Raw genomic sequence first — 72089 nt, 5'->3', positions numbered from 1 at the left:
TGTAGATTTAAATTTCTTGCAATCTTATTTTGCTTTCCTTTTATGCCTTCCAAGTGTTTCATTAAATGTTTGGAAGGATGTTAGAGTAGATTTTTGTGTTCTTGACTTGGGATGGTAACTTAGGTGAAATTGAGTTGATAATGTCTAAGTCTTGATAATTGGTGTCCATTGACTCTAGCTTCCACTAAATTAATTAGTGAGTGGTTAGGACTTATGGATTAGGATTGGTGTAGCTCATTTGACTTTCTTTCACTTGTTAGAGGATGACTTAATGAGATTAATCCCTGCAATTATCATGTTGTGGTTAGTAACAAGGATAAAGATCCTTAACCATCAACCCTTGCCAAGACCTTTTTATCATTTGAGTTTCATTTACTTTCTTGCAATTTATCTCTCATGTCTTTTATTACAAAACCCCAAAAATACTTGTCCCATAACCAATAGCAAGAACACTTCCCTGCAATTCCTTGAGAGACGATCCGAGGTTTAAATACTTCGGTTTATATTTTTATTGGGATTTGTACTTGTGACAAACAAATTTTTGATTGAGGAATTGTTTGTTGGTTTAGAACTATACTTGCAACGAGATTTCATTTGTGAAATTCTTTACCGACACACAATTTTCGTTCATCAAAATGGCGCCGTTGTCAGGGAATTGCAATTATGTGCCTTGTTATTGGTTATTGTACATATATTAATATTGTGAATAATTGCACTTTTGTTGGTTTTCTTGTTTGAGTTAGTAGTTAGATTTTATCTCCTTGTTTTTGTGCTTTTTGTTTTTGTCTTTTCACTATGAATTCTTACCCTTTTGGCTATGAGTTTGGTTACAACTATATTAAAGGAAAGGGAAATTTCAATGAGAATGTGCATCAAGGATGGGACAATCAAAGGTGGAAGGAGCCTCAAGCTTATGGACAACCTTCTTGGTAAAAAACTCCTCCGGTTTTGTATAGGTATAATTTCACTCCTTATGCATATCAATCTAGTGGATGTGGTAATCTTCATTGTACTTGTCAACAACCACCACCATATGCCTATGAGCCTCATGCTCAACATAATCCTCAACCATACTCAAAAGCCCCTTTTTACCAAATACCTTCCTATGACCCTCACCCATCATATAGCCAATCACCCTTACCTCATCCTTGTGACCATTATGTAAGAAAATCTATAGAGCCACCACAATTCCAACATCAATACTCCCAAGGACCACAAATTCCATACACACCACCTTCATACACTTACCAACAAGAACCACATTCCTATTATGAACCCTTTCTCCAAGATAATAAACCCTCCTATCCACCCCAAGATCCAATGAATGAAACCCTTAGTCTTATCCTTCAAGGGCAAGAAGAGATGAAAAGAGAGGTACTAGAGTTCACGGCCGCCTTAGATGAGGTGGTAAACCGATTAGCCTCCCAATGCTTGAACACTCAAGGAACTTCCATGGCCACATGTGGAGAATCAAATGAAGAGCATAGCATGAAGGAGAGATCAGAAACTCTGGTGGAAACTGAGGAATGTTGCTTTGTGTTAGAACAATTGGAGGAACCTATGATTGTTGAAGAAGAGGAAGAAGTGGTTGAAGACTTAAGAGATGCGGAACCTCCATGGGAATCTAAAGTTATAGAAAACCCCTCAAAGAAGGTTGAAGTTGATGTTGAGGAGGAGAGTGCACAACCTCTAAAATAATTTTTGAATAAAGACTTGGAAGGAATGAAGCAAGAATTGAGTTCCCTTGGTGGTGAAGATTGCGCATCAAAACTTCTTGGAAGTGAATCCTTCGAACTTGAAGAACCTTCTCCCGGTGAGATAGAAAGCAATGTGGAGGTAGATTTCTCTCATCCTCCCATTTATGATTTGAGTGATGGAGAAGAGTTTGATGAAATTGATGAACAAAGGATTGAATTTGAAAAATCTTGTGGAGAGGTGGAGGTCCTTAGAAAAAGAAGGACGGGAGTTGAATACGCTTTGTCAAGATCCTTGAAAACTTCTTTGCCTAGGTTGTCATCTACTCCTACATTTGAGTGGGTGAAATTCATCTCTATTAGCTTTATTGTCCCACTCGAATATGGCTTGCTTGAAACGGATGGTCAACTTAGGGAACTTTGTGGGATGAAGCGTAAGAGAATGATGTTTCGTGGTTGGCATTGCAAATCAAGGCTCATTTTGGTTGACACATCAAAGATGAGATACAATGGTTGGACTAGTGCTCAATTAGGTGGGTCTAGAAGGAGAATTTGGCACTTCATTGAGAGATCATCGTGCTTGCCATCCGGATGGACTAAAGATGATCAATTTAAAGATGAGTGTCAAAACAAAGTGTGGGATCCCGGATCGCACAAGGAGAATCAATTTTGGGAGCTCATGGTTTGTGAAGAACTCCATCAAGACTTGGTGATATTAATTTTGAAGAATGGAGCTTATTGGAAGTCCAAGCATTGGTGGATGTTCAAGGATAGATTCAAGCACAAGCCACCTTGATGAGGAGCTCCCCATAAGTCCAACTTAAGGACAATAAATAAAAGTGCTAGGTGGGAGACACCCCACCATGGTAACATTTTTCCCTTTTCTCTTTTGTAAATATTGGTAGAATTAGTTTAATTTCATGTTTTGATTAGTTTGTTGAATTTATTTGGTAGTCTAATATGTTAAATGAGATTTTATGGTGTTTTGGTAGCTGTTTGGAGGTTTGAAATGATTGGTTTGGTGCAAGAACTTGAAAATTTTTGAAAAACAGAGCACCAACCCATGCGCACGCGTCACCCACGTGTACGCGTGGATCTAAAATTTCCACCTCCATACAAAATCCAGAGAGTTGCGCGTACTTCATGCCCACTTTGTACCTGAGGCACAAGTCCGCCCACATGTACGCGTAACCTCACGCGTACGCGTCGCCTCTCTGAATAAACCATCACGCGTACGCGTGACCCACGCGTACGCGTCGATTCCATTTCACCACCCCACGCGCACGCGTGGATTGCCCTTCTTCATAATTCTTCTTTTCTTCTCTTCTTTCCATTTCTTTCCTTCTCTTCCCTTCTTCTCTTTTTATTTCCTTCTTCACCCATCATCCAACACTACTAATCACCATATAACACCATTTCTTTCAGTTAGTTAGTTAGTTGTTTAGTTACTTTAATTTTTATCAATTTTCAGTTTTTCATAATAAGTGTTGGATTATTAATTTTGTTTACTGTATATTGCTGCTTATTACTAACTAAATGCTACTTTAGCATAATTGATTTTGGATATTCATTGTTGGATTCTTTGTTGAGGTTACAATTCATTACTTGGTTTTGAATTTTTTCATGCTTAACTTTTGTGAATACCAAGTGAATGACATTGCCTTCAAGCTTTTCAAGTCTTTTGAATTGCATGATTTGGCCACCATGTGATTTGAACCCTCTTCTCTGATTAGGCAATTTCTTGATGGATGTTGTGCATTTATCTTAATGCATTGTGTTTCTTGATCATATGCGTCCATATGTTTTTAGCTTGAATGCTTTCATGCTTTTTTATTGTTTGTTTGGTTGTCTTAACCTACGAGTTTAGAGAATCTCAAGCACACTAGAATGAGTGAAGTACATACTTTATTTGTGTAATTGTGACATAGCTCTCTATGATAGTGTGTGTGTTCTAAAGGGCGCCTAATTTAGAATTCACACACCTAGCATTCCTTAATGTCGCACATTGGGTCACTTACTTCATTCTAGTGATTTACCTCTTCCAACAACGTATGCTTCCTTGCTTTTACTTTTCTTACTATCCTGCCTTCTATTTTTAGGATGAGTCATCATAAGCTAAAACGGAAGCGGGAGAAAGAACATGCAGCAGCCGGTTGATCTACCAGTTGAAGGTAGCAACTCGGCAACTTGCCATACCCCCTTGCTCATCTTTGAATGCATCGAGGACGGTGTAAACTTTTAAGTGTGAGGAGGTCGTCCGACCGAATCGGCGCTTTTGGGTGACAAGTTTCTAATCCCAACACTTTTGCATTTCATTTTTAGGTCTTTTAGAATTTTATTTGTATTTTCTTATTTTTGTATATGTATACATAATAAGCTTAGTCAAAATAATAAAAATTTTCAAGAAATTTATCTATAGGGAATTGACATCCCAATTGATTTGAGTAAATATTTTTTATCAAACTTGCTTGAATTATACATTGTGGATCATGTTTTTTGAGCTAAGAACACAAGCATGTGAGATTTGAGCCTAATTGTGTTGTTACATCATATAACCACTTATTTTCCTTCTTATGTGTATCATTCTCTTTCTATGATTGTAATCTTTGATTTGTTTAATTCTTTATGTCCATTATTCCATGTATATATGCATTTATATGATTGAGGCCATTGTTTCAAATAGCTCACTTACCCAAATAGCCTACCTTTTATCTTCCATTGTTAGCCAACTTTGAGCCTACAATTAACCCACTTGTTCTTAATTTTAGCACATTACAAGCCTTAAAGCAAAAAATAATAAATGTCCTTTATTTGGATCTTTGATTAGCTTAGGCTAGTGAGTGTGTGTATCATTCAAGTGTGGGAAAACTTGGGACATTGGTTGAGAAAAAGGGGTAGTTTTATATTTCTATTGAAAATATTGGGAATTAGGTACATACTCATGTGTTAATTAAATGTAACCATATGCATTGATGCTCTTGTGTATATTTTAGTTTGAAAAAAAATAGAAAAAGAAAGAAAAAGAAAAACAATAAAAAGGGGACAAAATGCCCCAAAGTGAAGTCCAATAATAATCAATGCATATGAGTTGTGATAAAAAAAGAATGCATGAGTGTGTGAAAAAGTGAAGAATGTGTAGTTAGGTTTGTTTAGAATTGTATAGGTTGTTATATAGGTTAGGTGGGAAGTTTAAGTTAATCAAAGATTCAAATTTCAAGTCCACTTGACCATATGCATCCAGACCTTGATCCTAGCCCCATTACAATCCTGTGAAAAGACCTTATGATAATTGTATGCATGCATGAAATAATTGTTGATTGTTAGATGAAAAACAAATCTTGAAAAACATGATTAGGGAAGAATTGAGTGAATCAACCCTATACACTTAAGTGATTAGAGCGGATACACATTCGGTGAGGGTTTGATTGCTCAATTACATGTTTTCACCCATAATCATCTCTTTTCTTGCAAGTTTGTAAAATCTTTTAATAACTCAATTCAATTGTGGGTTTGACTTAGTTGTTAATATCTTTAGCCCTTATGCTTACATATGCTTTCTTGGAAGTTGACTTATTTTGACCAAGCAATTGCATCCATTTAGGTAGTTACATTTAGTTAGTTTGCATCTAGTTAGTTTGCATTTAATAATTGATGATACTCTTTGTCTCTTTCTTGATCTAGCATGAGGACATGCTATTGTTTAAGTGTGAGGAGATTTGATGCACCACTATTTCGTAGTGCATTTTATGCTGAATTGAGGGGATTTTATCACATTTTCTCACACTTATTCAATGAAATAGCATGGTTTTGTAATTCTCCCTTAACTTATGCTTAAGTGTGAAAACATGATTTTTATGCCCTTAATTGGTTAATTTTAATTCACCTTTGATTCCACTAGATGCCTTGATGTGTTTGTTAGTGAATTCAGGTTGAGAAGGCTAGGAATGGATCAAAGGAGTGAAGAGAAAAGCATGCAAAGTGAAGAGATCATGGAAAATCAAGGATTGGGAGTGCATTCATCGACGCGCACACATGGAACGACGTGCACGCATGAATATGAAGTCGCATGGCGACGCGTACGCATGACATGACGCGTACACGTGGAAAGTAAAAATGCCAATCGACGCGTATGCATGACCCATGCGTACGCGTCGCAGCTCGCACGTGACCTCATTAAAGTGAAAACGTCGGGGTGATTTCTGAGCTTCCTAGACCCAGATCCAACTCATTTCTGAGCCTATTACATGCAGAATTGAAGAGGAGTCAAAGGGGGAACACGTAGTTGAATTTTCATCATGCTTTAGTTAGTTTCTAGAGAGAGAAGCTCTAGAATTAGGTAGATGTAGATTAGGATTTCTTAGATCTAGGTTTAATTCATGCTTTGATTTATTTTTCCTCTCTAATTTCTTGTTCCTTTACTTTTACCTTCCTAGTTTAGTATTTCATTCCTTGTATTTGTTTACTTTGTTGTTGATGTACTCTTGTTCCTTTTATTTTTCTTTAATGCAATTTATGTTTCATGTTCCTTTATTGTTGATTTGATTTGTTGTTAATTTCTTGCTTTTGGTTGTTGTAGATTTAAATTTCTTGCAATCTTATTTTGCTTTTCTTTAATGTCTTCCAAGTGTTTGATTAAATGTTTGGAAGGATGTTAGAGTAGATTTTTGTGTTCTTCGCTTGGGATTGTAACTTAGGTGAAATTGAGTTGCTAATGTCCAAATCTTGATAATTGGAGTCCATTGACTCTAGCTTCCACTAAGTTAATTAGTGAGTGGTTAGGATTTATGGATTAGGATTGATGTAGTTCATTTGACTTTCTTTCACTTGTTAGAGGATGACTTAATGAGATTAATCCTTACAATTATCATGTTGTGGTTAGTAATAAGGATAAAGATCCTTAACCATCAACCCTTACCAAGACCTTTTTATCATTTGAGTTTCATTTACTTTCTTGCAATTTATCTCTCATACCTTTTATCACAAAATCCCAAAAATACTTGTCCCATAACCAATAGCAAGAACACTTCCCTGCAATTCCTTGAGAGACGATTCGAGGTTTAAATACTTCGGTTTATATTTTTATTGGGGATTGTACTTGTGACAAAAAAATTTTTGATTGAGAAATTGTTTATTAGTTTAGAACTATATTTGCAATGAGATTTTATTTGTGAAATTCTTTACCGACATACAATTTTCGTTCATCAATGGGCTTTAGAGGACTTCCTCAAAAAACCATGCATATGTTGTAGGAAAACTTTGGGAGAACACAAGCTAGGCAGGTTAATGATTGGGGATAACTCTCCTCCTCACCATTATGATTGAATCCTAACAAATGGTGCCATAGTTACTGTTGGAAATTAAAGGGAAAAAAAAAGAAAAGAACGATGCAATTACCCAATAATTGGAGAAAATAATAAAAAACAAAACCTAAAATGACAATGGCAACCACTATACTACTAGACTATTGTAATCTTAAGCCTAACGCAGAAAAACTACTGAACTAAATACGAAGGGAGATGAAGTGAACAAAAAAGTAATGACGTAATAATCAATAAAAAAGTGATGACATAACAATAGTAGAATCTAAGGAGAAAGGAAATAAGGAAAGGTAAGGAAAACAGGATTATTTTAATTTGAAAAGATGAAATAGCTAGTGAACGAGTCTAGAAAAAGAGAAGGTAAGTAAGAAGCACAAAATTTTTAGAAGAAATGATGAATGGGAGAGCAGGGTGTGAGTGAAAGAGGAAGTGGCAAAGATAATTAAGTGTTAAATGAACCAGTTATGTATTAAAATTTTATTTTAAAAAAGTGACAAAAAACCATCTATATAAGAAGATGAAAAGTTGGAAGTCACGGATACAATTGTAAAACATTTGATTAGAAAGGCGGGCAATAAATATTGGAATGATTGAATTGTAAAACTCGACATTTTGAATATAAAATTTGTGACATCTACGAGTGACCAATTTTATAGAATAATGTTATTATCAAATTAAACAGGCCTGCTACACATACAAGCAAAAATGCCTTACAAGTTATCCAATCTACCAGCCCACAATCTTTCCAGATGCGCAGTGAACAGCATTGAATGGGGCGTCATTTACACGCTCTCCACTCAAACGGTTATGCTTCGCATAAACCGCCCCTTAATGGCAGACTCTTCCACTTCTTTCACTTCTCAAAGCCATTCAGAGAAAAAGCAAACGTTCCATTTTCGAGCATCATTCGATACTGAAGATATACAACTCGTCGCTAAGATTCAAAAATTCCATCAACACAACATAGAACTCTCGATCAAGAATCTCCAGAGAAAACAAAGCTATAATACTCAAGGTATGTTACATTACCATTCCTGTATATTTTCCACATTTCGAAATTGAAGAACTAGGTTTTACTGTTCTTCTACGTTGTACATTTTACTATTCTTCTTGCTCTACGTCTCATTTTACAGTTTATCATGTTCTACTTGTTCTAGGTTTTAGTGTTATTCTTGGTTCTATGTTACACTGTTCTTCTTAGTTCTTCTAGGTGTTACTGTTCTTGTTGTTCTAGTTCTTCTGGTAACTGATTTTTGGGGGTATATTACGTAGTTTGGTGGGTGTATATGAGGTAATTTGTTGGGTGTATAAGGCACAAATTGTTGGGTGTATATTTCTGAACTGATATACTGTAATAGTCAGCAGTTGCAACTGTTCTTATATTTGCTTGTCCATGGGTGTATATTGCTTGACCTTGTAATGTTGCTTGACCTTGTATATTGATGCAAGTTTGAGTGATATCTGACTGATATATATGGGTGTATCTGAATCATATCTATAGGTGTATCTTACTGATATCTATGGGTGTATCTTACTGATATCTATGGGTGTATCTGACTTATATATATGGGTGTATCTTACTGATATCTATGTGTGTATTTTTCATTTCAGAAAAAATGGCAGCGAGAAACCAAGCTGAAAAAAATGTAAGAACAAATATATGTCTTAGATGAAATCAATTTTATATAATAGAAATATATCTGACTATAATTTTATTTTTGTTTACAGCAAACCAAAGACCTTAAGTGTACAACACATTTGTTAAGTGATAAATTCAGAAACATAAGTGAGGAGAAGAAAACGATTGTGAGGGATTTGGGATTCGGTGGCTTGATGCACATCCCACCACTAAGGGTGCATCACAAAGTGTTAAGGGAGCTGGCTAACAACTTCAAATTAGGGGAGAACAGATTAGAAACCGGATACGATTCTTTTAAAATAACACCAAAAAAATAGGTGATGCGCTTGGCATCAACGCAACAGGTAACTCGCTAAAAATTATAGGTGTATATTAACTGACGCTTGGGTGTATTTTAGTTGATGCTTGGGTGTATTTGAACTGATATTCATACTTTGTTGTTTTCCTTTTTGTAGGAGATCTATTTCCTCAGAAAGTCAATTATAAGGAACTTTCTGAGGATGACAAAGAAATTTTTAGAAGATTCCAGGGTAAGACCCTTAAAAGTCTTACAGATGAGATGATGGATATTGGCGTTGGTAACGAAGAGGATCGCCTAATGTTCAAGAGGATTTTCATCCTCTATATACAGATGGCGTTCCTTTTACCAACAACAATAAACAAAATCTCGCATGTGCACCTGGCCCCAATTTTTGAGATGGACACCATAACAGAGTGAAACTGGGGAGGGCATGTTTTGAGTTTTATCGTCAAGGGCATAACCAACTACAAGGAGAAAAAGAAAAAGGCAATTGATGGCTGCCTCTTTGCCCTGATGATAATTTACTTTCATCTTTCTAAAAATAAAGGTAAGAAGAGGGCTGAAAGACCGCCAAAACCCTGGATTGCCAACTGGAGTAAGGAGCAGTTGGTCGAAAGAATGAGTGCGGAAATAGAGAAAAATATGGTAAGTGAACATAATATGTTGGGTGTATTTTATTTACCTGAACGCTGCTAACTAAAATTTCTAATATTTCAAGGGATTGTAAAGATGGCGCAAACAAGGGAGAAAATGAAAAAAATAGAGAAAAAAGAAAAAAAACAAGAAATAAAAAACACAAAAAAAAAGAAGGCAACTTCAACATCGTCTTTGGAGACAGAAACAACTGATAGTGACAATTCTACCTTTGAGTCTGAGACTCAAGAAGACTCAGACGATTCACCAAGAAAACAACCCAGCAAAAAAGGAAAAAAGTAAGTACCATACTTGGGTGTGTTTTCTTTATCGAGTTGGGTGTATTTTGTGGAATCATTTGGGTGTATTTTCTTTATCAAGTTGGGTGTATGTTGTTTATTAAGTTGGGTGTATTTCGTTTGTTGTGTTGGGTGTATATTGTCCATTCAGTTGGTTGTATCTTGTGCATTCATTTGGGTGTATTTTATATCTTTAGTATGTTCTAAATAATGATTGTTTGCCTTCCAGAATGGACTCCAAAAAAAGGAAGAAGAGTCAAGAGGATTCAGATTCTGATTCAGAATCTGAATCAACTGATGAGTAATGTTCTGAAATTATTACTCCTTTCTTTTGGCTTAATTATCAAGATTTTGTGTATTAACTGAAGTGTCTCTTATTAACTTATAGAAGCGAAGAATCATCACCAGTGAAGAAGCAAAAAAAAAAAAGACACAAAGAACACCAAAAAAGTAAGCACTTATTTGGATAATATTCTGTGATAAAATTAATTTTTTATTTCTGATTCATACTTGTTTTTTCCACCCAGAACACAATCCAAAAAGAAAAAGGTTGTTGTTGAACATTCATCTCCTGAAGAAGATTAATCCTATGATAGGTACAGTACTACGTAAGCTATATTACCGTCTATCATCATAATTATTTTTGTTAACATCTTCTTTTATGAATGTAGTGAGAGATATGAAATAGGAAGTGAAGATCTAGATGAATTGTTAAGGGAAAACAATGAAAAATCTGCTGCAGAAGGGTATGTCTTGTTGGGGTGTATAATCTTGTTATCATGATTTACTTGTATCATATTTTGTTTGAATAACATGAAATCTGTTTAGAATACCGGACGTGAACTTGGGAAGTGATGATCCTTCCTCTCAATGACACACAGAACAAAGTAGTGTAAACAGGCCTGCAGAGAGCATGTAATTTCTCTTTCAAATAACCGTTACTTTTGTTCTTTTATCACCTTCTACTTCTAATTTTGTATATATTTTTTTTAGAAAAAAAGCCCTTTATTATTTTATTCGAGAAAAAAAAGGCAGAAAAAAAAGTAAAAACTGCAAGTATGTAAGTTCTCAAAAAACAAAGCCTGTCTTTCTTTTGAATTGTTTGGGTGTATTTTTTGACTTTCTTTGGGTCTATTTTAGGTTGAGTCTGGTTCAAGAGTCAGCCAGTAAGCTGGCTGATTCGAATATAATGGTTGTGAGGGAAGAGACACCGTCGGAAGGGCTTGCAATGTGAGTTTTTCAAGAATATTTCAACCTTATAACCTTATTATTTTCAAAGGCGTTGTTAACCTTTCATTTTTCTTCTTGTTTAGAGTTCCGATTCAAGTTTTTGTGCCAGTGTCCCAAACAACCACTGTGCCAGAATTTGAAGAAACACCTGAGACAGATTTTGAACCAACCCCTCTGCTACAAATTGAAGGAACTACAAAAACGTAAGAAATAGTATTGGGTGTATATTTGTTTAGAGTTTGGGTGTATATTGGGTTATAGTTCGGGTGTATATTTGGTTACAGTTTGGGTGTATATTGTTCCTGAATAGTTTTTTTACGCCATGATTAATTTTGTGTAACTGTGCAGCACTCCTGAACCCCCCCCCCCAACAACTTGAAAAAAGCACACCCACGCTTCCCCCAACTCCATCTAAAATGTAAGTTCATCAGAGTAAAATCAATCTTTTCTTATCATCCGTATATTATTACTCTTATAATATGTTATACATGATCACGCAGTTATCCAGCCGCAGAAGACGCTGATGCGCTGATGATGATGGCACGGACAGCATCGTATGTTCCTAAAACAAATCCAATGTCATCATTCAGCCTTGGCTTGACTGATTCAAGTCAAGAAGAAGCAGCAACGCAGGAGGGAGCGTTAACACAGGAGGCAGACAGGGCAAAAACTCCAGAAACTGCAAATTTGCTAGAACAATTAGAGGATTTGGTACAAAAAATAGCAAGAAGTACGGCGAAAGAAGAAAGTAAAAGTCCACAAATTCAAAAGGAGACTGGCGGAGAAAGTTCTGGGAAGTTTGAAACTCCTGCGGGAATAAATCAGAATACGGGTGATATGAAAGAGAAGTGCTACATCTGGGGGACACGAGTGAAGACATACGCAGATGGCAATACTAACGAGTTTGACAACGTGTGCACTCTGATTGCCCAAGATAAATACATTTTGAAAAGAATGCACCTTGCATCGCTCCAGGCAGAAAGTTATATAGAAGTTGAGGTAATATTAGAATAACATTAATGTTTTTACACCAAAGTTAACTGCATTGTTTATTAATGTAAATTGATTTCGGCATATATTTCTAGATTGTATCTGCCATGTGCCTCATCCTCAACCAGAAAAATGATAAAAGGTTTCAAGAACAAGTATACTGTCTCCCCCCTAATATTGTGGTAAGTGTTACTTCTACAAATTTTGGGTGTATTTTCTGTATTCCTTAGGGTGTATATTCTCTGATGAACATGTCTGTTTTTGTATTCATTTGGGTGTATTTTTTACGTTCAATTGGGTGTAAGTTGTGTAGTCATTTGGGTTTATTTAAAGTATTCACTTGGATGTATTTTCAGCATTTCATTTGTTGCTTCACAATTGTTGCAGAACATGGCCGTTTCGAAGCACCCAAACGGAGAATTCATATCACCTAAAACCAATAAAGAATTCAGAGTGGAAGACTACCCAATGTTTATTCCCTTCATAGATGCAAAAAAAATTAACTTTACATCGATATGTAAGTTTTCATTTGTAAAATTTGTTAGTACCGTTCTTTACTTATATGCCAAATAAAATAACACACTGTTGAAATGTGGCAATCCTTCAGATTTTTGCGCCTGTTTGCTACTCAGGCCATTGGTGGTTATGGGTGATTGATACAACAAACCGGAGATTTTATATACTTGACCCGCTACACAAGAAAGCTCCAAGCAATGAGAGAAAGCAGCTTAATAAATTCACTGTAAGTTGGTTCTGTGTTCTTTATTTTAATAGATAGGTGTATTTCAATTCAATATAAGGTATATGTATGTTTTGCTTTGGGTGTAAGTATGATCCTTTGGGTGTATTTCATTCGGGTGTATTACTGATTTGTTTTGTTTTTTAAGGGATATGTAATTTCATGAATGAGAGCATATGCCGGCGGGGCACCTCTGAAGAAAAAGGAGAATGAGTTGGAAATTAAAGCAATATACGTTAATATCTCAGGCCAAAAATCAAGGTATAAATTTGTGACTCTGAACATTAAACTTTCCTAAATGAGATTTGTAATTTATTTTCTTCATTTTCAGCTATGACTGTGCTATTTAAGTTATGAAGTGGCTTGAGTTAATTGAGCCTGAAAACATTAAAAGAGCGAAGTATGAATGGGATAATTGGCCACAAGTAACTGTCTTTAAAACTATATAACTCTGTATTACTTTACTGAATTAATATTGTTGTTTAAACATAATATACTTTTTAATTGTAGGACGAGGTGGACCACTATATAGTAGAATATGCTTCGCGGATACTATTCAGTGAAATGAATAAAGAGAGAGATCAAGCAATTAGAGCAAGTAATGCAATAAGACTGTCCAAGCCATCCTCAGTATTATTGAGTCCATTTTGTCAGATAAATTCTACTGATATAAAAACTGAGTAATCTAACTGCTAGCTAGTTTGTAAATTGAACAAATGCTGCAAAAATTTGTCATTTATAAACAACTTCTATTCAATGAAATTTTTTTCCATAGTTAAACTGTCTGTGCTGTTAAACTGTCTGTGCTGTATTCAAAAGCTCTATATTACATGTGGTAAAATATGAAGGAAAACATCAAGGCAGATCTAAACACAAATTATAAACTTTTACACCCAACGGAAGTTTAATATACACCCAAGATTGCTTAAATATACACCCAAACTGTCTGTGCTGTTAAACTATCTGTGCTGTATTCAAAATGTATGAATTACAGGTACTATAATATGAAGAAAAACATCAAATCAAATATACACCCATAACCTGCGATTTTTTACACCCAAACAAAGTTGAATATACACCCTGAAATCTATCCCCCCTGATGCTTTGAGCCTAAAACCCTGAACCCTAAACACTTAAAACCTAAACCCTTATCCCTAACCTGTAAACCCTAAAACCCTAAACCCTAATATTATATATATGTATCTATATGTAAAATGTGAATCACAAGAAAATTCACAAAAATACACCCAAAAGAACAGTGCTTTTACACCCATATTCTGTAACTATACACCCAAAGAGTTATCCCCTGCTGCTGGTACCCTGAACTGATAATTCATAACATGTCCTTGATATTGGCTGGAATTTGAATGCACCACTGATGCAGTATCAAACAAGTTTATCTGAATATAAGAAACTCACATATTAGCTAAACTATTAACGAGAAAAATAAACTCACCACAAATTTAAAGAACATTACTTTTACCTCGCTTAAAACTTTCATTTTCTTCTTCTTTGTGGCATTTGCAATCTGTTTGTCCAACTTTGAACCTAGCCTATTTTTTGGACGTCCTCTTGTTCGAATCCTTGGTGGGCTTTGAAGCTCGTTAACGGATTCCAAGTTGGCGTCTTCGTGGGATAAAGAAGATGTCCCCTTCCTTTTGGCTTTTAATGATTTCATCTCAGCCATGACGTTATCGTACGCACGGTGCAGAATTGCAGTCAGCTCCTCCAATTCGGATGCAAATTCGCAAATATTTTGCGAACAAAAAACCAATTGGTCAAACCTCTTGCTTCTTGGCTCCAACAGTGGCTCGTCGTGGCTGCTCTTGATGTGTGTGTGTCGCCTCTTTACCTTCTTGCTCTATCGTTCCAGTATATATCTAGGTGACACTTGGCTTACTTGTTCAAAGCTTAACACGCTTAGTGCGTGACGACACAGTATCCCTCTCGACTCGAATAATAAGTATTGGCATTTTACCTCGGCTGCAACTGAGTCGTAAGTAACCACAAACTTGTTGAATATTGAGCTGGAAACTTGTTCTCCGACTTTGTATACTAAATAGCCTAGAGCGAAATTCGTTAATCTGGTGATGCAATTCGCCTTTCCTCTAAATTGCGCTTGGACTTCCCTAAACTTTTGATGAGTGTACACATCTTGAAACTGAGCTTCAATGGAGGATTTGGTTGCACACGGTATGACCGTATGAAAATCTGCAGCATCTGATTCTCTCTCTGCTTGCTCCCTGCTTCCGAGGCAATTATCGTATTGTTTGACGAATTGAATAAGCGAGCTGTTCCGGGTGATAAACTTGTTAAAAAAGGAATGTATGCTCTCGCTCCTTTGTGTGCTTCTCATCCCTGCCCAAAAGTGGTGATCCAGATAGATAGGAACCCATATATGACGGTCTTCATACAGATCTGCAGAATACACCCAAACACAGACTATAAATACACCCGAAAAAACATGCAATTTACACCTCTGCTGCAGATTTTAAACAAACATTACCTGAAAGCCACTTGTTGTCCACAAGACCAAAATTCAGCAGAAAATCATTCCAATTCCTATCGAATGAGTCTTTGCTATGAGAGTTCCAAACAACTTGGCTCATTTCTTGTTCAATATCTGCATGTCCCTTGTACCCATTTAATTTGCTTGGAATCTTCTTCATGATGTGCCAAATACACCAACGGTAAATTGTTGTTGGCATACAGGCCTCTAAAGCCCTTTTCATTGATGCGCATTGATCGGTGAGAAACCCTTTCGGAGTGTTTCCTCCCATGCAATGAAGCCAACATTGAAATAACCATTTGAATGATTCAATTTCTTTGTTTTTCATCAAAGAGCATCCGAGAAGTGTTGACTGACCGTGGTGATTCACCCCGACAAAAGAACCACAAACCAAATTATACCTGAAACAAATTACCATAGTGCAGAATACAAAATCATTAGGTACACCCAACAAATGCTTCGTATACACCCAAAAAAACAGCCAATATACACCTCTGCTGCGGATTCATAAAAATACATTAATTTAGCATCATAAACAGGGGCAGTTTGTTACCTGTTTGTATTGTAGGTGGTGTCAAATGAAATAACGTCTCCGAAATACTCAAAGGCAGCTCTACTTCTTGCATCGGCCCAAAAAGCCAGCTTAATCGATTGATCCTCCTCGAGTTCAAGCTCAAAAAAGAAATTATGATTCTTCTCTTTCATTCTTAACAAATATTTCCCGAATTCCTTTGCATCTTCTTGTTCGGAAACATTCTGCACTTCCCTGGTAATGTAATTTCTCACATCCTTTTCGATAAAATTTAACTCGCGGTGACCCCTGGCAGTCGCAACAAATGATTGGTAGGTTTTGCTTGGTCTGATACCGGCCTCCTCGTTATTCTCTATTGTACGACGAATGGACATGCTTAATTCCCTGTGCTGTTTGAGCATCTCTTCTTTACTTAGACAGCAGGGGTGTGAATGATCCAGCACAACCTTTGAAATGATCCAAGCACCGACATCCTTCAATGTGTGTATATAAATTCTTGCAGGACAGTTTAAACTGGCTGTCGGATTAGTCTTCTCGGTCGGAGATATTTTAGATTTCCATTTTCCCTCTCTGCTACATGTAATCAATTGATTCTTAATCTCGTTTTCCTTCCTATTTGTGCTCCGAACTCTTGTAGAAAAACCTGCAGCCTTGGCCTAGTTCCTGTAAAATTTTTCAGCATCTTCAAGGGTGGTAAAGGTCATTCCAACCTTCGAAACAAACTGGTCATCAACAACAGAGAGAGGCTGCAGAATACACCATTTCAAAAACTAAAAATACACCCAATCATGTCTGATATAATACACCTGAACCGCAACAACTCAACTAAAATGACAATAAAAGCCATAAACTGTAAATACACAGGCTGCAGAATACACCATGTCAAAAACTAAAAACACACCCAATCATGTCTGATATAATACACCCGAACAACAACAACTCAGTTAAAATAACAGAAAAAGCAGTAAACTGTAAATACACCCACACTTCCCGCAAAAATACACCCAAAAAAGTTCTGATCTACACCTGATCGTCTGCTATAAATTTCAGATAATTAATCAAAACTAATACATTACATTCAATCCACAGATTTATCTTCATGCGTTAGTTTGACAGTCAATGTTTAGGAATTATTCACCTACACAATGCTATACAAATTACTACAACAAAATTCATAGTAATCCTATGTAAATCAAACCTCAGGAACTTCGTTAGATTCAAATTCACAATCCACTTCGCCTGGATTCAGCTGACAATCTGAGGTTGAATCATCCATTATCTTCAAAACGAGTTCAAAATTTGATTTCAGAAAACAAAAAATCAAATAGAAAACGAAGCTGGAGTTACAGAGAGAGGAACTAACGTAAATGACGAAGAAGAAACGAGTGAGAAAGGAGGGGAAAAGAACGATCGAAGAAACCAGGGGAAGCTTCGTGAGAAGAAGAACAAGCAAATCTGCAAATAAGGAAAACGAAGAAGGAAACAAATCTTTTAAATTTGGTAATTATATATAGCGCGTGTATACAACGTAACCATTGGAGCGGGTTTTAGGTTTTATTTATTAACTAACTTGTAAAGCATACAAGTCGTTAGCGCTTGTATGCAGAGCTTTTCTGCAAATTAAAATTAAATAGATTTAATTTAATTCTAAAATTTTACTTTTATATTGAGGGTTGTCATAACTATACCTAAGAGTATATATATGGTCCAATGGCTGGCCCAAAAAAAATTTTTCTGCAAGTTCATTTGTTGGTTTAATCTGGATTATATTTACGAAAAATTTACATATATTTTGCATGAATCTATTCGCATTCTCCCAAATTAATCCTTAAACACTATAAATAAAGGACTTGTAACACATGCTCAAGGTATACTTCTAATCTTTATATCTCATTGTCTATCCCTAACTTAAATATTTGAGTCTCTTATAAATATACTCACATCTCGTTAAGATGTCAACTCCAAGCAAAATAATTTGTCACAATTTTGTGTTTCAATCTTAAAAATCAATAGTAATTTTTTCGTCACTTCAATTACTAATTATATCAAAATTTGTTTGTGTGCCATATTAAATAACACTACATAAACTACAGTATATACTTGACTATTCTAATTGACTGTTACTATAAAAAATTTATTTGATCTAATTTTATAAATTTATAATGTTAGTAGTTAATTAGGACTATTAAGTGTGTACTATAATATTATTTAATGTGTTATATCAGTAAACATTATTAACAACAAAAGTGACACAAAAACTAATATAACTAATTTAAAATTTTTTTAAAGATGAACTTGATTAAAAAATTATTTAAAAATTAATTTAAAAAAAATGATTATTAAAGAATAAATTTGAATATTTATTCGTGAAAATGGATAATATTACCCAAAAGGGCATACAAGGGCGATGGATTGGAAGTAGTAAAATGGCTTTAAAGGGTCAACGTCCATTACTTCATGTTTAAGCCGTCAAGTACATAAGAAAAAGCCAGTAGTTGCCGACCTTCATCTTTCATGTTAACGCGTGTTTGGCCTTTTCTTTTGTTTTTGTTTTGTTCGAATTAAATTCTCATTGAACCAAATCTACGGCTTTTTCCTTGCTAAGATTATAATAATGATATTTAACAATGCTTCTAAGCAGATATTATCTTTAGGGGCACCAGGCGAATGTTAGGACTAGCGAGGTAATAAGGATCATATACTATGTTATTATTCCATTTAAATTCAAAGTCAACTTGTTTTAATTTGCTTCTTAGTATTACCTGTTTCGTGCTCTTCTGGTTCTTGCCCTATCCCATGCGGGTGTTATATGTTAATTCATTTTAATATACTACTAAAATCAAATAGAGCATAAAAAAAAGCTATTGTTACTAATGATGGGAAGAAGATTCTGTTTTTTTTCCAATTATACCTGCATCATGCAACTGAGAGGGGTGGGGGAACTTGTTAATCAACGAAACAAACTATTAAAAAAGTAAGGAGTTGGTAATGGGTATTAAAATGGTTGGCGAAGTACACAAGCAAGTACTGGTAAATTGGTTTTTGGGCGAAACTCTTAGTCCAAATGAAACAGGACTTTGGATTTTTTTTTTTTTTAAATAATGTCAATAAACAATATAGGCCAACATCAATTTTATGTGGCATAGGAATTTAAGTTCTGAATTAATTTATTTTTGAAGAATATATACTTTCCAACTCCGCCTGTGCTACACTTGCGGTACATAACCAGTCCTAAGTCCGGATAAAGGAGGAGGGTTGTGTTGACAGCCAACATAGAAACTTAGTCGAATCTTCATTAAATGGATCAAAGACGTTATTGCGCTAAAGTTAGGTCGTTACCCGGAAGCAACGTGCTTACAGTGTCAAATGAGGAAGAGTCGCTACATCGGTACCCGAGTATAATGTTAAATGAGTAAGGAGTCCCGCATTTTCGTGAACAGATAAGGATAAATAAGCTAGTTCACAAAGAAAAAGGTAAAAGTAAAGATCGGAACGATAGAAGGTTGAGATTTGGGACATGAAATATAGGCACTCTAACAGAAAAATCCATAGAAGTAGTGAATACCATGACAAAGAGGAAGATTAACATCATGTGCCTACAAGAAACAAAATTGGTCGGCGCGAAGGCTAGGGAGTTGGATACCTCCGGATTCAAACTTTGGCATACAGGAAAGGTAAGAAATAGGAATGAGGTAGGTATTATCGTGGATAAGTAGTGGAAGAAGGACATAGTGAATGTCAAGAGGGTAGGTGATTGGATCATCTCTATCAAACTTGTGGTTGAAGGAGGTACTTTTCATGTGATTAGCGTCTATACACCTGCAAGTGGGTTCGGATGAGCAACACAAGATAAGGTTTTGGGAGGATCTACAGAGTTTGGTCCAAAACATACCTTCGAGAGATAAGATTTTTTTAGGAGGAGATTTAAGTGGCCATGTTGGAAGAGAAGTGACTGGGTATGGAAGTATTCACGGAGGCCATGGTTTCGAGGCGATCAATATCGAGGGTAAAACTATTTTGGACTTTTTCACAGCCTTTGACCTTCTCGTCGTATATACATGTTTTAAAAAGAAAGACGAACATCTTATCACCTATAGAAGTGGCTTGACAAACTCTCAAATCGACTTCTTTTTATTGATGAGAGTCGACCGAAAATTTTGCATTAATTGTAAAATTATTCCGAAAGAGGGTTTAACAATACAACATAGGATACTCGTCATGGATTTTTGTGTTGAGTAAAAGTTAAGAAAAAGATATCATATGAAGAACCCAAGGACGAGGTGGTGGCGGATGAAAAGTGAGGAACAAAGAAGTTTTCTAAGACGAGTAGGAGAAGAGGCAAAGTGGGAAGGGAATGGAAGCACGGAGGAAATATGGAGGGAGATGGTAGAAATTATTAGAAAAACAACAAAAGAAAGTTTTGGTGAATCTAGAGGGATTGGAACAAGAGACAAAGAGTCCTAGTAGTGGAATGCGAGTGTATAAGAAAAAATAAAGGCAAAAAGAGTGTGATTTATCTTTATGCCGCAATGCAGATAATTGAAAAAAATGTAAGGCGACTAAGAAAGAGACAAAAGTGGCTGTAAGTGAAGCAAAATAAGAGCATATGAGGATCTCTACAATTCTTTAGGCACGAAGAAAGTAGAAAAAGGTATATATAGAATCGCAAAGAGTCGTGAAAAGAAGAACGATAAATTTTGATCAGGTTAAGTGCATATAGGATAAAGATAGAGAAGTTTTGGCTCAAAATGAGAAGAATAACAAAAGATAAAAGAGCTACTTTTACAAGTTATTTAATGAAGGACAGAAGACTCTTCCGAGTCTTGGTCGGTTATGCGCGATGGAAGAAGATATAAAACTTCGACTACTATCGAAAGATTCGAGACTTCGAGGTAAAAGATGATCTAAAGCGGATAAAAAATGGCAGGGTGTAGGACCCGATAATATTCCGATTGAAGTTTGGAAGAGCTTTGGAGATAAAGGCATCGGTTGGTTAACCAAACTTTTTAATGAGATTTTATGGTAAAAAAAATGCCGCATGAGTGGAGAAAGAGCACCTTGGTACCTATCAACAAGAATAAGGGGGATATACAGAGAATATAGAGGGACCAAGGTCATGAGCCATATCATGAAGTTATGAGAAAGGGTGATAGAACGGAGGTTGAGACAAGAGACACAAATAAAGGAAAATCAATTTGATTTTATGCCAGGTAGATCCACCACTGAAGCTACATATTTGTTAAGAAGGACAATAGAGAGGTATCGTAGTAATAAAAGGGATCTATATATGGTGTTTTTTTATTTGGAAAAAGCATACGATAGGGTGCCAAGGGAGGTCTTATGGAAGGTTTTGGAAAGGAAGAGAGTAAGGATTGCATATATTCATGCGATTAAAGACATGTATGATAGGGCTACAACTAGTGTGAAAACTCAAGGTGGTGTGACAAAGAAATTTTCTATTGGTACAGGATTACACCAGCGATCATCCTTAAATCCATACATTTTCACATTAGTCTTGGAAGTACTCACAGAGTATATCCAAGAACCTGTGCCATTGTGCATACTTTTTGCAGATGATATCGTCCTTATAGAAGAGTCAAGGGAAGATCTAAATAAGAAGTTGGATTTATAGAAAAAAAACTCTATAAGTGTATGGTCTGTGCATAAGCCATAGCAAGACGGAATATATGAAATGTAAGTTCGGCTGTCGAAAGAAAAACCCTAATATAGAGGTGAAGATTGGAGAAAATATCCTACGAAAAGTTAAAAGTTTTAGATATCTTGGGTGCATCATACAAGATAATGGAGAGATTGAACAGGATGCAAATCATAGGATCCAAACCGGTTGGTCAAAATGGTGGAGTGTGTCTGATTTTATATGTGACAAAAGAAGTGTTTTTAAAACTTAAAGGTAAATTTTATTGTACTGCTATCAGACCGGCTACGTTTTATGGTACAGAGTGTTGGGCGGCCGAAGAGAAGCACAAACATAAGTTAAGTGTGGCAGAGATGAAGATGTTGAGATGGACGAGTGGTCATACGCGATTAGATAAAATACGAGAGAGAGAGAGAGAGAGAGAGAGAGAGAGAGAGAGAGAGAGAGTTGGAATAACACCTATCTTGGAAAAGATGGTAAAATTACATCTTAGGTGGTTTGGACATGTGAGAAGAAGACTGACAGAACACCCAGTCAGAAGGGTAGATGAGATGAAAGATGGACAAAGAGTGAAAGGCCAAGAAAGGCCATCCAAGTGGTCAAATAAAATCTACATGTAAACAGTCTCTTTATAGACATAATACATGATAGAGTTTAATAGCGTCGTTTGATCCATGTAGCCGACTCCACCTAGTGGGACAAGACTTCGTCATTGTTTTTGTTGTTGTTAAAGAGTATATACGTTCCATCTGATTTTATGCACTTCAACATACATGTAACAAATTAAAAGTTTAATAATTCAATTATAAGATGGTCAAACAAAATTTATGTGTAAAACATCTCATGACAAACATAATTATTTTTGTAATAATTAATAAAATTAATAAAATTGATTAATTTTTTAAAACTAGTAATATTAAATATATAATTATAAATAATAACTTAGTTTCTTTTAAATAATGATATGATATTAAAAATTTTCAGTTTTGACAAGTGGCTTAATAAGAGAAAAGAGTATTGAAACCTTTTTCTTTTAGAGTTTGTTTAAAAATAATTTAATATAAAAAAATTAAAAAAAAATATTTTTATGTAAAATTTAATTTTATAATTTAAAATAATTATAATATATTAATAGAATGAAGTTTAATTTTTTAGTTTAGAATAATTTTTGTTTGAATTAATTTTTTTTTTATAATTCTATCTTTGATTTTTGACATATTAAATTTAAAAAATGTGAAAATTAATTTAAAAATTAGATTCTTTTTAATTTGATTTATAAATAAAAAATTAAAATCAAAATTCTTAAAAAATTCAAATTATTTATTTTTATTATTTTAAAATAAAAAAATCAATTCTTAAATAAATTTTAATTCCATACCATTTTAAATAAATTTTTCATATTACGAAAAACTGTCATTACAGTAAAACTGAAAATGAAGGTGTATAATTGGTAATTGGTATTTTGATTGTCTTTGAGGTGAATACTGAATAGTGGATACGGCATTTACCTTACAGGTTCATCCGTTATACATAATAGTCATTAGGGTTTAATAATTTTAGTATATTTTAAATTATAGGAATTAAAATGTTTATTTGAAAATTATTAAACTGTCCACAGTTATTTCTTTTTTAATTATCTATTGTTTAAAAAATTAAAATATAATTTAAATACACGTGACTTATTTAATAATCCAATTAATGCATGTTACTGTTTTATTGGTAGATAATATAAAATTTTTTTTATTAAAGATATGAGACTCGAATCCGTAACCTCTTAATTGAGTATGAGAAAACTATGCCATTTGAGTTATTACTCATTGACAATATAAAATCTTTTTTACTTCAATTATATTTTAAATTTTTATGTACTCCTATATAACAAATAAAATTTATATGTACTCTCATAAAAAACAAAAGAAATGAATGAATATAGAAGAGATAATAAAGAGATATTTATTTAATTTATAAAAATAAAAAATCTTTTAACTGCCTCGTGCCGGTAGAAATAATGAGCATAGCATATTAGCATTTACTGTTAATTAATCTTCTTTTTTAAATGCCACCGATCTCACTCTCCTCTGACTGTGTCATCTCCTTTAAATACCTTTTTATCTTCTCTTCGTCTCTTCATTTTCTCTTCTCTTCTTTCCCTGTGTGCTTTCCTTTCAATTCCCACGCCTTTTTCTTTCTTTTGCACAAGTTTATCGAAACTTGTGATGCTCCACAGAACAGAAATTAAGGTGCACGGTTATTACAACAAGCTAAAAGGAGGGATTATTGTTATTTTTTATTATTAATAGTAGAATCGCGTTCCAATTAGGGCTATGGAAGGTTGGGGAAATGGTAGGAGTAATGCGAGATGGTTAGTGTTAGTGCTAGTGGTGGTGGCGGTGGTGTGTGCGGAGAAGAAGAACGAAAATAAGAATGCATATGCGACTATGATGTACGTGGGAACTCCGAGGGACTATGAATTTTACATAGCAGTCCGTGTTCTTCTCAGATCACTCGCTAAGCTTAGTGTGCAAGCTGATCTTGTTGTCATTGCTTCCATTGATGTTCCTCCCAGATGGATTCGAGCTTTGTAAGTCTTCTCTTACTTTTCAATATATTTGTAAGTCTTCTCTTACTTTTCAATATATCATCGTCCTTTGTCATCTTTTATTTAAAGCTACATGATTTCTTCGTTTTTTTTTTTTTTTCTATGCTATCTCTTCAAATTTTTTTATTTTTATTACATTAATTTCTCCATGTTAATTTCCCTGCTTCTCTTTCTTTGTGTGTATTTTTTTCTTTTTAACTAATTATCCAAAAATACAATAAAAAATAATTATAATAAAATGTAATATGAACTCAGAATTTTGTAGTATGAAAAATAAAATTTTTCTTTTGCTTTTTGTAAGGTTGCAAAGAATTAGACCGGTCATTGAACCGTCGAATAACTAGTTCAATCATTTAATAGTCTAATCGAAATTGAACCGTCATTAAATCAGTTTAATTAAATATATCATAAAATTATAAAAAAATTAATATATAATTTTAAATATTTAAATTTAATAATTTTTAAATTAATAAAATTTAAAAATTGATAATTTTACACAATAAATTATACATAATTTATTATTAAAGTTTATAAACAATTTTAAATATCAAAGTTTATAATTAAAGAAAATTAATACGCACATAAATGACAAAATGTTCTACCACAAAAAAAAAATAACATTAGACAAATAAATTTTTAACTCTGTTCGAAATCTAAAATTATATCAACTCTGTCTGGAATCTAAAATTATATCAATTCTGTCCAAAATCTAAAATTATATCAAAATTTTATACGGCATTCAAAATTTAGAATCTAAAATTATACTTATAACAAAATTATATTTAGCAAAATTTAGGATTATAGAATAATTAACCAAATAAAAAAATTAATTGAATTCAAATCATTGATCTAAATTCAGAAAAATAGAATTACTGAAAAGTAGAAGAATTATGCATCAATTCATATAATTTACCAAATAAAAAATTAACTAAATTCAAATAAGTGAATTAAATTCCTCACTCCGGCAACTAGCAATTCATATAATTAATTAATAAAATAAAATAAATTAATTAAAAAACCATTACAATTCACCGCGATAAAGAATAAGAAAGGTGTCTAGGTCACAGCGACAGAACAGATGTCCGATAACATTGACAGAAAAACTTTCAACAATCAGATGAGGCCAACCATAAAAGTTTTGGAGTTCAAACAACCAGACGACAACGCCGTTGACAGCAGTTTCGATCCGCGACGGTAAATTTCTTCTGTCCGTTGGAGTTTTTTCTGTCCGCTGACAGCAGCTCCAATCCGTCAATTGTGGTAGGGATGGTGGTCTTTGTTGGAATTGGAGAGAGATTGGAAGAGGACATTAAGATTGAGGTGTGGTGAGAGCTCGTCGGGTTGGGTGACTTGGGTTAGCTATGTGGGTTCAGCAATTGGGTTTTCTTTTTTTTTTTTTTACGTGTCAAAACGAAGCCGTCTCGGACCAACAATAAAAATTCGGTACCTTTAAAAATTCGGCCGGTTCGCAAATTAACTACCTAGTCGATCGGTTTTTTATTAATTTTTTGCAAAACGATTCTAAGAATCAATTGGACCGTCTAGATAATCAGTTCTCAGTTAACTCAGTTAAATTGGTTGGTCCGATTTGGTTTTCGGAAAGTTGGTTTTTAGATTTATTAAAAATTATGTATTTAGACAAAATCTAAAAAGTAAAAGAGATATTTGTTTTAGGAAAAAAAGGTAATAATAAGTCATAAATGGATGAGAAATGAATGAAAAAGGTGATAAGATTGGGGAAATAGGTGAGAGAAGATGAGTTTGGTTTGACTGTGAAGTATGCACTATGCACGTGTTAAGTGTATCATTCTCTGGAGTCTGGATTATTGTGGGTTCGTCCTTTTAGTGTTGAAAGAAACCCCACGAGAAACTTACTACACTCTTCCTTAACTCCTTTTCTTTTCTCCTTCACCTTCTTCTATACATGATATTTTTCTCATCTTCACTTTTCTTAAATTTTTCCTGTATGATGCAAATTCCCTCTTATTTATCTCTTTTAAAAGTAACAAATATAATAATAGTAAAAACATTACGTTCATAAAAAAATCAATAATCAAATTAGTTATTATATATTTTATTTTTAGTAACTAATTTTTGTTGTACATCTGAAATAATTGTTAATCATAATACCAAGTATGTTGATTCTTACTAAACATTTTTTTTAAAAGATACGAGTCTTAATAATAAAATTCTAATAAATGCCCTAGAAGATTAAAAAAGTGCTATTTTTATTAGATGTCGTTTTCCTAAATGAAGTTTCAGTGGCTGAATTTGTGTGTTAGTGGGGGCAGTGAAACGAGGGGCTTTGCGCTTATTGTGTCTTTTTTGCGCGTGAATTTCGAGTCACTCAGTCTTCAACGATGGTTTCAATTCAAATCCTGAACATTGGTTCTTTTTCTGGTTCCTTCGTGTCTTGTTTCTATTTGGTTTTATGGGGTCACCATTATTCCCCAAACACCGATTCCTCAAATATCAATAATAAGTCAATAAATAAATACTCATTCACTCACTCACTCAACTTAAATTCCACCCATTACCCTTTTTCATTTATATTTAAAACCCATAATAAATACACTAGTGATATATTATTACTAAATTCAGTATACCCAACAAATGATAATTTAATAACTAAAATACTAAACAAAATGGCAATATATTCTCTTCACAAGTTTGAAGCATTGACTTTGTTGTTGATTTGGATATACACTCTTCGTTTTTTAGCACTATATAATAATACTCTGCCACTCCATATCAATAACGCAATCATGCCTTAATTAATTAAGTTATTAGTATAAATTTTGCTGTTGTATGATTTGTATCAGACTAGCAGGTGGTCGAATTCAAAAAATATTTTTATTTCATTTTATACATCAGTTCAAAAAACAATTTTTTTCCCCGTAGTTCTAATAATATGCTACACCACCTAATGTAAATTAAAATACTTGTTCGAGCAGATATGCTAATATATAAATTTTTTGTTATATCCTATTAAAATTATCCTATTTTAATTATATATATTTCCATTGAAGCTCCATTTCTTTATAACTTAACAAGAGTAGAAAATATCATTTATAGTTAAAATCATAGCCATTAACTATTAGATATATTGATACCGTTATAAAAAAGATGAAAGGTTCAATAATAGTATCCTTAAATTATATATTTAGAACCTCTCTCATACCAGATCTAATTTCAATTTTATTTTAGTTCTTATAAAATGATGTATAAATATTTGTGAGAATATATATCATAAATAATAGTAATTTAAAATTAAAAGTGTAATGTTTAGTCTTAGTTTAGTTAAAATTTTATATTATTTTTAATTATGTAATCAATATAATTATATGACTGACAAAATTTTATTGGTTCTCTATAAAAATAGTATTGTATTTTTAAAGTGATATTAATTTTATTTTATCAATTAATTCTAATGTAAATTTTAATTTTAAATTAATTTATTTTTTAAAAAGTATAAAAAATAATATTCTAAAAATACTCTATTAGAGATGTTTTTAGAGTTATTTGAAAGCATTGAAAATTTTAACATGTTAGATTTTCGATAAAATCATTTTATATTAAATATCTTTATGCGTGCTCTTAAAACAATTATTAAAATAACTCTATAATTTAATGGGCAAATTAATACAACCAATAAAATAATAAAAATTTAATTAACTAGCATGCTCTTATTTCTTAAGATTTTCAACGTACATAAAAGAACTATAAAAATATATGCATTTAATTTTCAGAGAAAAAATTAAGATTTTTTATTAATTTGTCTTAGGACACATATCAACAAATTTAAAGTTTTAAATTGATCTTAATAAATTTTAGATCAGACATTTTGATTTTTAATAAATTTTTATTCTTTTAAAAGTTTTTTAAAAATGATTTCTGTTAGACAATTTAATTATTCTATAATTTATAATAAAATATTTAATATGTATATTGAACGAATAAATTTTTAATAAATTTTATTATAAGATAATTAGATGTCTAACATATATTATTGTAAGATAAAAAATAACCAAGATTCAAAAACTTCTAAAATAATAATAATTTATTAAAAATCAAAGTGACTAATTTTAAATTGTTTGGAGACCAAATTTGAGTGTTTAATTATATCTAAAGAATATGATAACGATATCATTAATTCTCTATGAAATGTTTCTATAAAGAGTATGTCCATATTAGATGTATCATGTTTTTATAAATTATTAAATTTCATTAAATGCATATTAAAAACTATTATAGAAAAAAAAGTATTGATACACTATAATAAATATAGAATATACTAGATGTTAGTAGTATATAAATAAATAAATATTTTTTAATATATAATATTTTAAATAATAAATATAATTTTTTATTTTTAAATAATAAATATAAAATATATAAATACAAAAAATATAATTTTTTTTTGTTTTTTAAAATCAATTATCATGTAATAAAATTTTTATAATATTAAAAAATATATCAAAATAATATTCTAAATTGCAATATAAAAATAGTAAAATAATTAAATTTTATTTTATATTATTTAATAAATAATTAAATTGTTATATTAAAATTTTATTAAAATATTTATAAAAATATAATTTATTAATATTATATATAATACATAGAAATTTTGACATGTTTATTTTTTTAATCCTTTGAAGAAAAATTTCTTTGAATATAAAAGGAAAAAAAAGAAATACGCATATCTTTTATGAAAAAAAAAACGTTGAAAAATAAATTAAAAAATAAATAATAAGGCATAATATCACAACAAATTAAATGTGATTTCTAAATAATTTTTTTTATAAAAGAGACGCGTTTTTTTTCTCTCTTTTATTTTTTTCAAAAACAATATAAATAAACATTAAGCTATCTCTTTTTGTAAGATTATATGCTATGAGGTCAGTGTAAACATATCAAGCAATGTTGTTGCGTTGTAACATCATACAAATTATTAAATTAAGACGAAGTCGGTATAATTTTCTCTTATAACAATATTATTAATATTAGTTAATCATATATTATTACATGATAGAGCATGCATGGACATTTTCATCGCTGATATTTTTTTTCCTTTTTTCATAAAAGACATGCATATTTCTTAATTTTTTTATTCAAAAAAATTTTTCTTAAAAAAATTTAAAAAATAAAAAGGTCAATATTTTTATATATTATACTTAATAATTTAAATAAATTACATTTTTATAAATGTTTTAATAAAAAATTTATATTATATAATAATATTTTAATAAATTAATTAGTTAATAAAATTTTAATATAACAATCTAATTATTTTTTAAGTAATATAAAATAAAATTTAATTATTTTATATTTTTATGTTAAAATTTAAAATATTATTTTAATATATTTTTTTTAACATTGTAAAAATTTTATTGTATGATAACTAATCTTATAAATAAAAATATTTATATTGTTTTTTTATGTTTATACGTTTTATATTTATTATTTAAATATAAAATATTATGTTATTTAAAATATTATATATTAAAAATATTTATTTATTTATATACTAGTAATATCTCATATATTCTATATATTTATTAGAATTTATAATACTCTTTTTATATAATAATTTTTTACTAATGTGGCACATCCAATACCCGTTTCTAAATATCTTCTTAATTGTCTCATGGCCTTATTTAAGAGTTGATTTAGGACCAAAACACTTCTTTAGTTTTTTCCCTCAATAAAATACTACAGCCAAAGAGATCGCCGAGGCAATTTAGGCAGGGGTCCTCACACCATTTCTTAGGTTTCGAAAAACAATGCAGGTCTTAAAAAAAAAAAAAAAGGAAACGGTGCCCGTTAGTTGTCCATCATAATAGGGCCATGCCATATAAAAAAGGAAATAGAAAAGAAAAAGCATATTCGAATTTTCCTTTTCTTATTATCAAAATAACTTGTTGAATTTCTCAAAAATTTTGAAAATAGTCCTACTAATAAGAATATCTCAGTTCAAATTCTGTACTACATGAATCCTTATTTTGTAAAAAATACTATATGCATATTAAAAATTAACTATTAAATTAATTATATATTTATATATAAATATATATAATTTAATTTAATTTAATTTTAATATGTATTTAAATTTAATGTGTATTTTATATTAATAACTAATTTTAATATATATATGATTGTTATTTATTTACTAAATTATGAACTTCTTAGGTATACACACTTATTTTTCTCGCTCGTCCCACATCCTGGGTTTGATAATTTTTAAAAATTGTTATATTTTGATAATATTTAAGTGTATACAATATTAGTAGGGAAAAGTTAAATCGTTACTAATAATAACACGTTGATTGTGTACTCGAAAGTCTTAACTAATCGAATAGATGAGCAGGTTTGCTGAGAATTTTGTCTTATTTGACTTTTTTCTCAACCTTTAATAGAGTAGTTGGCGAACCGCCTAATCTTATTTTTGAATTTTTTTTTTTAAATTTAAGTTGATAAGTAAAAGTAAATAAATAATTATTTTTGGACTGTGTTTTCTTAAGTTAGATTTTTTTTAGATTTGTATAAATTTTGTATAATTTTTTTTTTGCTTTTTCTTAATCTGATGTCAATTTTTTTCTTTTGAGAATTAGTATTATGCTAATAAATCACCTTTTTAAAAAATTTAAATTAATTAATTAGAAATAGATGAATAATAATATTTTCTGACAGTTTTTTTATTTGCCTAATTACTAGAATTCATATCAGTAATTTAAGCCAATGTAAATAATTTGCTTTCAATTGTTTCAGCATCTTGCTCTATTTCCTTATTTTAAAGTTTAACCTATTTGATTGAAATATATAAATAATTTATTGTTAAAGTAATTTTATTACAATTTTTATGTCTACATAATATTAGTTATGTCACATATATACAAAATTAGTTATTAATATAAAATTTTGTATTATTATATTATGATAAAAATGTTTGATATTTCACTATAATAAATTATACACAAATTAATTGATTTTTATATTCATTAAACACTTTTACATAATATTTTGGCAAATTTTAAAGCTGGTAGCATCTGGTATATGTTTTTGTTTGTATAAGTAGATAAGATATATATACAAGACAATTATTGAATCTAAGAGATTTGTTTGTGGCAGTGAAAAGGAAGATGGTGCGAAGGTAGTGAGAGTAGAGAACTTTGAGAACCCTTACAAAGACCAAGACAACTTCGACAAAAGGTTCAAGTTATCGCTCAACAAATTGTACGCGTGGAACCTGGTGGAGTACGATAGGGTCGTCATGTTGGATGCAGACAATCTTTTTCTCCGGAGAACCGATGAATTGTTTCAGTGTGGACAATTTTGTGCTGTCTTCATCAACCCTTGCGTCTTTCACACTGGTCTCTTCGTCCTCCAGGTAAATTAAAATAATTTATCCACGCCAACTTTTGAACTGCGTTATCTCTCAAATTTCCACATTCTTAATGGGGCCCCTTGTATCCTTTTACTTCCACAGTGCCCGCACTAATAATTATGGACAAAATATCTAAGAAAATTAGAAAAACTTGCAACTACGTTCACATAAGTGTTGCCCATTCGGTGTTGGATATAAAATGGAGTTGTCAAACGAAATAAAATGGTTCAACTCTTTGGTAAAAAATCATGTTATGTTTTCCTTAATTGAAACGGTTTAGTGCTGCCCCAAAAAAAAAAAAAAAAAACGGTTTAGTTATACCAACAATAGTGTTAGCATAGTGGTAGAGAGGTATGCACTATGACCCTCCGGAATGTTCTAGAGAAAGTATCAATTGAGAGAGTAGATTTGGCTCCGCTTGAAAATAGGTTAGTTTGGGATGAAAAACACTGACCAACTTTTGTTTGGTACCCACAAGGCCACAACACTAAACAATTTTAAATTAAATAATCATGATGTATAAATAGAACAAATTAAACTTACCAGTTACCACCATTGAGATAAGTAACATTACATATGACATTTCTTAAATCTTAACTTGTTATGCCTATATTCGGAATTATTATGATCCTATTTATATAGGGTTAATGTTTAAAATGATCCTGGAAAAATCACATAAATTAATTTAGTCTCTCAAAGATTCATGCTTTAATTTGGTCATTCAATTATTGACAACGTGTTGCTAGCGAATAAGGTAAAGGACGTTTAATGATAACACGTCAACAAAAAGTTAACTGAAAGACCAACTTAATTCACATTAATATATTTCAGGGACCAAATTGCCAAGTTAACTCAAGCATGATATTTCATGAACTAATTTGAATATTAGGAGAGAAAATTCAGAAGTATTAGAGATTTAATACCCTTGCAAATTAAATGTTGTGTGTACCATTCTATTGCATTTGTAATTTACCTTGGTCAATAACTCATGATTCAATCATTCAATGTATGTAGAAGGGTTACGACACGGATTCTAATTATTTGATATATCTGCAGCCATCAAGTGCAGTGTTCAAGGACATGGTTCATGAATTACAAAATGGGAGAGAGAATCCAGATGGTGCAGACCAAGGTTTCATAGCTAGTTACTTCCCAGAGTTGCTTTATAGGCCAATGTTCCTTCCAAATCCAAATGGCTCCAAGCTTCAAGGAACTTATAGACTTCCTTTGGGTTATCAAATGGATGCTTCTTACTACTGTAAGCACATTATTACAACAATTAAGAAAACTAAAATTCTTATATAGTTTTTTATAAAACTCCAAATCTTAATTAGTGGAATCTAAGTTAATGTTAATGCCGATTTTAATTCAGATCTTAAACTTCGATGGAGCATACCCTGTGGACCAAACAGTGTGATCACGTTCCCAGGGGCGCCGTGGTTGAAGCCGTGGTATTGGTGGTCATGGCCGGTGCTTCCATTAGGCCTCCAGTGGCATGAACAACGTCGTCAAACTTTGGGGTAAGGTCCAAAATCTTTGTATTCATTTTGTTTTGTTTCTTTGATTTTAATTGATTCTTATGGAAAAATAATGATGCTAGTTAACATGCTCTTTAAAAATGCAAATTATTGCAAAATTGGCTTAGAAGGTAAATTGTTGATGTAAGTTATTGCAAGAAATTGACATTATTACCAATGCAGGTATGCTGCAGAGATGGCTGTGGTATTTATCCAATCTGCAATATATATCGGACTAATAGCGATGACTCGTTTGGCTAGGCCAAGCCTCTCGAAGCTCTGCTACCGGCGCTTCGATAAGAGTGTCATCGTGGTGCAAAGTATCCTCAAACTAGTGGCATTGTGGACAATCCTTGCTGCATACACAACACCTTTCTTCATCATCCCTCACACTATTCACCCTCTACTAGGCTGGGCCCTGTACATACTGAGTGTCTTTGCGCTATGCTCGATTGCGACTAATGCCTTTCTGCTACCAATGTTGCCTGTTGTGGCGCCGTTGCTGGGGATCATTGGGTCCTTAATGGTCATGGCGTTTCCTTGGTATCCGGATGGCGTGGTGAGGGCCTTGTGTGTGTTTGCTTACGCCTTTTGTGCCGCGCCAGTTCTTTGGTCATGTATTGTGAGGATAATGGCTGGTCTTCAGGTATCTTTAGAAAGGGAAGCTTTTATGCCTAGATTAGGAGAATCTTCACCACCTTCTTGGTTTAACAAATTATATTGAGCTGTTTGGTTCAAGTGGGGATGTGAAACAATTGAAACTACTCTCTCCGTTTCATTTTATCTGTCACTGTTGTTTTAAAGTACATTCTTTAATCAGTTTATATATTGATATAAGAATGTACTAAAAAGTGAAAAATAAAAGGGAACAGAGGAAGTGTCATTTCTTGATTTGTTTCACTATACATGATTGTGGAGGGGAGGAATTGAAGTGCCGTGGATTTTGTACCATCTAATGGGTGTTTTGGTCTTGGATTATTTTACACTGAAAATAAGCCAAGGCAAACACACAAGATTTCAATTTCATGATTGAAATTATTTGAGTCCAAAGGAAGAGGACAGGGAAGTTAGATTAGGGTTGTATAGAACATTAGGAATATACAATTGTTTTCACTTATATGTATTATCTTATTTGATTGATTTCCGATTAACCTGGTCAGTTCAATTCAATTTTTAAAATCATGCTCTTAATGTAACTTAAAAAAAAAATAAAAGAATGATGTATTTCATAATATTTTTTACTAAAAATAAGAAGACTTGAATCCGCAATTTCTTAGATAAATATAGGAAGACTATGTCATTTGAGCCATAACTCGTTAACAACTAATATATACTCTTCTAAACATTACCAATGAAAAATTTACATAATTATAAAGATATATGCATTTAATTTTCCAAGAAAAAAATTAAATGTTTTTATTAATGTGTCTTAGATACTTATCAACAAATCTAAAGAATATACTCGTAAATTGGTTCTTAATGAATTTTAAATTAGACATTTTAGTTTTTAATAAATTTTTATTATTTTAAAAGTCTCCTAAAAATTATTTTTATTAGACAGTTAAATTTTTCTATCACTGATAATAAAAATATTTAATATGTAAGTTGGACAAATAAATTTTTAATAAGTTTTTTTTATAAGGCAAAAAGATGCCTAATAAATATGATGTTAATTTTTTCAAAAAAAAATTATTCATTTCATATGTCAAATAGATGCCTAACAAATATTATTATAAATATTTCATACTCTCTCGTTGTTTGATTGCCTCTACCCTCTTTATTCTCTATATAAAGTGTGAAAGTTTACTATTGCCCCCTTTTTTCTTTTGGAATATGTATGTGGTTCTCTAGGCTCTATTGCACAATGAATCCTATGTATTACTTCATATTCTATTAGATAATTTTGGTTGTGTTAGAAATTTGTGAACTTTTTTACCTTGGTCTCTTAATATACACATTGCAAATAGATGTATATGTTGTGAAGAGTTCTTTTGGGGTAGGTTTTATTGTGAGTTTAGTGAGCGAATAAACAAAATCAAAACTTTCAGATTTGTTAGGTTATGGATTTTAGCATGTATGAGGACTTTTTTATGTGCTTCAAAATCGAAAAAGAAAAGCCTTATTTGAGGATGAAAGAATATAGAGTTTTTTACAAATAATTCATCCTTCTTATACAAATTGCACAAATTTTGAATATGATATGTTATGAGCTTTTGAGTATATGTGTAATTTTGAATGTGTAGTACATTTAGATGTGTTAGGTATTGATTTTGATATACTTTTATGCATTTTCTGCTTGGTCTAGCCATACTGCTAATAGTGTATGGATATTTTGTTTAATTCTGGACTCTTATCAATGTGATTCATTAGCAGAATACTTTCTTTTTCATCATGTAAATAGGTTTCTTCTAATCTAACTTTTTATTCTAAATTTTTAACTTATAAGATATATTTGATGGATATACAATTTTAGTTCTTTTTCTTTGACTTTACTTTTGTTCCATAAACTAAGTCCCCATTCATTTTCTCAAAAGAAAACAAATTCGGCAGAGAGGCTGGCACATGAAATGAATAATTTTTGTTTTGTTTTGGATCTAGAGTATGAAATGAACACTTATAATGCGTGAGTACGTTGTGATGTGTTAGGATATGATTTTTTGAGTTTATGCATAGTTTTAGATGTGCGAATAAAAAATTAATTTTAATAATTTGTTGGCTTCTATACTAACTTTTTTAATGATTACTAAATGATAAACAAGTGTAATTTTGGATTTTTCGTTTGTAATTTGAAAAAATAAAAAAATAAATCTAGTGTTGAAAATAAAATGAAAAAGGAATGGTAAAAGATTAAAACTAAAACTTAAATGTTGTTGTTGAATGAATGATTAGTGAAACATATAACTATCACTAAAAGCTAAATATTGTAAAAATGTAGTAAAATAATGCATATACACAATGAAAAAGAAAGTGAAATGATGTTGAAGAATAGAAGGGAGTACGAAATAATGATAGGTTTTTTCATTTAAAAAAAAAACAAATTATTGATATTGAATGAATGATTGTTGAACATATTTGAATTATTCATACATATTAGATAAATATAAATTAAAGAGTGTATAAAAATGCAGTTAAATAATATAAACACAAATAAAAAGAAAATAAAATGGAGTTGAATCATGAAAGAGAGAAAAAATTAGAGAAATAGTCTTATGAAAGAGAGAGGAAAAAAATGAAAGACGTGAGAAGATTGTCACATCTAAGAGATAAAGAGAATGAAAATGAAAACAAAATCCAATTTGATTAGTATATAAGTGAGAATTGTATTTTGAAATAGAATGCAAGTTCAAACAATTGTAAAATACTTTAATGGAGTAAATGAGAAATCAAATTATCATTGGTCCTAAATAAAATTTTGCCCCATACTTTTGCAATTTTCTCTTTCTTGTGAAATATTTTTTATTTGTTGTTTATAAATACTAATTACATTGACTTCAATTTCCACAATTCTTCTAATCTTCTAGTTCAAACTTTAATTATATAGTAATATTTATTGTTGTTATTAATTATGAAGTGTGAATTATTTTTTAATTTGTAACTTGTGATAATATTATAGTGAAAAATATATTTTGGGGTAAAAAACTTAAATAAACCAATGCCAACTCAAATTTACGCCAATTACCCAAACGAAAAATGTTACGTGCATGTCCCTAAAGGACATTTCTATGTAAATCGAAGCAGACATACTCGATTTAGTTTCGTTGATAGTACATCGAAACAGCCATATTCGATTTAGTAGCGTTTCATGCAAATCGAATCAAACTCATTCGATTTATGTATGAATGGTGAGGGTTCATAGTAAATCGAACGAGCCAATTCGATTTACCATCCTCGAAATGTCCATGAATAAATCGGCACAAGGCAAGTTGATTTAGTATGTATTCAACAAGATATATAAATGGATGTAACTTAATTTGATTTACTAGGCCACAAATTTATATAAATAACTGTTGAATGTGAATTTCTCATCATAGTGCTTTGCAATGGCTAGTGATGAGAGTTAGTTTTGGTGCACTATAGAGGATCGATTAAGAAAAAATGCGTTCCGGAATTAAGTTTACTAATAATGATCTGATTTGTGTTTTTCTCAAACTTTCAACAAGTTTCACCAAGTTTCAAAATACTATAATCCGAAAACTGGGGCTGTAAGGCATGAAACGGGTGGAGAAGTTAGTCTACAGAATTTTGATTTCTGTTTTGTGGGATAACGTGAAGTACGATTCGTTCGTCAAAGGCAGCGACAAAGATTTGCAAGTTCTGTTCCATTGTCGTCGGCAATTCTCATAGGTTAGGACCCTAAGCTGTTGGCCAAGTTTGTGGATGTAGTCTCCAATTCAAGAGGTTCTAACCGGAATCCTCAGCCTTCAGCCATGGTAGCCTACTCTAGTTCGAGGCCTATTAGTACCTCTTCATCTCTGCCCGTGATTCAGCCTGAGGCAGCTTTGGTTGGCACGGGTGACCTAAATCGCACTCATGACGGAGAAGTGGGTGACACTAGTCCCTTTGGTGATGTTGCGATTGCGATGGACGACATTCCTGACGTGGTAACGAAATCCTGACAGGGTGGAGCACCGGATGGTGTGGAAGATGCATTTCAGGATGAGGATGATGATGATGTGGAGCCCACTACGATTGCCGATGATAGAAATGATGAGCTAGTGAGGAGTACTCCAGCTCGGAGTGATGGAGCGGCTAGTTCAGGAACTCCGCAGTACCCCCTGTACTTTTCAACTTTGGACTTGGATGCCATGAGACAGCAGGGGGTACTTGGCATGCCTGTCGGATTTGGGACCAGAGACACACAGGATACAGGAGGACTGGCTGAGTTCCAAGTTGTTCAGTAGTTTCAGGATAAAGAGGAGGCCATGCTGAGCGTGAAGACTTATAGCATCCGACGTGGGGTTGAATTAAAGTGTTGGAATCTGTTTATCACAAGTACCATGGAAAGTGTAAGGAATTCAGCAACGGGGGGACGTGGTTGATTCGTATTAGTCTCTGCCAGCGTAGAGGTATTTGGGAGGTAAAACGATACAATGGACCACATACTTGTCTGGCTACTTCGATATCCAGTGATCATAAGAGGCTTGATTACCATGTGATCTCGGCCTTCATATTGCCTATGATTAGAGTCGATGTTGCCGTGTCGATCAAGGTACTGAAAAATGCGATAGAGACCCATTTTGGTTTTAGACCGACTTACTAGAGTGTTTGGATGGCTAAGCAGAAGGCCGTGGCTCAGATTGACGGAGACTGGGAAGAGCCATATAATGAGTTACTGCAATGGCTGCTAGGTGTGCAGATGACGATGCCAGGTAGTGTTGCAGTGTTGAGGACGAGTCCTGTGCGACTGGGTGGCCAAGTCGATGAGTCGCATGCTTATTTCCACCGTCTTTTTTGGACATTCCCACCATGTATCGAGGCCTTCCAACATTGTAAGCCTCTGGTTAGTGTTGACGGGACCCACTTGTACAGCAAATATGGTGGTACACTGCTGGTTGCGATTGCTCAGGACAGCAATTCCAATATCATCCCTGTCACATTCGCCCTTGTGGTGGGTGAAAATGCAGAGTCGCAATTATTTTTCTTATCCCACCTTCGACAACATGTAATGCCTCAACCAGGTATCTTGGTCATATCGGATAGGCATAACGGGATCAAGACTGCACTGGAGGCTCCTTATGGGGGTTGGCTTCCACCTAATGCATACATGGCATTTTTTATCCGATACGTGGTGGCAAACTTTGCCCTTAGTTTTAAGGGCAAGGATGCTAGGAGATTTCTAGTCAATGTTGCTTATGCAAAGACCGAGGTCGAGTTTGACTATTGGTTTGACATCTTCCGCTCTGAAGACTTGGCCATGTGTGACTGGCCTAATTGGATTGACTATGCACGGTGGACTCAGCATCGCGATGAAGGTAGGAGGTTCGGGTATATGACTACGAACATATCCGAGTGTGTAAACTCGATTTTGAAGGGTGTAAGGAACCTTCCGGTTTGTTCATTGGTGAAGTCCACCTTTGGGAGATTAGCAGAGCTTTTTGTTCATAAAGGAAGAGAAGTAGAGGCACAATTAGGAATCGAGAAGCGGTTTAGTCAGCATTTGATGAAGGCAATTAAGGCTAATCTGAAGGCCTCAAGGTGTTTCACGATGACTTTGTACGACAGGGTCACAGGGATAATTCTGAGTTCACCATGGTTGAGACAACACCGACTGACAGCTTTTCACTTGGATCTTACAAAGTGTCCCTCAAGGACCACACCTGTGATTGCGGATATTTCCAGGCTCTTCATTATCCATGTCGCTATGCCTTAGTGTGCTGTGCATACTCACATTTGGATTGGTCAGTTTATGTCCATGAGATGTATCGCCTCAGCTTGGTATTCGATACTTATTGGTTGGGGTTCACCCCTCCAATATTTGTAGAACTACTGGCAAATGCACCGGGTCGTACCAAGTAATAACTCCGGTGAATGAGTGTCGATTCCACTAGAATTAACGGATTAAGCAAACAATGGTCAATTGATCATTCTAGTCAAACAATTAAAAATAAGTGTTTCACTAGTAAATAGCATGAAAATAGAAAATTAAACAAGAGCAAACTAAAATTAGTTAAGCAGATAAGATAATAAAGATAGTTAAGGTGTCAAATATGTTCACTTCTTAGGAAAACAATCCTTGTGTTTATTTAGATGAGGTATGCAAAGATTAATCACGGCGAATAATAAATAATCAAATTCCAATTTCTTGGTAATTTAATTTCTCTTTAACTTAATTAATAGCTAATTCCTTAGTCAATTACTTAAGAAAAAGAGGTGAAGCCCAATTTTGATTCAATAAGTAAGATTCAAAAATATTCCTAAGTTTGATTTATATGTCACGTATTCAAACTAGTCCTAACAATTGAAACTCACAAAGTGTCGCACACTCTTTAAACCTATTCCTAGTGTAATAAAAAAGTAGTGTGAAAGAGTTTTTAATCTAATTCAAATATTAATTTTTTCCAAAACAATATTTAGAATCCAAGACAGAATTAAAATGTTTTTCAACAATTCTAAATCTTTAGAGATGAAAAACCAAAATTCAATCATGAAATAAATCAAAGGATAAACCTCATATAAAATAGAACACTTAGATTAATAATCTATAAAAAGATGAACAGAGCTTCTAACCTTAATCAAGGAGATTAGTGGCTCACGCTTCAAAATAAAAAATAAGGTATCAAAAACGGCCAACGGTCTGAAGGTGGATCCTTGGATTGTTGAAGGGTGGTTTCCCCAGGGTCCTTTATGAACCTTATATACTAAACTTTAAAACAAAACCTAATCATTAAATTCAAACTAATTCAAAATAAAATAAAATTAAATCTAATCTTTCACATTAAATCTTTCGCTTTGTATCTTTTCTTCAAGGCTTTGGTGGTCTCAAATTTGGCATTCTGAATGGGCATGGAGAGTGGCCAAAGTGGCTTATAAAAGTTAGGCCAAAAAGCAAGTGAAACACCAAGCTTTGGCATACAAAACGCCATGCTTTTCTTCCCCTGGGAGCAGCCTTCCTTTGGTGTGTGAAACGCCAATGTGTGGCATATGGAATGCCACTCCTTTGTGGTCTCTAGAGCTCTCTCTGCTTGGCGTGTGACAGCCTTGTTGCGGCGTGTGACACGTCCAAATGGGTCTTTGAAGTAGACTTCTGAAAATTTGGCCCAACGTGTAATACCGGGCTGCGGCGTGTGGAACGCCACTGAATCATACAAGGTCCTGGGAGTGAGGTCTTGGCGTGTGACAAGCCAATAAGAAGCGTTACATGCCCATACAAATTGTTCAAATGAAAGCCTCGAAGGCGTGTAGTTTCCACACACCCATATTCCTTGTGGCGTTAAATGCCACCCTTTATTCATTGGCGTTCATTCATGCTTGCTTGGTGTTAAACGCCTTGCTTTGCTTCATAAATCAAATAATAACGCCACATGCATAACGCTACATGCATGCTTCATTCTTCATTGGCTTATGCCATATCTTCCTTTGATTCACGCTAATGCATTATGCATTTCTTTGATTCATGCATCATTAAATGGCTTCATTAATTAGTGTGCATGCTTCATTACTTAACGCATGCCTTCCTTTTGTGTGTATGCTTCATGGGCCACGCTTGCTTTAGGGGTCGTGCTTCCAAAAGCGTGGCCTAAGGTTTAAAGCATGTCCGAAGTTTCAAAGTGTGTCAAAAACTCCTCCTTGAGTTTTTTGAGTTTGTTTGTACTTTTTGCTTCTTTTTCTATTATTTTTCTACAATTATCAAAAGATCAAAGCATTCAAAGTATTAATAGAATATCATAATAAAGCACATAATTATCAAGCAAAAACTATCAATTTCACCTAAGAAACACCCAAGAAAAATACATAAAATTTTCATGCATCAATGACCACAACTCTGTATTTTCACCCTCCAAAATGGCGAATGCGACATGGATGATATTGGAATTACTGTCCTGAGCAATCACAACCAGTAGTGTACCACCATATTTGTTGTATAAGTGGGTCCCGTTGACACTAACTAGAGGCTTGCAATGTTGGAAGGCCTCGATACACGGTGGGAATGTCCAAAAAAGACGGTGAAAATAAGCATGTGACTCATCGACTTGGCCACCCAGTCGCACAGGACTTGTCCTTAACACTGCAACACTACCCGGCATTGTCATCTGCACACCTAGCATCCATCGTGCCAACTCATTATATGACTTTTTCCAGTCTTCGTAAATCTGAGCCACGACCTTCTACTTAGCCATCCAAACCCTCTTGTAAGTCGGTCTAAAACCAAAATGAATCCCTATCGTATTCTACAGTACCATGATCGACACGACAACATCAGCTCTAATCATAGACAGTATAAAGGCCGAGATCACATGGTAATCAAGCTTCTTGTGATCACTGGATATCGAAGTAGCCAGACAAGTATGTGGTCCATTGTATCGTTTTACCTCCTAAATACCTCTGCGTTGGCGGAGACTAATACGAATCAACCACGTGCACCCGTTGCTGAATTCCTTACACTTTCCATGGTACTTGTGATAAACAGATTCCAACACTTTATATTCAACCCCACGTCAGATGCTATAAGTCTTCACGCTCAGCACGACCTCTTTTTTATCCTGAAATTGCTGAACAACTTGAAACTCAGCTAGTCCTCATGTATCCTGTGTGTCTCTGGTCCCAAATCCGACAGGCATGCCAAGTACCCCCTATTGTCTCATGGCATCCAAGTCCAAAGTTGAAAAGTATGGGGGGTACTGTGGAGTTCCTGAACTAGCCGCTCCATCACTCCCAGCTGGAGTACTCCTCTCTAGCTCATCATTGCTATCATCGGCAATCGTGGTGGGCTCCACATCATCATCATCCTCATCTTGAAATACATATTTCACACCATTCGGAGCTCCACCCTGTCGGGATTCCGGCCATTGCCCCCATCTCTCCGTCACGAGTGTGGTTTAGATCAGCAGCGAAGGATGGGGAGGCAACCAAAGCTGCCTCGGGCTGAATCACAGGCAGAGATGAAGAGGCACCAACAAGCCTCGAACTAGAGCAAGCTGCCATGGCTGAAGGCTGAGGATTCCGGTTAGAACCTCCTGAACTAGAGACTACATCCACAAGCTTGGCCAACAGCTCATGGGTCCTCACCTCCAAAAATTGCTGATGATAATGGAACAGAACTTGAAAATCTCCGTCGCTGCCTATGACGAACGAATCGTACTTCACATCATCCCGCAAAATGGAAATCAAAATTCTGTAGTATAAGTGAATAACTTTTCCACCCGTTTCACGCCTTGTTGCCCCAGTTTTCGGATTATAGTATTTTGAAACTTGGTGAGACTCATTGAAGGTTTGAGGAAAACATTAAACGGATTCTTATCAGTAAACTTAATTCCGGAGCGTATTTTTTTCTTAATCGATCTTCTATACCAAAAATAAAATCTCTCATCACTAGCCATTGCAAATCACTATGATGAGAAACTCACATTCAATGGCTATTTATATACATTTGTGGCCTGGTAAATTAAGTTACATCCATTTATATATCTTGCTGAATACATACTAAATCGACTTGCCTTGTGTCGATTTATTCATGGACATTACGAAGATGGTAAATCAAATTGGGCTCGTTCGATTTACTAGAAACCCTCACCATGCATGCATAAATCGAATGAGTTTGATTCGATTTGCATGAAACACTACTAAATCGAATATGGCTATATTGATTTACTATCAATGAACGTAAATCGAGTATGCTTGCTTCAATTTACATAGAAATGTCCTTTAGAGACATGCACATAATGTTTTTTGTTTGGCTGATTTCCATAAATTTGGGTTGGCATTGGTTTATTTAAGGTTTTTATCCTAAATTTTGTTTGATAACTATATGAATTTATTTGTGTTTTAATTAATTAAATAGATGGTACTACAATAGAGATACAAGTTTTTCCTTCCTATTGGAGAAGAAAAAGATAATCTTAGTTTCTATTATTGTTTATGATACAATAACTGATGCGAATTTAGTTTTTATGACAAATACGTAATAAATAGGAATTTAAGAGTGTTTGTTATTAGAGGTATCTTAAAGATTTAAAGTTAAATTTATATTTCACATTTTTAACCTAGTTAAATAAACTTTATTTTAAAAAATTATTTTAGTCTTTTAAATTTTCAAATTCAAACACTTTCTTTTCAAATTATTTTAAGTATTAGATTCATGAATTTTTCAATTTTTTTCAATGCAACCAGCGAAATCGCCAAATAATTTTGAACTGTTAAATTCGAATGCCATTTTAAAAAAAATACTTATGTTGTTGTTAATAAAAGAATCAAAAAATACAAAAATACATGATATAACATAGTTTATTGTAGGAAAATGGAGTTTGAAGAAGTAAGAAGACAATAAGTAATAGTGAAAAAAAAAAGATAAACACGAAAACAAATAAATGCCACTACCAAATGTTAGTAAATTTTCAGGTTTTATTTCTTATACTACACAATTGATATTGGTTGATATTGCTTTTGTTTTATTAAAAAAAAAATAAGATTCATTTATTTGCAAGTTTTATATCTATTATAGTGTAAATTTTATCCTTTATTACTATATGCCTGAAATATTAGGTAGTCCCAAATTCCTTCCAGCCATTAGCGATAATGATTTAAAGTTGGATTGACATAGGATTTAGGGTTGCCATGTTGGGGTTTACGACGCATGTGGCATAGTGTTCTATGTTTTAGGGTTTGGATAATTTGTCTCACGTTATTGTGTTAGCATGTAGAGCTAAAAGAAATTTTTTATCGTTGGTATATATACTGTGTATCTTTGTTAATACTTTAAAGAGGATAAGAATATAATTTAAATACTGCAAACTCCAACTAATACTTCTGCTACTCCAATAATATACGATAAAATGAAGGGATTTATTTCTATCATAAAATAGAAAATAATTTTAATTCCAAAAACAAGTTAAAAAGACATTATTTATCTGAATCTAGTTTTTTGTATTTGGATTTTCATAAGGCTCGCTAATAGTAGATGTGCGAGCGGTTGTTGTGGTTTTAAAACTCGATCATCACATATTGGAATTTGTCTATTTGTGTAAAGTTTGCCTACGGGTTTACCGACATTGATAACTTTACTATAACATTCAGATTGTGTTGGAGTCTTTTTATTTATTTAATTGATCCAATTTTATGCACAAAATATAAAGTTTTGAATTATTCAATTTTTAATTTAAAATTTAAATAGATATAATATAAATTGACAATGTAATTTAAATTGCTAAACAATAATATAATGGCATTATTATACTTGTATGATTAATTAGGTAAACTTTATGAAATCTGAAAAATGAAATAGTGGATCTTGAAAAATAATTTCTTTTAATTTATTTTGAGAAATAAATTTTCTATTATAAATTATAAAAGAAAAAATTTATAAAATTAGGGTACAACCTTCAAAATTTCGAAGAGTATATTTGGTAATATATTTGATTTTCATTATCTGCAATGATATTCGAAGACATAATTTTATACGTTGTAAGAAAATCCTAAATGAGTTGAGACGAGCACTTGTATGAAACCCTATATCCAAAGGCAAAGCAGCTGAAATTGCAGATACAATAATCTCTTATTAGCTATATATTTTTCTGTTGCGAAAGATTATGTCCAAGCTATGGCTTCGTATGAATTTGAGATATGTTATTTTTAGTTTTTAGTCATATAAGTCCCTCAAAAATAAAATATTAGTGAACAATAGGTAAATGATATTATGACACTATTGTTAAGTATACTCACAATTTTTTTCTCTTAAGTTGTAATTTAGATAATCATATAATTTATATAGAAGAATGCAATTGTTGAAAGAATAGGTGATCTTATGAGGTCGGAATTCACTATGAACCTTTATAATGTGATGTTAGCTTCTTTAGAAAATTGATATAAAAAAAATGTTCATTCACATATGTTAAATAAAATTATATCATGAGAGAAAAAAAATTTTAAATTGATGTCGTTTTAAGTGAAGTATAAACTAGAAAAGACGTTAAGCAAAATGGTTAAAACAACATTTATTTGGTTACGCCACCGAAGAAGGATTTCTATGTTCCTTTTAGTATGGTTTGTATAATTTGATTTACCATATTAGACTAATAAAACTATGTGAAATGGGTCCAGCTATAAGTAAAGGATTTAGTTTGATATGAGATGTGTGGAAGGGATTTAACAGGAGGTATTACCCATACTAAAGCTTTCTCTAATCACACAAAGCACGTTATTCCTTCTTTTTGACACCAATGTATTAATTCTTTTAACCGGTTAAAACCACGTTTTCGGTCAATGTCTGATGGATTTTGGTCATAGATCCCACAAAAGCCAATCCATTTGTCACAAAAATCATACAATTTCACGCAAACTTTATCTTTAATGCATGCTTCCTGTGGCCATGGCGGGTGAACTCAGTTAAGCAAAGGCCCACTGTCGTTCCAACGACATTGTTGGATTTATTCTCTCTTGCGAGGACATATTTTTTGGGCCACAACTTTTCGTCAGAAAATATATTCTTAGCCACCATTCCAAATTGACCCTTAACAGGTATTTCTCTTACCCATTTGTTCTTGTCTTTCTGGTCCCTTTTGTGACAATGTCTCCAAAATTTATATCATTAAAAAGGTTGAAAATAGCTTACGGATGTGTCATTTGTATATTTTAGGAATTTTTTTCCATTACATGACAAACTATGTGCATAGCAACATGGTCCAGCTTTATGCATCATTTATATTTGTGAAAGAATGCTAATAGTAAGATGCCTTAGGGGTCCATGTCATAAGCTTTTTTTCGTAGTGAGCCAAGTGGAGGGTAAAGGATAGAGTTAGAGTTTTCATATTATTCACGAAGGCAATGGTCAAAGTAGTCAATTTAGGTCATTCTTATTACATGCACGCTATATCTCTGCATATCTACAACGCATACCCATTTTTCTAAATGTCTAATTTATTCTCTTAGTATTTTGCACATGGTGTTGTCCTTTTTAATGCTACTTCACTTACCGCTATAATGATTTCTGAATCTTCAGTATAATTGTTCCTACCTATAGTAACTAGTAAAATAATGCATCTTTGTTGTGCATTAATTATGATATATGAATATCTAGTACTCCATCCACACAATATATGGAATGGTAGGTGGTGCACGAAATTGTGATCTCAGGCAACGGCGCCAAAAACTCTGTACGCACGTCTTAATAAATCGTTTTTCATTCACAACTTCGATACAACTAACCAGCAAGTGCACTGGGTCGTCCAAGTAATAAACCTTACGTGAGTAAGGGTCGATCCCACGGAGACTGTCGGCTTGAAGCAAGCTATGGTCACCTTGTAAATCTCTGTCAGGCGGATATCAAATAGTTATGGAGTTTTCGAATATTAATAATAAATAGAAAATAAGGATAGAAATACTTATGGAATTCATTGGTTAGAATTTCAGATAACCGTATAGAGATGCATTCGTTCCTCTGAACCTCTGCTTTCCTGCTGTCTTCATCCAATCAATCTTACTCCTTTCCATGGCTGGCTTTATGTAAGGACATCACCGTTGTCAATGGCTACTTTTAATCCTCTCTGGAAAATGGTCCGATGCGCTGTCACTGCATGGCTAATCGTCTGGAGGCATCACCCTTGTCAATGGCTGCATCCCATCCTCTTGTGAAAATGGTCCAAATGCTCTGTCACAGCACGGCTAATCATCTGAGGTTCTCGATCATACTGGAATAGGATTCACCCTCCTTTTGCGTCTGTCACTACGCCCAACACTCGCGAGTTTGAAGTTCGTCACAGTCATTTAATCCCAGAGTCCTACTCGGAGTACCACAGATAAGGTTTAGACTTTTCGGACTCTCATGAATGCCACCATCAATCTATCTTATACCACAAAGATTCTGATTAAGAGATCCAAGAGATACTCATTCAATCTAAGGTAGAACAGAAGTGGTTGTCAAGCACTCGTTCGTGGGGGAATGATGATGATTGTCACGTTCATCACATTCAGGTTGAAGTGCGAATGAATATCTTAGAAGCGGAATAAGTTGAATTGAATAGAAAAACAGTAGTACTTTGCATTAATCTTTGAGGAACAGCAGAGCTCCACACCTTAATCTATGGAGTGCAGAAACTCTACCGTATGAAAATACATAAGTGAATAGAGGGTAGGCATGGCCGAGTGGCCAGCCTCCCATGGAGGTCTAGAGATCTAAAAATGATCAAAAGATGATCAAAAGATGTCTAATACAATAGTAAACAGTCCTATTTATACTAAACTAGTTACTAGGGTTTACAAAAGTAAGTAATTGATGCATAAATCCACTTCCGAGGCCCACTTGGTGTGTGCTTGGGCTGAGCTTGAATGTTACACATGTAGAGGCTCTTTCTAGAGTTGAACGCCAGGTTGTAACGTATTTCTGGCGTTCAACTCTGGTTTGTGACTTGTTTCTGGCGTTTAACTCCAGACAGCAGCGTAGAACTGGCGTTCAACGCCCTTTTACGTCATCTAAACTCGGCCAAAGTATGGACTATTATACATTACTGGAAAGCCCTGAATGTCTACTTTCCAACGCAATTGGAAGCGCGCCATTTTGAGTTCTGTAGCTCCAGAAAATCTACTTTGAGTGCAGGGAGGTCAGAATCCAACAGCATCAGCAGTCCTTCTTCAACCTTTGAATCTGATTTTTGCTCAAGTCCCTCAATTTCAGCCAGAAAATACCTGAAATCACAGAAAAACACACAAACTCATAGTAAAGTCCAGAAATGTAAATTTAACATAAAAACTAATGAAAATATCCCTAAAAGTAACTAGATTCTACTAAAAACATACTAAAAACAATGCCAAAAAGCGTATAAATTATCTGCTCATCAGTAGGCAATAAAAATTTCAAATTCCATATCTTCGAAATGACAATATCCTGACCTAGAATTGACTAATTTTCTATGTGTTTTTGACCTCTGGATGATGAAATCATAATAAAAACAAATTATTTATTATTTTTTGTATCTTGGTTTGGGTTTTTCATAAACAGTGACATTTTCTTTATGTTCAAACTATTTTCTATAATTAGATCAGTATGACGTCATCTTACAGCCCATTTTGTTGTGCGTATTTCAAAATTTTTGGACTTTCACATTTTTTTAAGTTTAAACAAACAACGAACTTAACATGTAGTTTAAAAAAATAGATGAAACTGGAACCCCAACTTATAATAATCCAATTGGTTTCCATCCAAACAAAAAAATAAACATCGAATTGGGCCTAAAAATATTTTGTAACCTTCTACTTGCAGCACAAATCGACCACCTTGGACGTCCCATCACCTCAAAACCCTAATCCCATTGTATAACATTAGTTAGGGTCATTCATAACACAAGATCACAAACCAGAGTAACCTACGATGACTTCACCTCCCCGAATAGTTTCGCCTTTAGACCACCTTCATGTCATCCCAAACCCAACCTTTTTTCACCGTTGTTAGAGTATCCTAAACCGTCGACTGTACTACTGATGATGATGGATGTATGCAAGTTCCTTGCACAATGGAAAGTAAGATGGAGGTCTTGGATGGCCCGGTGGTGGTTTCCTCTAAAGACAAAGAAGCTTAGGCACTGGCAGCAACTACGCATGTTTACCAAAAATTGCCCCGAAGTCCCTGCTTAAGCGAGGCTCCAACCCTAGGGGTGTCGTAGAGGTATTTTCTTCAATCATCGAGCTATAAATGTGAATGTGTCTGGCATATGTTGTAGTGACTAAAATAGCATGTTCTTCGTGATTTATCTTGTGCTTATTTTAGGGGATTTTACCGCCTTTTCCCACATTTATTCAATGAAATAGCATGGTTTTGTAATTCTCCATTGAATTGTGCTTAAGTGTAAAAACATGCTTTTTAGACCCTTAATTTGGTGATTTTGATTCACTTTAATTCCATTCGATGCCTTGATATGTTTATTGAGTGATTTCAGGTCCATAAGGCAAGTATTGGATGGAAAGAATGAGGAGAAAAGCATGCAAAGAGGAGAATGCATGAAGAAACAAAGATTGGGAATGCATTAATCGACGCGCACGCGTACAAGGCGCGCACGCGCAAAAATGGTTTTACATAGATACGCGCATGCGTACATGTTGCGTCCGCGCGGATGAAAAATTTACCAATCGACGCGCATGCGCACATGGCGCGCACGCGCTGATACTCTCACATGGCCCACTTAAAGGCAAAACGTTGGGGGCGATTTCTGAGTTGCCCAAGCCCAAATCCAACTTGTTTCTGAGTGTATTTCATGCAGATATGAAGTCTAAGCAAAGGGGGAGCAATTAGTTGTAGGATTAGCATAATGTAGGTTAGTTTCTAGAGAAAGAAGCTCCCTCTTCTCTCTAGAATTAGGGTTCTTAGGATATTTTCATCTTAGATCTAGTCTTGATTTCATGTTTTCATCTTATTTCCTTTATGATTTCTTGTTTCTACTACTTCATTCTTCTTAGTTTCTTTTGTTAATTTCACTTTCATGTATCTCTTATGTTTATGAATACTCATGTTGGATTTTGTTCACATTTAATGAAATTTAATGTTTGATGTTCTTTTGTTGATGATTTAAGTTATGATCTTATTTTCCTTGCTATTGATAGTTGTTAGATTTTATTATTCTTGCACATTTACCATGCTTTCCTTACACACCCACCAAGTGTTTGACAAAATGCTTGGTTGGGCTTTAGAGTAGATTTTGAGCATTCTTGGCTTGGAAAGAGTAATTAGGCAATCTTGAGTCATGAATACCCAACTTATGTTGGTGATCTAGAGTTGTTAGCTAATATTATTTCCATTGACTCTAACCTTTTGCTAATTCTATTAGTGAATTGATTAGTACATTTGGATTGAGATTAGCTAGTCTTATTAGACTTTCTCCGAGTATGAGGATAACATGATACCTTCCTCCATCTTTGGGGATGACATAATGAGATAAATTCTTATTTTTTATTGTGATATGATTGATTAATCTTGTTTGACTTTTCCCCTTGTGTTAGAGTTGACTAAATAAGATGAATTAATCATTGTATGACTAGGATAGAAAGCCTATGATCTCAACCCTTGCCATGAATGTCTCTCTTCTTTAATTGCTTGCTTGATTTACTCTTCTTGTCATTTAAATTCTTGTCCACTTACTTCCTTGCCCCTTTATCAATCATACCCCCTTGTTCCTTCATAGCCAATAATCATTCACTTCATTGTAATTCCTCGTGAGATGACCCAGAGTCCAAATACTCCGGTTAATTCTTGTTTGGGGTTTGTACATGTGACAATCTAAATTTTTGTATGTGAGGACTCTTTGTTGGTGTAGAACTATACTTGCAACGAGAATTCATTCAATTGAGGAAATTCTATATCAACAAAAGTTCAAACATCAAAATGGCGCCGTTGCCGGGGAGTTGCAATGGTGCTATGTTATTGGCTATTGTATATATTGTGAATAGCTTGATTTTTGGTTTGCTTGTTAGATTTTGCTAGTTGTAGGACTTTGTTTTCTTTGTTTCTTTTTAGTTTTGTTTTTGTTTTCTCTTATCACCATGAATTCTCATCACTTTGGCTATGAGTGTGGTTCAAACTATGTTGTAGGAAATGGAAGCTTCAATGAGGATGTGCATCAAGGATTTGGAAATCAAAGATGTGAGGAGCCCCAAGCTTATGGACAACCTTCTTAGCAACAACCTCCTCCAAACTCTTATGGGTATAATCCTAATCCTAACGCATACCAATCCAATGTGTGTGATGACCCTTATTGTGATTGTCAACCACAACCACCACATACATATGACCCTTTCCCTCAACATAGCCATCAACAACCATACTCACAAGTCTCATACCGCCATTCACCTCCACATGATCCTAAACCATACCCACTATACCAACCACCATATGAACCATACTTAGAGCCACCACCATTCCAACACCAATACTCCCAAGAACCACAAAGTCCACACACACCACCTCAAGAATTTCACCAATATGAACCACCTTCCGACTATAGTACCTTTCCCGTCAAACAATGAACCCTCTCTTCCACCACAATCCCCTGATGAAGCCTTTATGCTAGAATTAAGGGATCTTGAATCTCATATCTTAAGGCAACACGAGGAGGATGAAAAGAAATTTGAGGAGTTAAGAGCAAAAATGGCTATCATGGTAGAAGCCATTAGCAACATAGTCTCATCCCGCCTAAGCCTATGCGATCAAGGCACTCTTATTGTTGAATGTGGAGAAGTAACCAAGGAGCTTAGTGAGGGAGTGAACTTGAAGCTCCAAGGTGAAGAAGAGGAGTTAAAGCAAGAAATGCAACAAGAGAAGGAGGTAGAGATTATTGAACAAGAGGAAGTAGTGGTTGGAGCCTTAGGATAAGTTGAGTACATAGAGGAATCATAAATTGAAGAGCCCTCTTCCATGGAGTTTGAAGTTGATGTTGAGGAGGAGAGTGCACAACCTCCAAAACACAACGTGATTGAAGAATTGGAAGAAGTGTTCCAATCGATAGGCCCTCCTATTTATGATGACTCCACATCAACATATGATTCTCTTGAATTTGAGGAATCCTTCCCTACTATACTTGGAATTAATGATGAGGTAGATTTTACTCAACCTCCTATGTATGATTTGAGTGATGGGGAAGAGCTAGAGGACATTGGTGAAGAAGAATGTGAACTTGAGGAAGCTTGGTAAGAGGTAGAGCATGAAGTATCTTGCCAAGTGGTGGAAGCATTCCAAAAAGGATGGACGGGAGTGGAACGTGTTTTGTCAAGACCGTTAGGAACTCCTCCACCTAGGTTGTCATCTAATCATTCATTTGAGTGGGTAAAACTTCTAACTCTTAGCTTTATTATCCCACTTGAATATGGTTTGCTTGAGACGGATGGCCAACTTAGGGCACTTTGTGGAATTAAGCGTAAGAGGAGGATGTTTAGTGGCTAGCGTTGTAAGTCTAGGCTCATTATGGTTAAAGCTTCAAGGAGTAAAGGTTGGACTAGTGCTCAATTGGATGGGTCTAGGAGGATAGTTTGGTGTTTCCATGAGAATTCATCTCTCTTGCCACCTAGAGGAAATCACCATGATCAACTCAAGGACGGGTGTGAAAACAAGGTGTGGGATCTCAGATCACACAAGGAAAATCAACTTTGAGAGCCCACGGTTTGTGAAGAACTCCATCAAAGCTTGGAGTTATTAACCTTGACTAATGAAGCACAATGGAGGTCCAAGCATTGGTGGATGTTCAAGGATGGATTCAAGCACAAGCCACCTTGATGAGGAGCTCCCCATAAGTCCAACTTAAGGACAATAAACAAAAGTGCTAGGTGGGAGACACCCCACCATGGTAACATCTTTTCATTTTTCTCTTTTGTACATATTGGTAAAATAAGTTTAATTTCATGTTTTGTTTGATTAGTTGAGTTTAATTAGGAGTCTAGTAGGTTAAATAAGGTTTTATGATGTTTTGGTAGCTGTTTGGAGGTTTGGAATGCTTGGTTTGGTGCAAAAGCATAGAAAAATTTTGAAAAAACAAAGCACCATCCACGCGCACACGTGCTTCACGCGTACGCGTGAATCAAGCAATTTCGGCCATCCACGCGCACGCGTCATGTACGCGTACGCGTGGATTGAATTTTTCCACTTCCCATACATTCACCCGAGAGTTGTGCCTGAAATGTGCCAACTTTGTGCCCAGGGCACGCGCACGCGTACCTTGCGCATACGCGTCGACTCTCTGCTTTGCCATGCACGCGTACGCGTCAGCCGCGCGTACGCGTCACTTACATTTCACCATTCCACGCGCACGCGCCAATGATGCACACGCGTGGGCTGTTCTGCATCAACCACCTTCTTTTTTTCTCCTCTTTCCATTTCTTTCCTTCTTCTCTCTTCTCTTCTTTTCTTTCCATCCTTCAAACATCATCCAACACTACCAAATATCATGTAGCACCATTTCTTTTAGTTATTTTAATTTTTGTTTAACTTTTGTTTTCCATTATAAGTGTTGGATTACTAAACTTGTTTACTATTTACTGCTGCTGCTTATTGATAGGATGTTAGTTTAACATCATTGTTGTTAATTGTACTTGTTGGATTTCTTTGTTAGGGTTGTATTTGGTTACTTGGTTTTGAATTTTTCATGCTTAACACTTTTGAATACCAAGTACTTGTTACATTGCCTTCATGCATCTTACCTCTTTGAATTGCATGTTTTGGCCACCATGCATTCATCACCCACTGCTAGGCAATTGTATATTATCATTGCATTTTTTTAGGTGATGCTTGTTTATGGTTTACCCTTATTCACATCACTTATTTCATGCATTGAGATTGTAGAATTGTGAAATTGGATCAAAGCTTACCTAGCGACATATTTTTGAGCTTTCTAAGCTTTGTAGACCATGTTTGCTATGTGATTGATTTTTATATCATTTTTTCTAAGTTCCATAGAATCCATGTGTTCCACCTCTATGTCACTTAGGTGTTACAACAACTTCAATATGTATCATTGATTGTTGTGTGAGTTTCATATACCATTTTGTTCACTAAGTCTACCTACACATCAATCAATGTCCATGCATTATCCAATTTCACAATTGCTTGATTTTTGCTTGAATGCTTTTATGCTTCTTCACTACTCGTTGGGTTGTTTTAGCCTACAAGTCTTTTAAAGTATCTCAAGCACACTAGAATGAGTGAGGTGCATGTTTTCTTTTGTATAATTGTGACATGATTTTTAAATACTAGGGTGTGAGTTCTAAACCGCATGCAAGTTAGGACCCACACTCTTACTTTTCATTATTGTCACACCAATTCACTCACTCAATTCTAGTAATTTACGTCATTCCAACAATCCATGCTTCCTTGCTTATGCATTTACTTGTCTTATTATCTCCTGTTTTCTATGTTCTGAATGAATCATCATAAGCAAAAACAGAAGTGGGAGAAGAACATGCAGCATCGGTTGACCTACCAACTAAAGGTAGCAACTAGGAAAGTCGTCGTACCCCCTTGTTCATCTTTGGATGCACCGAGGATGGTGCAAACTTTTAAGTGTGGGGAGGTCGTCCGACCGCTCGGCATTTTTGGGTGACAAGTTTCTAATCCCAACACTTTTGCATTTCATTTTTAGGTCTTTTTGGATTTTTGGTTGCATTGCATATGTATATATTAAACTTAGTCAAAATCATGATATTTTCCAAGGATTTTATCTATAGGGCACCCCAAGTGAAAAAAAAAACTTGCTTGAATTATACACTTGTGGAACATGATTTTTGAGCTAAGAACACAAGCATGTGAGATTTGAGCCTAATTGTGTGGTTACATCATATATAACCACTTATTTTCATTCTTGTGTGCATTATTCTCTTCCTATGATTGTAATCTTTGATTTGTTTAATTCTATATGTCCATTATTTTGTGTATACATCTATTTATATGATTGAGGCCATTGTTCAAATAGCTCACTTACCCAAATAAGCCTACCCTTTATCTTCCATTGATAACCAATTTGAGCCTATGCTTAACCCATTTGTTCTTAATTGTAGCACATTACAAGCCTAAGTGAAAAACAATAAATATCCCTTAATTTGGATCTTTGATTAGCTTAGGCTAGTGAGAGTGTTTATCATTTGATTTTGGGAGAGTTGAGAACATTGGGTAGAGATAAAAGTGTGTTTTTGTATTTGTGTTGAGAATCTTGGGAATTGGGTACATACTCATGTATTAATCATGTGTAAACCATATGCATTGATATTCTTGTATATATATTTTAGTTTGAAAAGAAAAAAAATTTTAATGAAAAAAAATAATAATAATAAAAAAAAGAAAAGAAAAAAATGAAAATAATAAATAGAAATAGAAAAAGAAAGACAAAGAATTGCAATAAAAGGGGACAAAATGCTCCAAAGTAAGGTTCAATAAAAGTCAATGCATATGGGTGGTGATCAAAACGAGAATGCATGAGTGTGTGAAAAAGTGAAGAATAGGTAGTTAGGTTTGTTTAGAATTGTATAGGTTGTCATAGGTTAGGTGGGAAGTTTAAGTTAATCAAAGATTCAAATCTCAAGCCTGCTTGACCATATGCATCCTACCTTGACCCTAACCCCATTACAACCTATGGGAAGTCCTTATGATATTTGTATGTATGTATGAAATAATTGTTGATTGTTAGATGAAAAACAAATCTTGGAAAACATGATTAAGGGAGAATTGAGTGAATCAACCCCATACACTTGAGTGACTAGAGCGGCTACACATCCGGTGAGGGTTCGATTGCTCAATTACATGTTTCCACCCATGATCATTTCTTTTCTTGCAAGTTTGTAAAATCTTTTTTAATAATTCAATTCAATTGTGGGTTTGATTTGACTGCTATGGCTTTAGCCCTTGTACTTAAATATGTTTTTTTGGAAGCTGACTTGTTTTGACCAAGTGGATGCATTCATATAGATAGATTGCATAGAGATAGATTGCATTTAGTTAGTTTGCATTGAATAAATGTTGATACCCCTTTGCTTATTTCTTGATTTTAGCATGAGGACATGCTTAGTTTAAGTGTGGGAAAATTTGATAAATCCCGATTTCGTGATTTATCTTGTACTTATTTTAGGGGATTTTACTGCCTTTTCCCATATTTATTCAATGAAATAGCATGATTTTGTAATTCTGCCTTGAATTGTGTTTAAGTGTAAAAACATGCTTTTTAGGCCCTTAATTTGGTGATTTTGATTCACTTTAATTCCATTCGATGCATTGATATGTTTGTTGAGTGATTTCAAGTCCATAAGGCAAGTATTGGATGGAAAGAATGAGGAGAAAAGCATGCAAAGAGGAGAATGCATGAAGAAACAAAGATTGGGAATGCATCAATCGACGCGCACGCGTACAAGGTGCGCACGCGCAAAAGTGGTTTTACATAGATACGCGCACGCGTACATGCCGCATCCGTGCGGATGAAAAATTTACCAATCGACGCGCATGCGCACATGGCACGCACGTGCCGATACTCTCACATGGCCCACTTAAAGGCAAAATGCTGGGGGCGATTTCTGAGCTACCCATGCCCAAATCCAACTTATTTCTGAGTGTATTTCATGCAGAATTGAAGTCCAAGCAAAGGAGGAGCAATTAGTTGTAGGATTAGCATCATGTAGGTTAGTTTCTAGAGAGAGAGAAGCTCCCTCTTCTCTCTAGAATTAGGGTTCTTAGGATATTTTCATCTTAGATCTAGTCTTGATTTCATGTTTTTATCTTATTTCCTTTATGATTTCTTGTTTCTACTACTTCATTATTCTTAGTTTCTTTTGTTAATTTCACTTTCATGTATCTCTTATGTTTATGAATAATCATGTTGGATTTTGTTCACATTTAATGAAATTTAATGTTTGATGTTCTTTTGTTGATGATTTGAGTTATGATCTTATTTTCCTTGCTATTGATAGTTGTTAGATTTTATTATTCTTGCACATTTACCATGCTTTCCTTACACACCCACCAAGCATTTGACAAAATACTTGGTTGGGCTTTAGAGTAGATTTTGAGCATTCTTGGCTTGGAAAGAGTAATTAGGCAATCTTGAGTCATGAATACCCAACTTATATTGGTGATCTAGAGTTGTTAGCTAATTTTATTTTTATTGACTCTAACCTTTTGCTAATTCTATTAGTGAATTGATTAGTACATTTGGATTGAGATTAGCTAGTTTTATTAGACTTTCTCCGAGTATGAGGATAACATGATACCTTCCTCCATCTTTGGGGATGACGTAATGAGATAAATTCTTGTTTATTATTGTGATATGATTGATTAATCTTGTTTGACTTTCTCCCTATGTGTTGGAGTTGACTAAATAAGATGAATTAATCATTGTATGACTAGGATAGAAAGCCTATGATCTCAACCCTTGCCATGAATGTCTCTCTTCTTTAATTGCTTGCTTGATTTACTCTTCTTGTCATTTAAATTCTTGTCCACTTACTTCCTTGCCCCTTTATCAATCATACCCCCTTGTTCCTTCATAGCCAATAATCATTCATTTCATTGCAATTTCTCGTGAGACGACCCGGAGTCCAAATACTCTGGTTAATTCTTATTTGGAGTTTGTACATGTGACAACCTAAATTTTTGTATGTGAGGACTCTTTGTTGGTGTAGAACTATACTTGCAACGAGAATTCATTCAATTGAGGAAATTCTATATCAACAAAAGTTCAAACATCAATTGCCAATTATGTTATAGGACATGAAGCTTTGATTTCAATGTTCGTCTGCTGCGTTACACAGGTATTCATTCTGCTAGCAAGGATGCTTGCTCTGGACTCCACAAGGCTACAATAGTTTCTTCTGATGACCTTTGCAGTCAGTAACGTTATTCCGGAATGTATCATACTATTCATCCTATTCGTTAAAGTTAAATTCAAAATTGTCAAATGCTTATAACGGATGAGGGTTTTAACTAACGAATACACTGACCGTATTGTAACATTTTCATTTTGCAGCAAGTCGCGATTGGACGAGATCCTATACCGCAGGCAAGCATTTCTGCCATAATAAAGGATTTCATGGGATATGTTGACGAAATCCTAACTCCTAAAGGTATTTACATATGCATTTATGATTGTACATTGCGTTTACATGAACTTAGCTTATAAGTGAATATACATTGTGTTTCCCTTATCCGAGACAGATTTATTGCCCCATGTGGTGTGATAACCATTGGTTTCTTATCGTCGTTGACCTCACACGATGGGAGCTGGTTTATTTTGACTCACCGAGGTCCTGCATAGCCAAGTCAAAGATTACCTTTTCGCACTTATACAGAAAAACGTCCGATTTGATTTAATATTATTATAGTCAAATAAATTTACTTTGATTTATAGTTGAATTTACAAAATGGCATCATAGTTTATGTTGTGTGCTGCATCCCCTACCCCAAATGGGGGCACATATGCTATTATGAGTTGTAAATAGATTTTAGCTAATATAATTATTAGCAAAAACTATAATTTAAATGGAAGAAAATAATAACGATTTAAAATTTTCATATGACAAAATGTAGTTGATATATATTTATAAATTTTGTTGCTAAAGAATGATTTAAACTTTTTCGAACCCTGCTTATAAATTTGTCCCATGTGCTCTGTGTTTATATGAGTTTCTTTATGGAAAGATAGTCTTTCATAAATTCATGTTCACATTATGGCTATCATAGTATGAGATCTGTTATAAAATCCTATTGATCATAACGATAGTATGTATAAAGAAACATTAGCATAACTGCATATTTATTATAAGAAATATATATTTGTAAAATACATATATTTTTCTATGTATTTGACATTATTATTTAATTTTAAATTGAAACTCCTTTTCTATTGTTATAGTTGTCATTTATAAGTTGTTGAATTGTAGCCCTATTCAAGTAATTTTTGGGGTGTATACCATGAAAGTCTTCTAATATATAATACATACTCTAGATTCATTGTTGGTTTTGTGTTATTGTGGATGTTAGAAAATGATGCTAAAAATTATTTATGAGTGTTAAAAAAATATGGCCACTTAAGTAGCATTAAATGTATTACCAATTGAAATTCAACTAAGCTAGTATTGTTTATTGTCTCTGTGTAATTTTATATTTGAAGACATGGCTAACAAAAACCAATTATAACTATGCCATCGACAATCTTTCTGGATGATCATTTGGATGACTCTTCTTGGTACACTAATGCAAACAACGATATAATTGAATGCAGTGAGTTTTCAATTAGAGAGTCCAAGGTTATCCAACAACTTTCATAAAGATGACATCTTTAGACTCAACCAAAAGAAGTTTTATTCCGTGCTTGCAATTGTAACCATATTACAATTGGTCAACAATCCTTGAAATCTGATTAGGTACTTATTAAACCTTTTTTTTCGATTAAGGGTATAACATTATAGTAACAAATGTATGGTATGTTTGTAGCATAGTGGATGATCATGTACCACTTGTTATATGACTATGATGTTGACGTATAATTTGAATTGCATGAACCCTTACATGTAAACTGACATTCGGTGCCTAAACCCTTACAATAAACTTACATATGGACTTATATCACATAATTTTTTGTACTTCTATAAGTGTGCTGACAATATTCCAGCCATTTCATATTGTCACCGACTACAGCAGGATACGCCTTGCAATCGACATGGTAATAAAGTATCACAATGATCATAGAATAGAAATCATTGAGGCAGCTTTGGAATACTGGAGGAGTTTCTCAGTCGCTCCATAAGAGCAACCTTGAAAACATACTTTGCGAAAGAAACCTATTTTTTAGGTAGACCAATATGTAAGAAACAACAAAAAATATCAATGCATACGAAGGTGTAACCGACTCGATTGTTCATTTTGTCAAGTTGAAGGCGACCATAGCTTATAACGAAAGAACTTTTTTCCTATTCTGATACTTCTATTGCATTATTTTGTAATCTAATTAGTATGTTCAATTTGTGACTTAACAATGTTATGATCGGCCTGCCTACCATAGTATGTTTATTATGTTATGCGGATTATCTACTATCACAAAAACTTATGTTTAACGCATATTATGCCTTTATTTAAAAAACCAAGCTCATGGCCTCCAATTATGTCCATAGATATACTTGAATTGTTTTTCACCACAAAGTTTTAATCTCTTATGGTGAAATATTGTGGCACGATCTATATGAAGTGCTTTCCAAGTAATTACTTAGATAAAGTCAGTTAAAACAAGTTATAAAAGGTTGTAAAATGTCAAAATTTCTGAGAATAAGGTTGTAACAGTGACAAAAAAGGAGGGATTAAAAATGTCATGCTCCCACTTACAATCTTATGCACTCCAATTATCTGTTAGGTTAGTTTTCAACTTTGAATAATATATGCATGTTATATTACCTTAAACTCATAACATATTAAGAAATGCATAAGGCTCCCGAGTCTTGTGCATGCTCTTAACTGAAACTAAATAATACTCATCCCTATCCATCACAAGCCCTTCATCCCAAAGGAACAGTATTCAAAGATTAATCTAGAAAATTGATTAAGAGAACCACTACACGAATAGAGTCAATTGCATACCATGCACTAGTTTTAGTTTAAAGGAGTCTTATATTCATAGCTTAAGCAACACATTAATCAACATTCATGGCACAATAACCTACCTTAATATCGTTTGACATAGCAACACAACTAGAATCATGAAAATGGACAAGCAAATTAAAAACATATAATTTTATCATAATTATCTGAACATTTTATTCACAGGCAGTCACGTCCATCCACCTAGGTTCTTCGTGGCCTCTTTCTAAATGACTAAACTCGCATATGGCCGAGTCCGCCGTCTTGCAAAATAATATCGGCCCGTGATATCAACGTACACCAATTGTTAACAATAATGCACTTCAAATATCATCGACTAAGTAACAAGTGACAATATGATGCATGACCACATGGAGGGAACACAATACACCATAATATCCAGAATTCACCAACAAATACTAACCTCATCATTTGCATCGTCATCGGTGGCGACGCAATTTTTTCGGTCGTGGCCAAATCCAAGGCATTGTCTACAACGCCTAGGTCTGGCAATGGGTAGGGTAGGGTAGGGTTTGGACTCTACCCTAATCCTACCCGCGGGTTGAAAATTTTATTAAAACTCTACCATACCCTACCCGCGGGTTGAGAATCTCTCAACCCTAACCCTACCCGCACCCTAAAGTTCTAAACCCTACCCTACCCACAGAAATATCAAATTTTTTCAAAATAAATATAAAATTCAATCATTTAAAATTTTATACATATTAATAACATAAAAAATAAAAAATTAATGCTCTAAATTACTAAATTAATTAACTAGTTTAGTGGTTGTTCACTTATTGTAAGTCATTACATAAGGGAGGTTGTGGGTTGATTCACCCGAAAACTGTCTCTCAACAATCTTCCTCCGGCAAGTGCAACGGATTGTCGTCAAGTAAAAACTCACTGTAGAGTGAGGTCGAATCCCACATGGATTGGTTGGTTGATCAATGTTAATTGGAGAATTGTTCTATTTAAGCGAAATCGGAATTGAATTGGGATTGTAGGAAGTAAAATTGGCGAAAAACTTAAATTACAAGAAATTAAATGGCAGAAATTAAATTGCTGAAAATTAAATGACAGAAGCTTAAATTGCAAGAAATTAAATGGGAATGGGGATTAAGCATGAAATTAAAGAGCAGAATATAAAAGAATGGGTAGATCAGAGATGGGGATTCATTGGGTTTCAGGAGATATTGAATTCTTTGGATCAATTATTTTCATCTCTTCCTCAATCAATGCATTCATTGACATTGCTTGGCAATCTTAGATGATTGGATCCGAATGTCTTGGCTCACCAATCTCTCTAAGCATGAACAATTGCCCAATGTCTTGATTTAATTGCTCATGGGAAGAGTTGAAGTTCGGTCACTGACTATACCACACAAATTCATAGATCAAAGTATTGGTAGGATTAAATGTCACAATATCCATCCAACCCCCAATCTAATCCAATGCGAGAAAGCAATTCTAGCATGAATTCTTCATTCCTCTCTCAAAGATCCGAAGAATTCTAATTATGGATAGCTTCTCTGTCAAGACAACTATCCAATGGAATTGAGATCGAAAGCTTCCTAACAAAAATCAAGAGAAAAGAAAGAAGAAGAAGATGAAAACTACTATTGATCTATTGAATTTCAATAGAGCTTCCTAACCCAATGAAATGGGTTTAGTTGTTCATAGCTCTCAAAATAGAAATTATAATTAAAAGATACATTGCTGGAAAATTAAAATGAACCGAAAAGTAAAAAGTGAAGTAAAAAGTTTTTTCTAACTTAGATTCTAAGCTATTTATACACTTTCTTCCATTGATCTTCAATCTCTGAATTGGGATTTTGGCCTTGATGGAATTGGGTTGAAGTTGCTTCAATTGGTTTCCCTTGCTGTTGAGAAGAGATCTGTTTGAATTGAAAAGTTCTAGTGCTCAACTTGGAGTCAACGTTTGATCGCCAACGTTAACTCAAACGCCTTCCTTAAAAACTAGATGCACTTGCTGTCATTGGCATTTGACTCAACGTTGGAGGGCCAACGTTCTGCTACCCACGCGTACGCGTGAAGGCTGTGATTTTGGTTATTCATGCGTGCGCGTACACCACGCTTACGCATGCATTGCCATTTTTCCCATCCATGCGTACGCATCACTGACGCGTGCACGTCGATTCAAGTTTCTCAATTCCAAATTCTGGGCTTCTCATCGCGGATGTTGGAGACAACATTTGAGGCAATGTTGGACCTCCAACGTTCGTTTGGTGACGCGTACGTGTGACCCACGCGTATGCGTGGATGGTTAATTTTGCATTCCACGCATGCGCGTGACTCATGCTTGCGCGTGGATATAAAAATTTTCGTCTTTCACGCGTACGCATCATCGCTCAAAAATCTTTTAGCTCCAGAATTGAACATTGTAACGTTGGTTCTCCAACGTTCCCTCCAACGTTGGCACCCATGTTTTCTCCTTCCAGAACGTTGCCTTCAACGTTGATGGGCCAACGTTGGTTCCAACGATGACCTCTCCTTCTCTTCTTCCTTGCTCTTTTTCTGCTTCTTTTTTCCTATCATCAACCAAACAAACTCATCAAAGCCTTGGCATAAGTCATGAGAATTCTCATCATTCTTAGCACAGAAGTAATTATAGCATAATTCTCATGAAATTGCATCAAATTAACTATGGTTGGATGAATCCAGGCATGCATGAATTTCTACCCCAATTGCTTACTTGTTGCATTCCCAATCTTTATTTCTTCATGCATTCTCCCATTTGCATGCTTTTCTCCTCATTTCTTCCATCCAATACTTGCCTTATGAACCTGAAATCACTCAACAAATACATCAAGGCATCGAATGGAATTAAAGTGAATTAAAATCACCAATTTAAGGCCTAAAAAGCATGTTTTTATACTTAAGTACAATTCAAGGAAGAATTACAAAATCATGCTATTTCACTGAATAAATGTGGGAAAAGGTGATAAAATCTCCCAAAATAAGCACAAGATAAACAACAAAATCGGGTAGTGAGCTATACAAAGATGGCCTCAATCATACTAAATGCAATCTAAAACAACAAATATAGGACATATAGACTAAAGCAGATCTAAGATCACAATGATAAAAGGAGTTTATAACACACAAGAACAAAACTTGTGATTGAAAATATGCAACCACACAATTTAAGCTCAAATCTCACTTGGTATTTGTTCAAGCTCTTTTCTATATTCCATAAAAAGATACTTCAAGCAAGTTCAAAAATAATTTTCAAATCTAATCAATGGAATGCCTAAAAAGAGATTTCTTGAAAATTCTTTATTGTTTTACCAAAACTTATTTACTATATGTATGTATGTATATTGTGATGAATGCAATTTCAAAATCTCTCCTAGTTTTATTCCTAATTTTCAACAAGAAAAAATTAACATGAACAATTAGGACAAAATTGACTAGGCATTATACTATTCACATCATCCAATCACAACTTCTATCTATAAAATATATACTAAGGAAAAGATGCAAAAATGCAACATGCAATAGCTAGCTATAAACTATGATATATATACCAAAGAAAAATGCAATGCAATAGTAAAAAACACTCCAAATATATACAAGAAACCTACTAAAAGAAGTAAAAATAAAGTGCAAGGTGTTTGGAAAAAGAAAGTTTACACCCCAAAATGGCGAATCCTCCCCCACACTTAAGCGTTGCACGGTCCTCCGTGTGCAAACAAAATCCAGGGAGAATGTCTCTCAAGAGCTCCAGCTTTGGTTGGCAGATGCGGGGGCTTGGGTTGTGTGGAGATTGCCGAGTCCATGTATGCTTGGCATCTCCCTCCTCGGTGTCCTCCTCCTCTCCCGACTCCTTGCCTTTATGTCTCATCCTCAAAAAGAAGAGCAAAGTATAGTTAGGACTCATAGGGCAAGTAGCATAAAAGAGTAAAAAAAAGAGAGTAATTAAGCATCTAATTGAGGAATTTTGCATAGTGGCATGGAATACACATGATGGCCGGCTAACGTGGCATCCACACAATGAAAAAGTAAGCATGAGTTCCTCAACTAAATGGCCTAAGATGCAACTAAGAGATGAGTGTCATTCAAGCACATGCAACTTAGGCAACTACAACAAGAGTGAATTGAATGTAGGAATTATTGGATATTGAAGTTGTGCAAGTGAAAGCTCAAGAGTGATACAAAATAGCACAATAAACAACAACCAATCCATTAATGAAAAGAAAACTACTTACTCATCATCAAAAACAAGGAAAAAGTCACATGGTATAGGTACTTGTTACAAAAAGTGATACACTTGATAGCAATCAAGTTAAGTCAATCAAACAAATGCAAAGCATTAAAAAAAAACAAGTACCAGACATGTGATCCATATGATATGAAAATCAAGATGAACAAGTAATTTCAACTCAATTCACCAAAGTGAAAGTGCACAATTCAAGATGCCAAACAAGGATAAAGTTTAATGCATATGGCAGCTACAACATATGAATCAAACTCACAATTCATCTAGGCATTTAAACAAGGCTTTTAATGCTCAGTGCACATATTTATCAAACTTGAAACCAAATTCAAGCAAGAAGCAACCCAATCAATGTTAAACAAACACTTGCAACTTATTTATTTATTAAACGACTAAACTAAAGCTAATATAATTACCAAAATAAAAACTGAATGCAAACAAAATGAACAAGAACAAGTAGAAAATAGGGTGAAAGAGAAGAAGACTAGATGAGAGAAGAGAAGAAGAGAAGAAAAGAGGCATAGTGAGAAAATAGGGGCGTGTGCACGCACAGGGGTGTGTGTGTGCACACACTATGAGGAAAGGGGAAGGTGTGCGAGCGCACCCACTATGCGAGTGCTCCTGGCAGAAGAGGGAATAAGAAGTGTGCGTATGCACAAGGGTGTGCGCACGCACAGAAGAAGTTTTTTTTTTTGAGGGAAAGGATTATGTGTGCGTGCACACACAGGTCCGTGCGCACACACAAGAGCGTAAGGGCAGGGGTTCATGCGCACAGGCTGTCCCAACGCTCCCACCAGAGTGGTTGCAAGTTGGCGTGCGGACGCATAAGCCTGTGCGGCCGCACATACAGCGCGAAAAAGGGTATGTGTGTACGCACGAGTGGGTGTGCACGCACAGGTCGCAGAAAGAAGGGGAACGCGCGCGCACAAGGCGTGCTGGCGCTACGAACAGAGGGCAAAATCATGTGTGTGTGTGCGCAGAGGTCGCAGAAAATAGCTGTTCTGTGCACACGCACAAGTACGTGCGTACGCACAGACGCCCTGTTTTGCAAAAAAAAATTTCTTCAAAATTCTAAGGTACCAAGCCTTAGTTCAATCAAAACTCAATACCAAAACATGCAAGAACCCATAAATTCATGATCCAAACCAAAATTAACATATCTAAACTCAAAATTAAACTAATTCTAAGCTAACCAAGCATAACAAAAAGCAAATAAGTCAAAATATATACAAAAAGAGAAGAGTTAGAACAATGTTACCAAACACTTTTATTTAATGTCTTTAAGTTAGACAATTGGGAGAGCCCTTGCTATGGTGGCTTGTGCTTGACTTCTCCACCAACGCTAGAATGTCCAACGTCCTCTAGGATCCCAATCCTAACCATCAACAAAGACAACTAAAAAGCAAGCTATTTACATATTAACATATATAAAATAGCCAAAAACATACACCATTGCAACTCTCCAGCAATGGTGCCAAATTTGATAAAGAGAATTTTTGTATGGTTTGGAATAATAAAAAATAGAATCAATTCGTTGGTAGCATAGTCCAAACTAACAAAGAATTCTCACTATCAAATATTAAATCTAATACAAAATATAAACCGAGAGTATTTAGCTCCCGGGTCTTCTTCCCTAGGAGTTGCAATTAAGTGTACACTTATTGGCTATGAAAGAGAGCATGGGAAATTGGGAATGAAAGCAAGAGAGCAAGAAATGTAAATAGCAAGAAAGTAAATGAACATGCAAGGGATGTAAATGGAAACTCTTGGCAAGAATTGGGTAATCTAGGCTACCTATCCTAGTTGTGGACCACAAACATGGTAATTGTGTGGAAGCAATACAAACTAGTCAATCCTCCTTGAGAATTAGTCAAAGGGTGTAATTGATCTCAATCCATAAATCCTAGTCAACTCACTAATTACTTAGTGAAAGACTAGCGTCAATGGAAACCAAATCAATTAACCATTCTCACACAATGCGGAATGGACATCCACAACTCAATTCCACCCAAACATCCAATTTCTCAACCAAGAATATGAAAATTAAACATGCAAGAATTTAAACATCAAAGCAATAAAAGTCAAAGCAATTAAATGCAAGGAAAGGAAACTTCAAATGCAAGAAAACATCTTGGCAAGCAATTGAGAGCTATGGCTACATATCCTAGTCATTGACCACAAACATATGATGATTATGAAGAGTTAATCCTACTTGGTTAACCTTACATCGAAGATAAGTCAAATAGGCATAGTTAATTTCAATCCCTACGTCCTATGTCAACACTAAGGGGTCACATAGAGTCAAGGGAGACCAAATCAACTAACTACTCTAATGTATCAAACAAGAATGGACATCAATGAATCAAAGAGCACCAAAGTCAACAATTTCAAGCCAAGAGTGTAGAAAAACTAAGTAAAAACTAAGCCAAGCATTTTATCAAACACTTGGTGTGCATGAGAATAAAATAATATTAAAATACATTAAAATAAATTCTAAAGCTACCAAAGCAAGAAAATAACAATAACAACTAAAGAAAGCAATAAATTACATGGAAACATAAATTTGCATTAATTGAAAGTAAAATGTAACAAGAGTGTCATAAAACAAAAATTGACAAAATAAAGGAAATAACAAGAGAAATGAAGAAGAACAAGAGCAATAACAATAAATGACAAGGAAAAGTAAATAGAAACAAGAATTAAAAGTAGAAATTACAAGAAATTAAACTAAAGAATCCTAATTCTAGAGAGAGGGGGGAGCTTCTCTCTCTAGAAACTAAGAGAAAACATAATAAAAACTAAACCTAATTGGCCCCCTTCATCCTTCTTCAATTTGGCCTTAAATAGCTTCAAAAAATGAGTTGGATTGGGTTTTGGGGGCCCAAAAATCGCTTCTAGCGAGTTGCAATTAATGAGGTCATGTGCAAGGACCTGTGTGGACGCACAGATGTGTGCGTCCGCACACATGCTGAATCCTGACTTGTGCGTATGCACAAGTACCTATGCGTACGCACACTTAGACTTATGTTTACTATAGAAAATTGCATATCATTTTGAAGCCCCAGACGTTAGCTTTCTAATGCCGCTAGAACCGCCTCATTTGGACCTCTGTAGCTCAAGTTATGACCAATTTAATACAGAGAGGTCAAGACTGGCAGCTTTCCAAATCCTTCATTTCTTGAAGTCTTCCTGTTTGCATGCTCTTTTCCTCACTTCTTCAACCCATACTTGCCTTGGAAATCTGAAAATCACTTAACAAATACATCAAGACACCAAATGGGATTAAAGTGAATAAAATTGACTAAATTAAGCACAAAAGAGCATGTTTTCACTTTCAAGTACAATTTAGGAAGAAATCTCAAAAGCATGTTATTTAGGTGAATAAATGTAGGTTTATGTGATGGAATCCACTCAAATCAAACCAAAATATATCGTAAAATATGGATTCATCAGTACCTGTGGGTAGGGTATGAATTGCCAGCCCTAACAACGCCTCCTGTTATTGGTATTTGTGTTCCCACGAGGTGCACCCTTTGACCAAATAACCTTTTGGTCGAGGATGTGAGATCGATCTGCCACGTTTTGGACACGATGACCCCTTTGTCTTATGACACAAAGAGATTCAAAATGCCTCAACATTCTGGCAACTTCCGTCATGACAGTATTGTATGTTTTAGAGGCTTGCGTAGCTAAAAAACACATCGACAAGCAGACGCTCCACAACGCACCGTATCTAATGTGAAATCCTTCTTTAGGATCTAGTGGCGCATCTTTACTACTGTTATCAACTACTTTTGCATCTTTACACCACTTACGTAGCACCAATCGACTGGGCAGCTCTTCTTTCTCTAGTTCTTTAAGGACACAAAATATATGGCAGCAAGGAATCCTTAATGTCTCCCACAACTTACAAGAATATGCATACTTATCACAACCTTTATCCAACAACACCGAGTACAGATATTGGGGTTTTCAAAACTTTCTCAATATGAACTTCTCAGTGCTACCAATACTGTCCTTATGCAAAACTAACAAGGTAGTAACCTCTTTCGATCTATTTTTGCTCCTTATAGAATCTCTCTTGCGTACAACTTACTCGTAGAAATTTCCAAGGTTTCGAGACCTGTAGTAATCATCGGATCTGAGTAAAGTGTCTTATAATCTATAATGAATTCATTATTTTAATAATCTTTAACTACCCGATCCAGGTTCTCAACCAACTTAAGTAAGCAATTCCCAGACTTGATAAATTTCTTCAGTGATGAATACTACCCTCGCACCGAAAAGTAGTTCGAATACCAATACAAAACTTCCACCCAAGTAAGTATTTGCTCACATCTCTCTTTTTATGTATGTCTTTGTAACCCAATCATTATCCTCTAGACCGAATGGCACCACCAAATCCACACAATAATTGTTGAACTCTTCCACATCAAAATTACCATACATGGCTGTCTTAAATGCAACACAAATCTCTTTGTCCTTAATATTCACAACAACACTCTGAGCAAGATGCCAGGTGCATAGTCTATGTGTTGCATTCGGGAATTCACTTCTAATGGCCTCTTGTATGGATTTATCAAAATCTGTGACAACCACTTTGGGTTTCTTGTGCTTCATTACCTTCAGGAAGCTACTCAACAACCATTTGTAGGATGGAATCTTCTCATCCTCTAGCAAAGTAGATCCAATAATAATAGTCTGTTTATGGTGGTTGGTCTCTAAAAATATTACCAGGGGTTTGTTATACAAGTTTTACGTATACGTGGATTCAAATGCCAACACATCCCCGAAGCATTTGTTGTTATATTGTAGGTGCCCATTTTTAGTTCGAATGACATTCACAGAGAGGACATCTGGGGCGCAAAATTGAACTCGCACAACTTCACCGACAAGTGCACTAGGTCATCCAAGTAATACCTCAGGTGAGTGAGGGTCAATCCCACGAGGATTGTTGGATTGAGAAAGCAATGGTTATCCTGCGGATCTTAGTCAAGCGAATAGAAAGAGAGTGGTTGTTATTGTAGCGCATAAAACAAAATAGTAAAGAAAGCAATAACAAATTGACGTAGACATAATTAATCTCCTCTAATCCACATCAAACATCATTGTCAGTGGTCATTTAATATGAACGAAGATGAAACTCACGTAATCCACTCTCCCTTGATCCTACTTAAAGTGCCACAGACAAGGTCAGATCTTTCGGATTAGAGAATGAAGCTCAATATTCTAGCCTTAGCGCCACAGAAACCTCAATTACCCATAACTAACGAGATTATATGTCACATATCCCTATTAGCCTAGATAACTTGTTGGTTTAGGAGATGTATTCTCAAGCTTTAGCTCAATACTATCCAATCAAGGACTCACAAGAACCCATGTAGAATAAGGGGTCATACTTTTGTTCCACCCCAGATTCATTAGATGAAGAATGACAATACATCATAGAATGGAATCAAACATATATTAAAATAGAAAAAGTAATATTATTAATCGATAGGAATAAGCAGAGCTCTTAACCTTAACCTAGGAGGTTTAGTTGCTCATAATTTACAGAAAAAACTTAGATGTATCTGATAGTAAAAAGTGATGCATAAACCTAAGTGATCTCCTCTTTAAATAGGAGATGCTAACCATAAAAGATGTTAATTTAAAATTAAAAAGTACAAGGATAAGCGACACTAAGCTAAGGAGTGCTAAAATCCACTTTGGGCCCACTTTGGTCATGTGCTTCGTCCAAGCCTGCTGTTCAACTTGGAGAATGGGCGCTGAAGGCCAGTTAGGGGGTAAACTCATTGCCCTCTGCTCTCTAGCTAGCATTGAGTGCCAGCTTTGGGCGTTCAATGTTGGAGGCTGGTCCTTCTTTGGCGTTGAACTCTAGATGTGGACGTTCAACGTCACTTTTGGACATGATTCTAGAAGAAAAGTATAAACTATTATATATTGCTGGAAAGCTTTGAAAGTTAGCTTTTCAACGCCGCTGATAATGTGTCAAGTGGACCTTTATAGCTCAAGATAATCTATTTGGAATGTAAGGAGGTCAGGATTTGACAGCATCTGCTATCCTTTCTTCATCTCTGAACAAGACTTTGCCAATCTTGCCAATTTCGCCTAAAAATCCCCTAAAATTATAGAAAAAATACAAAAACTCAAAGTAGCATCCAAAAGGTGATTTTTGCATTAAAACATAGCAAAACTTAATAAAATCTACTTAAAAACACTAAGAAAATGTTATGAAAAAGGGTATAAGATATCCACTTATCACAACGCCAAACTTAAACTGTTGCTTGTCTTTAAGCAACCAAAAACAAGATAGGACTAATTAGAAGAGAAACATACATTAGGTCTTAGAGTTTTCAATGAAGTTCAGTTTCAATTACTGAATGAGGCTATTAGCTCTTTATTTCTGAACATCTTTGGCATCTAACTTTTCTTTGAAGCACAGAAATATTGACATCCCTTAGAATTAGAATCTAGATGATATTATTGATTCTCCTCTTTTAGTTTTTCTTAATTCTTGAACACAACTTTTTTTTTTCTTTTGGTGCTTTGCACCTTTTGAGCCTAGCCGTGACTCTAAGCGTTTTGTTTTCAAGTATTACCACCGGACACATAAACGCCACAAGCACTTAACTGGGGAAATCCTTTGGATTCGAATTTAGCTTTGCTTAAATTCCCAGACAGTGGTGCTCAGAGTTCTTAAGCGTACTCTTTATTGCCTTGGATCACGACTTTAGCTGCTCAATCTCAAGCTTTTTTACTTGAAACCTTCACACCACAAGCATATAGTTTGGGATAGCAACTCATTTGAGCTTTTTAGGCCAATTTTGACCCTCCTAACCATTGATGCTCAAAGCCTTGGATCCTTACTCTTTTGAATTTTCTTTCTTCTTTTTATTTCTCTTTTTTTTGCTGTTTTTTTTTTCTTCAAGAATCAATCTTGTTGATTTTTTAGAGAATCAATAATACTTCTTTAAATTCACTGTTCTTTCTAGAACCAATATACTCAACTTCAATATCAATTATGCACAGTTAATTCATACTTTCAGGAAATAAAGGTAGGGCCACCACATCTT

At 34.3% G+C, this 72089-nt stretch overlaps 2 protein-coding genes across 2 annotated transcripts; both read left to right on the top strand.

The window, feature by feature from the left end:
• The first annotated feature begins 23620 nt into the window (after positions 1 to 23620).
• Positions 23621 to 34194, top strand: LOC112720813 (putative glucuronosyltransferase PGSIP8). Its single transcript, XM_025771905.3, has 5 exons — positions 23621 to 24121; positions 31271 to 31529; positions 32583 to 32784; positions 32899 to 33046; positions 33227 to 34194. The coding sequence occupies exons 1-5, from the start codon at positions 23865 to 23867 to the stop codon at positions 33765 to 33767; spliced, it is 1407 nt and encodes a 468-aa protein (XP_025627690.1). The 5' UTR covers positions 23621 to 23864; the 3' UTR covers positions 33768 to 34194.
• A 4118-nt stretch (positions 34195 to 38312) lies between these two features.
• On the top strand, positions 38313 to 39413 carry LOC112721331 (uncharacterized). Its single transcript, XM_025772401.1, has one exon. It carries the CDS (start codon positions 38313 to 38315, stop codon positions 39411 to 39413), a length of 1101 nt encoding a protein of 366 aa, XP_025628186.1.
• Positions 39414 to 72089: the final 32676 nt, after the last annotated feature.

Source organism: Arachis hypogaea, chromosome 11 (genome assembly GCF_003086295.3).
Source record: "Arachis hypogaea cultivar Tifrunner chromosome 11, arahy.Tifrunner.gnm2.J5K5, whole genome shotgun sequence".
In the NCBI taxonomy this organism is placed as follows: Eukaryota; Viridiplantae; Streptophyta; class Magnoliopsida; order Fabales; family Fabaceae; genus Arachis; species Arachis hypogaea.
Note: the sequence above shows the minus strand (reverse complement) of the source record. Positions and strands in the feature narration are given on the sequence as shown.

Coding starts and splice junctions, on each gene's coding strand:
- LOC112720813 (XM_025771905.3), top strand. CDS start 23,865: ATGGAAGGTTGGGGAAATGGTAGGAGTAATGCGAGATGGTTAGTGTTA. Junction 24,122..31,270: donor CCCAGATGGATTCGAGCTTT/GTAAGTCTTCTC, acceptor TGTTTGTGGCAG/TGAAAAGGAAGATGGTGCGA. Junction 31,530..32,582: donor CTGGTCTCTTCGTCCTCCAG/GTAAATTAAAAT, acceptor ATATATCTGCAG/CCATCAAGTGCAGTGTTCAA.
- LOC112721331 (XM_025772401.1), top strand. CDS start 38,313: ATGGCTAAGCAGAAGGCCGTGGCTCAGATTGACGGAGACTGGGAAGAG.